This window comes from Nicotiana tabacum, chromosome 13 (assembly GCF_000715075.1).
Source record: "Nicotiana tabacum cultivar K326 chromosome 13, ASM71507v2, whole genome shotgun sequence".
NCBI lineage: Eukaryota > Viridiplantae > Streptophyta > Magnoliopsida > Solanales > Solanaceae > Nicotiana > Nicotiana tabacum.
The window spans coordinates 122590929-122663017 of NC_134092.1; the positions used below are offsets into that span (position 1 = coordinate 122590929).

The 72089-nt window shown below is 38.7% G+C and overlaps 1 protein-coding gene and 1 long non-coding RNA gene across 2 annotated transcripts; both read right to left on the reverse strand.

Annotated features, from left to right (window-relative positions):
• Positions 1-9155: 9155 nt before the first annotated feature.
• LOC142167922 (5-epi-aristolochene synthase) lies at positions 9156-11736 on the reverse strand. Its single transcript, XM_075228444.1, has 7 exons — positions 11548-11736; positions 11193-11451; positions 10730-11105; positions 10435-10653; positions 10165-10303; positions 9764-10009; positions 9156-9650 (listed from the first exon to the last, which is right to left on the reverse strand). Exons 1-7 carry the CDS (start codon positions 11656-11658, stop codon positions 9354-9356), a joined length of 1647 nt encoding a protein of 548 aa, XP_075084545.1. The 5' UTR covers positions 11659-11736; the 3' UTR covers positions 9156-9353.
• A 30591-nt stretch (positions 11737-42327) lies between these two features.
• On the reverse strand, positions 42328-47390 carry LOC142167923 (uncharacterized). The gene is made up of 2 exons (XR_012698172.1): positions 46552-47390; positions 42328-42968 (listed from the first exon to the last, which is right to left on the reverse strand). It is a non-coding gene; the product is annotated as an uncharacterized LOC142167923 (long non-coding RNA).
• Positions 47391-72089: the final 24699 nt, after the last annotated feature.

A 72089-nucleotide genomic window follows, 5' to 3' on the forward strand; every position in this document is an offset into this window, starting at 1 on the left:
GGACATAGATAAAATATGGAAACCAATAAAGTACAGTTTATCTAGAATTAATTCAAGCCAAGTTTAAGTCGATAAAGTGACCGCGCTAGAACAACGGGGCACGGAGAATGCCTTACACCTTCTCCCTGAGCAACAGAATTCCTTACCCGGACTTTATGTTTGCAGACCAATAATAATAGAGTCAAACCTTCCTTTGACTAGGGATTCAAATAAAATGTGACTTGGAACACCCAAAAATTTAATTCCAAGTGCCGTCTCTGTAAATAAAATAATCCCTACTCAAGTTTGTCACTTTAATTGTAAAAATTATTTAATACTTCAACGTTAAACTTTCTTTAGCTCTTATTTGAGAGAAAAAACCCCCATCTGATAAAAAATGGCATCTTCTTCAAGAAAACCTAGTTCTTCAAAGAACAAAGGCAAAGCTGATGATGTTGCTCCTACGGTGAGTACCATCGTCCCAAAGAACATGATTAGCACCAAAGATTTCGAAGAGAAGTTTCCTTCTACTAACCCTCGTACGTGGGCTGTTAGCATATACCCTTCTTATATTCGTCCTTCCAGTATCCACACTGTGAAGGGAGACTGCCATTGTCAAGATTTGGATATTATTGCTTCCGACCTGGAGGAGCGGATAACTTTACACAAGAAGGTTTATACATATTTTTACACGTATCCCTTTACTTTGGGAGCGTTTTCTTTGAGCAGAGAGCTTGACTCTGCCATTGTAGAGATCAAGTGTGTTTAGCACAGGCAAGACCTTTCGTGTGGAGGGTAATTGCTTGTCTTCGGCGCCTGTGCCGGGAGACCGGAGAGGAGCTATCCTTAGCTTGAGTGATGAACCTTTATTCCCCTAAAATCTTCCATGGGGGAAATGATTAACTTCAGCAAGCCAAGTCACCATGTACTATTGTCCAACATGTATGATGATAACGACCATAGGTGAATGGAATGGTTTGTTTCAGTCGCCACCAGTGACATCATCCCAGCCTCGGCTCCGGCTTTCCCGGAATTATGGAACCGCACTCGTAAGTCTATCATTGATTTTTTCTTCTGTTAAAGATCATTCCTCATTAGTATTGACTTTTCTTCTTTTACCTATCTCAACAACTTGGTGGGTTCCCTCTAAGGTTGAGGGCCTGGACCAATAGGTTCATAAAATTTTGGACGTTAATACGCCCGAAACATGCACGTAGAAAGAGCTGACCCTTCTCTCTTGTTGAATACAGATCTACCCAGGGCTCAGCTGTCGTCCTTGAGGAGGATGTTTTAGCTAATCCTGCTGATGCGGCGAGGGTGTTTAGGAAGCTTTTACACAGATAGGCATCTTCAGACCTTCTTCTAGTGCGAGTGCTTATTCTCAGAATCCCCGGCCGGAGAACAAGCAACCAAAAAGAAGGCGTTCCTCCGCGGACGGGGTAAGAATAAGAAGGCGAAGAACGCTTCCCCCGAGTCATCTCCGAAAGTTGTGGTAATGAGCCCCTCTGCCCAAGCCATCCATAGATTTTGTGATGATTGACGATGATGGAGAAGCCAGAGAGGAAGGGGCTTCTCTACACAGAAGACGACGATCTTCCTCAGCACAACAGACTGCTCAATCTGTTGAGTTAGTTACACCAACCGAGGACGATGTCTCGGCACTCTGAGTTTTAGATTATCATTTGAATCATGCAAGAAATATTATTATGAATTTATGACTATCCATTGAAGTTATTATTAAATTTAAACTATCCATTGAAGTTATTATTAAATTTAAATATAAAATAAGTCCAAGTAAACCACCTATTATAAAAATAAGAAAAATTAACTTTTCAAAAAGTATTTTCTCTTCTTTCCATTTCCAGAAAATCAAAGAAATGACAAATATTTAGAAACCTATACAGATTGTAAGACCTAAAAATCTAATAAAATTATTTAGTTAAGTTTATAATTTATAATCGAGGAAAAAATAAAACATATCTACTAAAAATCCTTTTTTATAATACTTAAAAGTATAAAAATGAGCGAGAAGATAAAAGATTTACGTCTCTAAAAAAGGTTGTTTGTGTGAAACCATAAAAAAACTAAAAACAAATTTTTTTTTTACCTAACCATTACTTGGAATGTAGACATTTTGAGTGAAGTGTGATTAACATTGGGATTGTGTTCATATATCCTTTATTATTGTATTACCTTCATATCCTTAATTATATATGAATCACATCACACATGTAAAGAATGATTATAGTGAGTAAATATTTCCTTTCTTATTTTAGTAATAGAGAAGAAAGTGATAAATTATTGATGGTGCTTCAATGGAGAAGTATAATGATATATGATGGATATAAAAAATTCTATGATCGTTAATTTAGACATTAATTAATGTACGGAAGGAAATAAAACTTCACAATTGTCGGAATATAATTAATGACAACATGATTTTAATAAGGATGAAGAACGACGAACTTTTATCATTTTTGTTACTTTTAAAAAACATTATTTGTTACTATGTGGTTGTATATGTAAAGTTATTACCCCTTCGATAAAATAAGAACAACCCCATGTTCAACTCCTTTTTTACCATTAACATGGTTGTGGTAGTAATATCACTTTTTCTTTTGCCTTCAATTTATTTTTTATGAAACTGGTTATACGAATTGTGTTGGAGCAATCTGAAAACATAAATATGTTCTATAATTTATTAACCTAATATAAGTAAAACCATAAAGAAATTTTTTAAATTGCAGTAATTTAGTTTTATTTCACGCTGCTAATTCATTAGTTTTTAAATAAAAAGAAGGGACATAAAAAGCTGATATGGCATTCCCAATGACCAGCAATTATATTTATCTCTTTTCTCCTTTTTTTTTTTTTTGCAATATTTCCCTTTACCTTACTTAAAGAAAATACAAAAAAAAAAAAAACACTAACAAACTTGCGTCGTTTCCCTTGATTGTAGCTACATGATAAATAAGGAAAAATACATTTTAACGCCATTTCGAAATTCTAATAGATGCGTTCCTAACATATGCGACTTTTCCCTTTAGTTTCTAAGACAAATGCTTAGTAATATTTTTGCTAATTTGTATGGAATAAATGCTTACCGATGCTTACCGCTATAAGAAGGCTTCGGCTTCCATGAGGTTTAAATGTATTTGCCTCTTTGGTTTTCAACTATAAAAAGGCGAATAACTTTGGCTCTCAAGAAACTAAACCATAAATGTAGTTCCACTGTTTTATTTGCTCATGGAGAACTCACCAGTGAGTACTTCATGCATTTCTTCACTTCTTTTATTTTTTGCTCAAACATATCTAAATTAAATATTAGATGATTTATTCAACGAAGGATTATATATGGATATATCTTTTGTTCAAGTACCTTGAGTTCATTATTGACATATTATATTTCTCGTAGCCTTTTGAATGCGATTCCCGTATAATATTGTATGCTGTCAATGGGAAAGAATTGAGACTGTAGAAGGTGTGCAGTCCATAGCTTTTGTTGGAGAATATAAAAAACTAGAAAGTTTTGTGCTTGATTTTTTCTTTTATCTTTTGCAAAGTTAGAGAATGTGGCAGTGTGGCAAATCCAGTTTTCTTCTTTAAAGAGCCTTACACGGCTTGGCGGAAAAAATCCAAATTAGTCCGATCAATGGTTAGCAGATAATGAATAATTATACAAGTAAAATACTAATAATATGTCCGGATGTTATTTTTATTTTATTGTTATATCAATTTAGGGACTTTCATGTTTTTCTTATTGTATATGGGATTCTTATGAATGCATTATTAGTTTATGCTTCATTTTAAGATTGTCTTTCTTCTTTTAGCCTAAAGTTACCTACTCCTCCGTTCTAATTTATATGAACATGTTTGACTGTGCACAGAGTTTAAGAAATAATGAAGACTTTTGGAATTTGTGGTCCTAAACAATTTAAAAAGGGGCCCAGAGTATTTGTGTAGTTATAAAAGCTTCTCATTAAGGGTAGAATTGTAAGTTTAAGCAAAATTGTTTCCAAATTTAGAAACGAGTCATTCTTTTTGGAACGGGCCAAAAAGAAAATAGGTTCACATAAACTAGAACGGATGTAGTATTTCTTTTGAGATCAAATGTCTCTTATTATGAATAATAGTTGCCTCTATATTATACATTTATTAATAACAAATGATATTGTTTACAATAATTAAAATTATTTGTGGACAAATATAAATCAAGGACATGCTAGAAGAGTTATGTTACATATCCTTTTTCCCTATAAAATGAAGTTTAATTAACTTCTCCCTATGTGACACTTTTATTCCTTTTTTTTTGTTTTTTTATCTGTATATTTTTGTACATTTGATTTACATTTTGCATATGTCTTTTATTATATTTTAATCATAAATTTTTATATAAGCTTTTATCTTTTCTGTATCAACTAAATTTATAAAGATACTTGTTTTACCGCGTCAAGCGCGGGCAACTTAACTAGTTCATTAATATATGGAAGGCATCATTCCATTATTGCAGATACATGACTCCAGAACAAGCTAAAACAATTCATTACTCAAGTTCGTGAGATTTGCCTTAGCAGCTTAGTTCATATAGAAGTAGAGTTCACATAAAAATTTTAAATTAACACATTACTTACTTCATCAGAGGATTGAATTTAATGGGGATAAAACATAAAATTTCAAAACATGAAGTCCACTTACATAACATGGTACGTATGTTACGGGACTAAAGAATTGCTCTAAAAAGAATTTAGTTGGCCACGGCCCAAAATAGAATTAATAGGGTTATTCAATAGCCGTCATTCAAATCATGATAATAAGCTTACTTTATATTCAATTCAAAGGATCATATAATTTCCAATCACTTGGAGCAATTTTATCATGAAGACCTCCTCGGTATACAAAAGCATAAGAATGTAAAGATTTGCAATGTATTTTTATGAAGATTATCGGTTCTAGTTCCTGGCTCTGATACCCAATGAAAGCATAAACTTTAATTCATACCGGGATCTTGAATATGATAATCTTATATATAATCGTTATAGAAAACGTACCTGAAGCGGAAGCCATTATCGTGAAGCGGAAGCGTTAATTAATAAATTGGTTTCTACATCCTAGCCCTAGCCTTACGTTATCAAAACCGCCAGTGATGAAATTGTATGTAGAAAAAAGTGGTAACCCTAATGGGTGGAGGGAAGACCAATTTAAAAAGATTTAGATATAATCTGGCACGTCCATTAAGTAACCAATCAGACGAATGTGATTTGCTCATTAATTAAATATTAATTACGAGTTTTAAAGCTATTGGACCACCCGTACGTAGGAAAATCTTACATAATCTACTAGAGAAGTAGGTCTATTTTTATCTCGATATCCATACCTGATGTCACAACCCAAAATTTCCACATTCGGAACTGTGTTGTAGTATGAAATGAAGGAGTTGGTAGTGTTGTGGCCTGAAATGAAGCGATTTGCTGTCTTATGGCTTGAAATGAAGGAGTTGGTAGTGATGTCGCATGAAATGAAGGAGTCGGCTGAATGGAAGGAGTTGCATGCCCCATTGCCTGAAATGAAAGAGCTTGCTGTCTTGTGGCCTAAAATGAAAGAGTTGGTTGTCTTGTGGCTTGAAATGAAGGAGTTGGTAGTGATGTTGCCTGACATGAAGGAGTTGGATGTGTTACGGCCTGAAATGAAGCGGTTTGCTTTCTTGTGGCTTGAAATGAAGGAGATAATAGTGATTTTGCCGGACATGATGGAGTCGGGAATGAAGGAGCCAATTGTGATGTCATATCTGGTGCTGCATCACTAGATTGTGAAGGAGGCATTGATTGAACTGACTTTTGCAAATTCTGGAAATATTTGGTCTTCGGCATATCTACAATCAACAACAAAATTAATAAGTAATAAAAAAAATACAAAATACAAAATAAAGCACATATATATAGAATAAAAAAATAAACAAACACAGATACACGGAAATTGATTGGACAAAATATGGCTCCATCATCTCCACCAGCCGCATCTGTGCAAGAAGGGGATGTTCCTCTCCCCTAGTCCCCGGTTCGTGGGTATTTGGGGCAATTTGATTGGACAAAATATGGATTTTAACGAACATAAGTAATTCAACTTAACAAAATCACCCAATGAAATCTATATATCTATAATAGAGGGACTTTGCCCGGTGATGTGGCACTCTCCTAAACAAGGATTTCAAATTATCTTTTTCTCCATTTTTTCATATTTCTACAACTCATTCTTTTTATTGTAATAATAATTTAATAATTATATAGGAGTCCAAAAGTCATGTCTTTTGAAGAAGAATTTCAAAAGTCATTACTATTACTAAACAACCGTTTTCTTACATAAGAGAACCCAACGGCAAAATTTTAAAGGACTTGTGGCAATTATATATAGAATCTAATGCCTCGTCACAATGGTGAGGAATTTCTAAATCATGTATTTTGAAAAGGCAACTGAAAATGTTTTTCAGATTGGACTTTAATAACCATTTGTCATCTTCAAAGCTTTTGTTCATCTTTATGGAGTGGATGCATCATCTCTTTTTAAAAGTTATGTTATCACAATCGCTAGTGATGGAATTGTAGGTAGGAAAAAGTGGTAACCCTAATGGGTGGAGGGAAGACCAATTTAAAAATATTTAGATATAATCTGGTACGTCCATCAAATAACCAATCAGACGAATGAGATTTGCTCATTAATTAAATATTAATTACGAGTCTTAAAGCTATTGGACCACCCATATGTAGGAAAATCTTACATAATCTACTAGAGAAGTAGGTCTATTTTTATCTCGATATCCATACCTGATGTCACAACCCGAAATTCTCACCTTCGGAACTGTGATGGCGCCTAAAATTTCACTTGCTAGGCAAGCTAACGTTATAATAATCTTAATCATTTTTAAACAAATAAATTTAAGCGGAATTCAATTAGTGAAATAAAGTGCGAAAGACCACAACAACCGAATCATCAAAATACATCCCTGAATCTAGTGTCACAAGTGCACGAGCTACTAGAATAATACTAAATAATGATCTGATTTAATTTGTTTGAAAGATAATACACAACTAAGATAAGATAGAAGGGGACTTCAGAACTGCGGACGATGTGGAGTTATACCTCAAGTAGCTGAATCCAGGCAAGTCTATGGTACGCCGTTGGGACCAACTCCAAAATCTGCACAATAAGTGCAGAGTGTAGTATAAGTACAACCGACCACATGTACTCCGTAAGTATCGAGCCTAACCTCCACGAAGTAGTGACGAGGTTGTGACAGGACACGTACGTAAACAAATACGAAACAACAATAACACAATAAATAACAATTTATAAATTTGGGAGGGAACATGCGAAAGGGAATGATATAATAATTTCAGCAGGAGAAGTATCACTTAGCGGCCAATTAATTCATCAACAATAAAATGAGCAACTGATAATATGAAAATGGCACGGCACCACCTTTCGTGCGACAATGTCAGAACATAACTTATTGTCATATATCTTAAGGAGGTCCTAGTTAGGAAGTCCACTGCGTGCGCACAACCGCAAAAACAGCTTCCTAACAACTTAATTATACAATAAAACATATATAACTACTCTATCAACACAGAAGAATGAAGTTTTTTAAGATTAGCAACAATTGGCAGCTCAAATTTCGATGGAGTCCACAAGTAGGTCATTGATGTGAGGTTTCAAGACTTTCTCCGGATGAGTGTACCCATCTAGATTGTGTATATATGTAACCTCAACAATACGAGCAAGATTGAGAATACGAAATAAAATCTCCGTAGATACAGGAGTGGGCCTAACAAATCCCTCATTAAGATCCTTCCATGCTGCTTCAGCCATTCCTTGAAATTTAGCCATTGCCTCTTTTGTTGATATGCCATAATCTCTCATGCAGCATTCAATTCCTGTTGCTATTTGTCCCCGACTTTTCTCAACCTGAAAGACGGATAGACTAGGGGTTAGCTTTTATATTGCCTAAATTATATTGTCCTCACAACATTTTGTTTGTCTAAATCTCATATAATTATATAATTTCTTGAGATACAATTCATACCTCGTACGTGGCTGTATCATCAATAACTCGGCATATTATCACACTAGCTGTCGAGGTTAGGCTCGACACTTACTGGGTACATGGGGTCGGTTGTACTCATACTATACTCCGCACTTCTTGTGCATATTCCGGAGTTGGTCCCAACAACGTACTGTAGATTGTGCTCGGATTCAGCTACCAGCGGAGACTTGAGGTATATAGCTGCCCAGCGTTCGCAACTCTGAAGTCCCCTTCTACTTTATTTTGGCCGCGTGTTTTCTTCGATACATCTTTATTTTTATTTACACCCTTGTTTGTATTATTCTAGAAGCCCGTGCACTTGTGACTCCAGTTCTGGGATGGTATTTAGACATCGCGATTATTATGGATTATTCGCTATATTTCAGACTTTATTTTCGCATTTTTTTCTTTGTTATTAATTAATTCAAAATTGTGTTAAAATGGCTAATTATATTCTAACGTTGGCTTGCCTAGCAAGTAAAATATTAGGCGCCATCACGGTCCCAAAGGTGAGAATTTTGGGTCGTGACACTTCTGCATACTTATGAAATACGAGTGGACCCTCTACCTGATCAAAGCAAATGGGATGTGCCACAACATATAGCAGAAGAAGTTGTCCTGCCACCTACAGGAAAAAGGCAACCAGGGAGACCTCAAAAATAAAGATACAAACCATATGATGAAATAAAGGCAAAGAAGTATAATGTTTCATGTGGCAACTGCGGACAAGAAGGGCATAACAAGAGATCTCGTAGGAATGGTCCAAAAAGAAAATAAGAATTGATGTAGTTTAAAGAAATTTTTTTTACTGAGAACTCTTGATGAAATAATCTGACTTCGCGCATAGCAGGAGCTTAGTGCACCGGGCTGCCCTTTGTTTTATATATATAATTGGTAAATTGTATATCCCCGTGTAATTACGTTGAAACTTGAGTAGGGAGGGTAAAAAGGTTTCATATAGTGTATGGCTTGATAAAAATCCCAAATAAAACTGTTGTTTAGAGTTATTATTACATCCTAGATATATACATGAAATTACAAAGAGGAGAAAATGGACGGAATGAAAAAATGTATATATGCTGATAGCACAGAAGTGAAATCGGATGAACTTTAATTTCTATCATTTGAAGTGTTAAACAAGTATATTCAGGTATGAATATCGAGAACAAAATATTGTGATTACAAGGATCTTAAGAAGGTCCTAGTTTAGGAAGTGCACTGCACAACAGCTCCCTAACAACGTAATTATACAACAAAGAAGAATGAAGTTTCCTTGAGATGAGCAACAAATGGCAGCTCAAATTTTGATGGAGTCCACAAGTAGGTTAATAATGTGAGGTTTTAAGACTTTCTCCGGATGAGTGTATCCATCTAGATTGTGTATATATGTAACCTCAACAATACGAGCAAGATTGAGAATAGGAGTTAAAAATTCTGTAGAGACGGGAGTGGGCCTAAGAAGTCCTTCATTAATATCTTTCCATGCTGTCTCAGCCATATTTTGAAATTTAGCCATTGCCTCTTTTGTTGATATACCATAATCTCTCATGCAGCACTCAATTCCAGTTGCAATTTGTCCCCTGCTTTTCTCAACCTAGAAAGCAGATAAATTAAAGGTTAGCTTTTATATTGCCTTAATTGTCGTCGCAACACTTTGTTTGTCCAAATCCCATATAATGATATAATTTCTTGAGATGCAAATCATACCTCGTACGTGGCTGTGTCATCGATAACTCGACATATAATTACACTAGCTTCAAGAATTTTTGGATTCTTTGACAACCACTCAAAATCTTGCTCCGTGGCAGACTTCATGCCCAAATACGATGTTGTCGCGAGGTAGTAATATGTGGTAGTTGCTAGTGCATTGCTTAGGTATTCAGAAACAGGTGGCATATATCCTTCAATAAACCATGTTGACTCGACATTATAATTTCTTACTACTTCTTTCATCTGTGAATACAAAACATATATGTGTTCAAGTGTTAGAAAATATTGATTGAACTGTATCAAGTTTCTAATCACTAAAAGACGAACACAAGGTAAACCAAAGTGAGAAATGGATTAAGGAAAAAATGTATTTCGATAGTTAAGTTGCTCGAACATACTCTTTCTATTGCATGGCAGACAATATGAGATCTTCCGGCACTAGACAATTCCTTTTCATAATCCTTGTAGAGATCTAGAATAGCTTTATAACTGATTTTCATGTAATCAGGAAGCCGATCAATTTCGTTGATATCCCATCTGCAGGATGACAAAATTAAGGTGAATTCATGCATTTTGAAAGAGCACAACTATAATGAGTAGAAATTCGTCTTAATCTTTTCACGACGACATTCACTATCAAGGAATAAGTGAATTGATGAAGTTCATACCTTTGTATGGCATCTGTGTATGCCTCAAGTTCTTTAACTGTACCGTAAGCATCAAAGGTGTCATCGACAATCGAAATCATTGATATGGTCTTAACGAGCATGACGCGAGCTTGAGAGTATTGAGGCTCAAAATAAACTCCTAATGCCCAAAAGTAGCATTCAACTACTCGATCTCTAGCATATGGAAGTGTTGTTACAAAATCCAAATCTTTCCACCACCTGCAGCATAAGAAATTAACATGAGTACTTGAGATATGATGAATCAAAAAGGGTTCATCGTTTTTATATATCGCACCTTGATACTTGAGCAAGTTCTTGTTTGTGCAACATCTGGAGCAAGTTGAAATCCAATTTGGCAAATCGAAGTAACACATTATTCTTCGATTGTTCCTTGTCATAGATTGATGAGATGAAGAATCGGGTCTCGACTCTAGGAACACCCTTGTGCAAACATTGCTCAAGGGCATGTGTCACTTGCTCCCTAAGTGGAGATTTCAAATGTGGAGCTGCAGATTCAAGATGGATAGTGGAGAAAGCAAGTGCGTCTTCTAAGATATCGTCAGCATGAGTCCTTACATGTGAAGCTTCATACAAGTTTAATAATCCTAAGACATCACTAGCAAGAGACTCCTTGAATTTGCCATTTTCATCTTGGAATTTGCTGAAAATTTCTGGTATTTCAAGAAAGAAAACTCAAGATGAATTAGCCTTCTTCCAATAAATGGATAATAATTTTAACAACTTCATGATGAACTTACCAGGAGAGATGTTGAAACCGTGTTGCCTGAGCAATCGAAATTGAAGTGCAGAGGTGCACAAATCATTGCAGTTTGAGTTTTGGTTGTAAATCTGATCCAAAATCTCATCAATTTCTTTCTCAAAGTGGTAGGATATACCAAGGCGTTCAATAATGTCAATCAAATTCAATGTATCGGCCAATTTCCTTCCGGTTGCTAACAGCATACTCCTCGTTTGTTCCTTCAATGCTTCAATCTCTTGAGCATATTTTTCTGCAACCTATTTTTATTATATTTGAAAGAAAACTTAAATTAGAGCAAAATTAATGTTGTTCAAATTAAAAACATAAAGAAGAAACTAAAATTAAAAAACTACCTGATTTTCAATGGAGAATGAAAGGAACTGATCACCCCATAGACTAGGGGAGAAGTCTGCGACGGGGCGAACAATCTCTTCTTCATAGTTGGCTACTGCTGCTGAGGCCATTGCTAATTAAAGATGAGAGTATTGTTTTTGTTCTTTTAAGGAAGAAGGAAAGGAACTCTCAATTGTTGAAAATTGATGACTTAAATTAAGAGAAGGGAGAAGTATATATAGTGGTGAGAGATGCGCAGCCAACTCTAATTAATATTTTTATTGTAAATATAATTTAATCATTTCCTCGTTGCCTTACTTGACTTTACCAGGCAGCAGCCCTTTTTGTCCAAACTGTGGACTTCCGTAAAGTTTATCCATACTTTTTATATAAAAAAGTTTTACATGCATGCAACTTGTATAAATTAAAGGCGGCTTCTTTCCGTCTTGTTCCTTGTCAATATTCACTACAAAAAAAACGAGTGAATTGCGGAGGTTAAAACTTTAATTTGCGGAGGTTTCTAACCTTCGCTATTTGCTGTCACGCAGTTGGGCAGACCCCGTATTAAGCATCGTCACTATTGATTTGCAGCAAATAAATACAGAGGTTTCCAGAACCGCCGTGACAGTAAATAGCGGATGTTTCTAACCTCCGCAAACTGCAGTTTGAACCTCCATGCACGAAAATCATTTTTTATTTTTTAAATTAAATTTTTTTTTTTGGAGTGTAGGGGTTGTAAACCCCCGCAATTTCTTATGTATACACTATCAAAATTTGTTCCTATTTCTTTTTGGGGGTTTTAACCCCATATATTTTTAAATATATTATAGAATTGATGTTTTATCATCAATATGCCATATATTTTTTCTAATATAAATTGAAATATTAATCCTTAAACCAAAAGAATAAAATTAAGAAACATCAACATTTCATTAACCATGAAAAATACTATGACAGAGTAGTATCATATGTCATCAAGCTAAATAAGAACATATAGTTAATCATCCATATTAGTCAGTTATTACATTGTCCTAAGACATCCACTACAGTTAAAATGAATCTCAATGGCTGTCACTGGGATTACTAGCGTAAGATCTTCTCGCATCCGTGGGTGAAACAGGTCCACTAGCTGCATCACTTGGCTGCAGCAAAAAGTGAGAAAAAAATATAACTATTAAGAGGAGTATCAGGAAACAAGTCATTGAGATGAAATATTTTTGTGTTTTGAAGAGAATCACAAAATTAAATATATTCACACTAACACACTAGCTATTTAGTAACATAGCAAAAAGTACAAGAGGGTAACTGGATTGAAGCATAAAAATGGAGTGAAGTTTTTGTTAAAACTAAATAACATATCATACCTTGATCTCCATAGACTGAACTAACTAGCTGCAGGATGACTTTATGTCCAAGAATTTCACAAGTTTCATGTGGAGAACAGTGCAAATTCAAAACTAGATTGTGCCTAATAATAGAGAAAGACTGATAATGAAAAGAAATCCTAAGCCCGAATTTTCGAGTAAGGGTTACTATTCTAAAAGAGTATATAAGAACACGCCAAGCACAGAGTGCGAAAAGGATATCTCAATTATATACTGTCACGCAATTATTTGATCAAACCAACTTCTAACAGAATTAATACAGACAATATCCCTATAAGTCACCATTGTAATCAGATCGCAAACCTAAAGATATGCTCTTTATTACATATAACATCTGCTTGGAGTAGTTGGTCAAATAGCAGTATTAATTAAATCAAAGTGTTTGGTCACTGTGCTGTGGAAAAGATATTGATAATTAGTTTAAAAGATACTCTTGCTATAGTGTTTGGTCCACCAGTGTGAATAAACTTAATTAGCCCGATTTGGTTTAAAGGTAGTACACAAGTACAGTGACCAAACACAGAATAAAAAAATAAATAGAAAATATTTGCTAGTGAGATTCATTATTTTTCTCTTTGATTTGATGCTGGCAACAAAGCCCCTCTCCCCTCAAGATTTCCCAAGTCACAGCCTAGTAAACAACCTCTTTTTTCTTCTTCAAATTCCAAAGTCCAAAGTAGGGGTGGGTATAATACCGGCTGAACCTAAACAACCGGCCGAACCGTGAATTTCGATTATTCGGTTTCGGTTTAATCGATTATTCGATCGGTGCACGGTTTTTAAATTATTAAATTTCGATTTTTCGGTGCGGTTTACGGTTTTGGTGTTTCGGTTAAACCGAAAAACCGAAATTTTTGGTATTAGTTGAGAAAAATAGGTTTGAACATATGAGTTTTTTTTAGAGTCCAAAACTTATTACTCATCTGAAGGTTGAAGCCCAATAGTCCAATACCCATTTGAAGCCCACCCAATTTACCCAAATCTAATTACCTAAGACTTAGTCTTACTGATAAATTCCCATTTCCCAAACTTAAATAAAAAATTAGATTTAGGGTTCCTCTGTGCGACTGTTGCCTTCTTCCTCAGATCTGTCCGACTGCTGCCTTCTTCCTCAGCTCTGTGTGACTGCTGCCTTCTTCCTCAGCTCTGTGCGACTGCTGCCTTCTTCCTCAGCTCGTTGCTCATCCTTCTTCCTCAGATTAGTGTGACTTCTTCTGAGTTCTGAGTTCTGAGTTCTTTTTCTCTGTTCCTCAGCTCATTCGATTTTGGTGAAAATTTCTTGTGTTGATTATTCCGCTAAGTTAAAGTCAGCATGTAACTTTTTTCTATTGATCCCTTTCTATGCTACGTTATTTTGTTAAATAGGAACATGGACTTGACTTTCTGTAATTTTCCGCTAAGTTATTTTGACGTTTCATTAATCTCTGAGCAATCTTCGGTAGCTGTTGTGTTCTGTTTGGACGTGAAATCCTGCTAGTGGATTAATTGTTATTTTGTTCATGTTGCTACTAGAAACAGTAGTAGTGGGCTATTCTAAGAGGAATTGAATCCGATAATTAACAACAGAACTTTGTTCCGGTACAACTAGATTTGTGTTTGTTTATTCCAGGATTCTCTAGATTAGAGTAGCTGAAAGCACTCAATCCGCATTAATGCGTCCAAATCATATAAGCCAGACTTGATTTAGAACAAAGTTTCTCGCATTTTATGACCACTGGAAGTAAATCCAAGTTATAAAAATCTTCAACCGTTAATAACCGAAAAAATAAATCGGAATTAACCGAACCGAACTTTAAAAAAATCGCACCGAACCGTAAATACTTTGGTTTGATTTGGTTATTAATATTACAATGTATTATCACCCCCCATTAGGAAAGACCTACCACCCATGTATTATCAGCCAAAAATAGATTCCAAAAAAATCTAACGTAGGATTTACTTGACTGTACACAGTGGCGGAGCCCCATTCAAACTAGTGACACTCCTTCGCTAGAAAATTACATTATATTGTTAGTAAAAAAAAATTATTTTATGTATATTTACTATACATTTACTGCCCTTGATTTTTCGTGTATTAAACTTTTTATATTTTGACATCCCTTAGTGAAAATCTTGGCTCTGTCATAGACTGTATACTAACTGGCTAGTAAGCCAACCAGTAGCCATATGATTCATTATTGGCGTCTATGTATGTGGATTGTGGGGTCTGTTTAACTTTAAATCAGTTACGAATTTTATTGAATACTACTCTTGTGTCTTGTTTTGTTTTTCAAGAATCGTTTAAAACACTTTATTCGGGAACAGTTTAAAACCCTCGGGATTGTGATGACGCCTAATATTTCACTTGCTAGGCAAGCCAACGTTAGAATAGTTTCTAGTCATTCTTAATAATTCAAATCAAATAATAACCAAGAACTGAATAAACTGAAACAGAGTGAGAAAATCATAAGCGATATCTAAATACAATCCCAGTTCTGGTGTCACAAGTACACGAGCGACTAGAGTAATAAAAACAATGGTCTGAATGAAAACATGACTATCTGAAATGAAGTAAACAACTAGAATCAGGTAGAAGGGGACTTCAGGGCTGCGAACGCCGTGCAGCTGTACCTCAAGTCTCCGTCAGGCAATCAATCAGAGCAATCTACTGATCACCGCTAGGATCAACTCTAAAATCTGCACAAGAAGTGCAGAGTGTAGTATGAGTACAACTAACTCCATGTACTCTGTAAGTGCCGAGCAACCTAGACGAAGTAGTGACGAGGCTAAGGCGGGTCACTTACAATAACCTGTACGTAATATAATAATAATAGCGGGAAAAGTACACATGAAAATTAAGGTAGTTAACTGATGAAAATAAACTCAATCCTCAAAATCAGTAAGACCAGAAACACGAGTCCTCAGAATATCGTATTAAAATACCGAAAGCTAATACAATTTAATAATGAATACAAAACACACAATCCATTGCATCGCGCAACCCGATCCCACCGTACAAATACAATCCTCCCCTATTTCACCATATCAATATAAAAAATAACATGCAAAATTCATTGCGGGCCACAACCCGATCCCACCATATAAATATCAATCCTCCCTTGTTCCACCAGTTGCGGCGTGCAGCGCGATCCATAAACAAAAAAAATTCATTAGATATAATCAATTCAACAACCCAAATCGCAGGAATCTCTACGATTAAAGAATATGAAAGCAAATCCATAAAGGAACCTCGTACCAAATCAAGAAATGCTACAATTAACACAAAGTAACAAGGCAAGCCAAAGATATGACAATTAAAGTGTACAAGTAAGACAAGTAGCAATTAATCGTGGAATCATGGAAGAAACAAGCATTTCAATACAAGAGTAATAGGTGACAAGTAACAAGTTAAGGCATAGAAAGCAACTAAGACATGTAACAGTTTGTCACGACCCAAATTTCCCTCCGTTTGGTATCGCGATGGCACCTAGTCTTAGGGACTAGATAAGCCTAACATTAATTGAAATAACACTATTTAAATAACATTTAACAAGTTAAATAGAAATCTCTTACAATTTCCCAAAATCGGTAGTACAACTCATAAGCTCTACAGAGTGTTTGCTAGAAACTTCTAAATACAACTGTCCAGAAATAAGAATAAACAATGCAAAACAAAAACTGGAAGGTGACACCGAAGCCTGCGAACGTAGCAGCAGGTTTACCTTGAATCTCCACAGCAACAGTTCACACAGCTAGCTAACGAACAAGTACCTGGATCTGCACAAAAATGTGCAGAAGAGTAGCATGAGCACACCACAGCGATGCCCAATAAGTATCAGGACTAACCACGGTGGAGTAGTGACGAGGAACAGTCAAGACACAGACCGCAGGTGCGAGAGCGCACATGCGGAGAGGAAAGCGCAGAAGCGGAAAGGTGGAGGAGTGCCAGGGGCCGCAGGTGCGAGAAAATTTCCGCATCTGCGATGCCCGCATATGCGAAGGTTGAGGCGCAGGTGCGAGAAAAGCTGGACTCAACAGTCTCCGCAAGTGCCGAAAAATTATGCGCATCAGCGGGTCCGAAGAAGCGAATTTTGGCGCGCAGAAGCGAGAGGAAGCGCATGTGCGTTTTGGACGTGCGCACCTGCGTTTGCACAGATGCGGCTAATTATGCACATGTGCGGTCACGCTTGGGCATAAAAGAGAAATCCGAGGGTTTGGTTTCATTCTTCGTTTTTTGACTTGAGAGTTTGGAATTTGGCGAGTTTTCGAGAGATTTTCAGAGGAAACTTTGGGGTAATTCCTAACTCATTTTTGGTTGTATTCCATTAATCTATAGTTGTTTTCTCCATTTAGTTTCGGATTTTTAGGGTTGAAATTGGAAAAAATTGGAAGCACTTCTTCAATAAAGATTTCGAGTTTTGAAAAGGGATTTGTGGTCGGATTTGAGTAATTCTTATATGGTTGGACTCGTGAGTGAATGGGTGTTCATATTTTGTGATTTTTACCCGATTCCGAGACGTGGGCCCGGGTCGACTTTTTAGGGCAAATTTCAGAATTTTTGTTAAAATATTAATTTCATTAATTAGATGAGTCTATTATCATTGTATTCATGATATGCAATTGTGTTTGGTTAGATTTGGACCATTCAGAGTCGGATAATTGAGGAAAGGACATTCTTACGGACTGTTTGAGCTTGGTTCGAGGTAAATATCTGGCCTAACCATGTGTGGGGGATTTTTTCCCTTAAGGATTTGAGTCTTCTATGTTGATTGTAGCCTGTGTGCACGAGGTGACGAGTGCGTGTACAGACTTATTTGTGTACATACTTGATTTTGGTTAAATTACATGAATCTATTATTGTTTTTATCACTAAATTAGTGAATTGGGTTGAAAATTTTAGAAAACCCTCTTGGTTTAAATTTAAGATTTGAAGGTCGATTTATTATTGGAATTCGATAAAATTGGTATGGTTGAACTCATATCGGAATGGGTGTTCGGATTTCATGAAAATTATATCGGGTTCCGAGAGGCGGGTCCCGCGTTGACTTTTATTGACTTTTTGGAATAAAATTTTAAGTCGACGTATTATTATCCGGAATTATTTTTTGATGAATTTTAATGAAGTTATACAATTAATTTGGATAGATCTGAGCTGTCCGAAGGCCAATTCAAGGTAAGTGTCTTGCTTAACCACGAGTGGGGGAATTACCCCTTAGGCATCGAGTCTTATGTGCCATTTGTGAAATGTGAAAAGCTGTGTACGCGAGGTGACGAGTACGTACTCGACTTATATGTATAAATTTTATTGAGTTAAAGTCCTGAGCATATTGTGTTGTAAATTGGGTAATTGTTGGTATATATTTAATCATCTAATTATCGTGCCTAAATCCTTGTTGCTATTGAATCTGTTATTATATGACAATTTGATGTGATTATTACTTGATTATTAATGTAATTCTATGAATTTGGTGGTTTGATAATTATTGGAATTTAATTTCATTATGGATTTTCCCTCTGCAAATAATTAATTAAATGAGCTTAAGAAGAGGTGTTTATATAATTATTAAAAATTTGAATTTAATGAAGACTTTGCTTTATGTTAAGTAATTTCTAACTCTATTGATTGTTTTTGGGTGTTGTACACATAAAGACTTGGTTGTAGCTTTGGAATTTGGTTGTGGCCATTGGGCAAATTATGATATGAATTAATTTTGTTATGTTGCTGTGATAATTTCCCGTGTAAATTGTTGTGTTGTGTGAGTTGTTATTTTGGGGAGATACGGGTGGCATTTTACCATTGATATTATGTGGTTATAAGGGTGGCATTTCACTGTTGTGTTTGTAGGAATATTATCTGGGCGGAGCGATAAGGGTGGCTATAGGAGTGATAAGGGAGGCAATATGAGCGATAAGGGTGGCTATTGATATTGTCTGGGCGGAGCGATAAGGGTGGCTATAGGAGTGATAAGCGTGGCAATAGGAGCGATAAGGGTGGTTATTGTCAGGGACGATATGTGATGATGTGGGGTTGTGGTGTTGATAATTTTCATGCGATGTTGGATTTTCTTGTGTTTACTTTTATCCCTTGTGCAATTTGTCTTATTGTTGGTAAATTGATATCAATATGATTTGTGTTTAAATTGAGAGCCGGTGGCTATTGCCAGGCATATTATAAATTGAAATGTGGGAACGAGGTACCGTGCGTAAATAATGAGGATAATTGGCACGTGAATTGTCCGTGCAGTTGTGATATGAAATATGGCCACGAGGTGCTGTGATGAAATGATAATGATATTTGGCACGTGAATTGTTCGTGCAGTTGTGAGATGAAATGAGGGCACGAGGTGCCAGTGAAATGTGATGATTTTATTATGGGCACGAGATGCCGTGGAAATATAAAAATGGGCCGAGACCTGTATTTTTATGATTATGAAATGAGGTGTCTCATGGTGACTTTTTAATTGAAAGAATTATATTCAAAATATTTATTTGGAAGGATTTTTACTTAGAAAGTATTATATGAAAGAATTGTATTTGAAAAATATTTATTTGAGGAAATTGTATTTGAAAAGATTTATTTAAAGAATTATATTTGAAAAATAATTATTTCAGAAAATTATATTTAAAAGAGAGTTATCTGGAAGAATTATATGTGAAAGACATTTATTTGAAGGACTTGATTTAATTGGGTGTAATTGCGCTTATTAATTGTTGAGTGATATTAATGGTATTCTTGTTGTCTGTTGTGCATATAACTGGTTGTTTTATCCTGCTCTTATTATTAGAGTAGTGAGTGTATTGACTAGACCTCATCTCTACTCTATTGAGGTTAGTCTTGATACTTACTGGGTACCGACCATGGTGTACTCATACTACACTTCTGCACATTTTTGTGCAGAGCAATGTATTGGAGACATCGGACTTGAGAAGAGTTAAAGCGGGATCGTAAGGATTCAAGATAGAGCTGCTTGGTCGTCGCAGTCCCTTGGAGTCTTTTCATTTCATTATACTATTAATTTTAATCAAGCAGTATTGTATATTCAGTCCTCGTGATCATCCCATGTATTCAGTTAGAGTTCGTGACTCAGTACTATCAGTCTTGGGAGGTTGTACATTCATATTTGTTCCGTTGTTAGTTTTGGTTACTTATTTAATTAAAAAAATGGCTCCAAAAATATAATTGAAATCGGCTTACCTAGTCTTAGAGACTAGGTGCCATCACGATGCCTGTGGTGGGATTTTGGATCGTGACACACATATGCGCTGCATGGGGCGCATATGCGGGGGCTGTTAGGCCGAGCTTCAACTGCACCTGCGATGGAATTTCCGCAGGTGCGGAGCCACAGAAGTAGCTGATGAACCGCAGAAGCGGAAATCGTTGCTGGGAAGTGTTTTCTTTAAAACGAGAATTGGGTTCAATTTCACTTCATTTTTGTCCATGGGAGCCGATATTGGAGCAGGTTTGGGGTGTCATCTTCATCCTCTCTTGTGGGGTAAGTGACTTCTTCTCATTTTGGATTAAATACTTGGATTATATATAGATCTTAACATGGAAACTAGTGGAAAACTTGAGAATTTTGAAAGAAACCTAGAAGATTATATATTTGGATTTCTACCATGAATTTAGGCATGAAATTTGGAGTAAGAAATATAATCGAATTTGTGGTGTTATGGGTAAAGATTTTCTTCAAAATTTTTCGAAATCCGGGCACGTGGGCTTGAGGGTTGTTTTATCGATTCTTCGAGAGGAGTTGGAAATTTTTGTAAATTGAATTATAATGAGTGTTAGAGCATGTATTTATGGATTCACGCATTCATTGACTAGTTTTGGAGCTATGGGCATCGGTTGGAGTTGTTGGAAAGGCTTTGGAGCCGGTTATGGCGTTTCAGAGTTAGATAAGTCTCTTGTCTAACCTTGTAAGAGGGAATTTACCCCATAGGTGATTTAAATTAATAATTGTTGCTAATTGTGGGGGCTACGTACGCACGAGGTGATGAGACTCCGTGCATAGCTACTAATATTGCTATGTCTGGGTAGTTTTGGACTCAAATCATGAATTTCTTGTGATAATTGTATCCTTTATTTAATTAAAGTATTATAATTATATTGTAAATTGCTAGAGAAAATAGTAAGAGACTGAGATTTCACATATTTGAATTCATGCGCAAAATATTTGACTGTTAATGGCAATTGTACATCCTTATGTGTTAATCTTATAATATCTTCTCATTCTGGAGGTTCATAATAAAATGAACTCCTTTCTTGTGGAGCGGGCCGAATGCCTCGGCAGTATAGATGCATCTATGGATCGTGTCGCATGTCCCTCGGCAGTGTACACGGCACTCTGGATCGGGCCGAACAACCTCGACAGACATCGTGCCTAATAATATTAATAATAATTACATGATATCTTGATATTTTATTGTAGCTTGTGAAGCTAAGTGATAAATTGGAAATTAATGGAATTGAAAGAATTAATTATTTTTGTTGGTTAAAGAAAATTATTGTTATTCCTATAAATCATGTTGATTTAAATATTTCTATTTTAATATTATCGACCCTTAATGAGTTTCAAAGTCAACCTCTCGTCACTACTTCTTCGAGATTAGGCTTGATACCTACTCGGTACACGTTGTTTACGTACTCATGCTACACTTGTCGGACATTTTTGTGCAGGTACAGATATGTTTAGCAGCCTTGTGGGCGTAGGGGTGTAGTTAAATGCGGGGACTTAGGTGAGCTACATTCTATATTATGATCTGTAGCAAGCAGAGTCTCCTTCAGAGTTATTTATATTTCTCCTGTCTAATTTGTATTTCGGACAGATGTTGTATTTTATTTTACTCCCTAGCAAATGCTCATGCACTTGTGACACTGGATTTTGGGAGTGGTTATGGGTTGTTTAATATTTTAGTTACGAATATATTTATTACTTACTCTGTAAGTTCTATCTTTTACTATTTAATTGGTGGAAATTACGTTTTAATAATACTAAAAGGAGTAATTAAGTTAATTAATTATCGTTGGCTTGCCTGACAGTGGTGTTAGGTGCCATCACGACCTTTAATGAATTTTGGGTCGTGACAACATGGTATCAGAGCACTAGGTTCACTTAGGTCTCACGAGTCATGAGCGAGTCTAGTAGAGTCTTGCGGATCGGTACAGAGACGTCTGTACTTATCTTCGAGAGGCTACAGGGCTGTTAGGAGAATTTCCCTTCTTCATTCCTTTATCGTTCGGTTTGATTCCATTAGGGCTTGTGCCTTTATTTTCTTCCTACACATTCTTACATGATGTTTAGAGCTCATGTCAATTGAGCATCAAGGAGTTTCTGTGGTACTACAGACGTGGAGCAGGATGTTTCTCCCTACGCATTCAAACAAGTTATTATCGTCTTCTTACGAAAGGAGGTTCTGTCATTTAAGCTCACTATCTGTAATTCTTATGATTTTGAGTCTATGCACGATGTTGGTGTAATGGTAGGGGGCATGTCTACGTGCCAAGCCAGTGAATGGCTCGGAAGGAGGATTTCTCAGTGCATGATTTAGAGGTTTAGTAATTGGACTAGCAAAGACAATTGGACTATAAATGTTCAGGTTTGGGTCGATGGGGTAGCGAGACTTGGTATTTTCGAGCGTGGTGGAATTTTCATCTGTGATGTGGTGACATCGTCCTTGATGGAATGTGTTAAGTTCGCCAGTGTTATGGTCTTCTTCCATTCGCCTTTGGGGAAGAGTATTGTGAAATGATGTCAGGGAAGCGGCTATCAGAGATCGCGGTGTGCAGTGGTTCAGGATCGAAACGGTGTTCCTAGTATGATGGCTCGAGAAAGATGATCTTCGGAAAGGTTTAAAGTTGGTAGTGATCTATTGGTTGAAGTTCTACAAAGATAGATTTTGATTTAAGAAAACGACTGGGCAGCAAAGGATGAGGACGGACATGTAGGAGGTGTCTTGCGATGGTTTAATTTCTAGAAGACCAAGTATGAGAAACAGAAGTGGATTAGTTACTTAAAGGAGAGGGTTTGACAAAAGTGGGAGAGTGGCAAGGTAGAATATGGGTTATGTGGTAGGATAACTACACGTCCTGAGGAAAGTTGGAGTGATTTGGGATTCATGGTGGACAGTGACTAGGTCTGCAGACTTAATTTGGAATGTTGGCGGTTAGACTGGGGAAAGATTGGATGCGACAAAAATGAGTTTGCTTGATATGAAGAGGAATGCAACATGACTTCGGGTTAGGATGTATTGTCGCAATTTTAGTAATGCCAATAGGGAGTGAACAAACTTGTACAACTGGTGAATGAGCGCGGGCTCAGGATGGTTTAAGGACTTCGTAGAAATGGTACTCAGTGCCACGTCATTGGAAGGTGTCGACATGGACTTTCCACGGGTGAGTTATCTCATGTGAGCAGATTAGTGGTTGCATGGTGTTGACAAAGATTCTACGAAGATTTTTATTAGCTATCCGGTAAGAGGTCGAATATGTGAATGTGGCTAGTGATTTAGAGTGTTCATAAAATTATTAACAGGAGATTTCAAAAAACAAATTGGCGGGTCGATTATGCGAGATCATGTCAATGTGGGATAAGGAGTCTTGGTGGGTTCTAGAGTTATGCAATGGTAGCTCCAAGCTAAGTGGGAGAGCCTCACCGCCTACGATTGGATTGCATTGTTATCTACTTCTGAGGTTTCTAGTTATCGGCATATTGGTTGGTTATTCCGACTAAGGAAAGATAACATCAGTGGTAATTTGAACAAAGGAGTTGAGCAATGTGTGCTATAATTGGCCTTATCGATTCATATTCTGGATTTGGGAAGACTTAGAGTTTATGCTTCATGTAGATGTAATGTACAAGGAAAGTGAGTCAGCCGGATGCTTCTTTGAGAAGGTGTCCATACGCTAGTAGGGCCTTGGAGTTTGATTACAATCGAGACCAAGTCAGAGTGGATGACTCTCAACAACGGCCTTAGTGGATTCAAAAATTTAAGTGTGGTGCCCAAGGATTTCGAGTTCGTAGTATGGTTAGGTATCGAGCTTTTGCAGCAGATTATGAAAGGGGCATGAAGTGTTCTACGTTAATTATCTTTGGGTTGCGGTGTAGCATTGGAGGAATGGAAGAAAATAACTTCGGATTCATAGAGGGATTTTCATAATAGGTGTACCAGTTAAAGATGCAAATAAACGCATAAGGAGGGTATGAGATGGTTCGTGGGTTTTGGAGACAACGTGGTCTCATGAAATGAGATCACTCAGTATGAGTGCGGATTTGGGTTCATGATGTTTTGAATGGATCTATTATTATTCCTAAGGAAAGTCCAGAGTAAATTAGAAGAAGTCATATCGGTTAGCAATGGTTGAATTGGCATGATGGTGGCAATGATTAGTTCCTTCAGCGTGTTAAGTTATACATGTGGTTGGTGGAAATACGTATGAGGCTTGACATCCGCCGTAATTGATTTTATTTGGTGGCATTCGAGTATTATGGCCTGCTATGTGTTGATGGATCCCGGAAGAGTTATGGTGGTTTAGACCACTATTTGAGGATTGTATTTTCTACGGTTATGGGAATTCAGTCGTGTGTTGCAATGGTTCTCCTGAAATGAGTTAAGTAAAACATTGCTATGTGATGGAGTGTTTAATCTATTAGTGGATAAGGAGTCATGATGGAATTCTTGTACTCTCACGTATAGGTATGTTAGGTGCAGTGAGCGGTATGGGAATTGGGAGTTGAGGATCAAGGTTACAGTTTGGTGTCGACAAGAATGTCAAGAGCTCGTATGAGCAGGAAAGGATTCAGATGGTTAGAGTAAGCTGGCATTGCCTTTAACGGTTTTATGTGTAAGAGGCTTTACGTACTGATCGCGGATTCCTAATTTGCCTTACAACATTAGTGTGGTCGGTGGTATGGATGTACAGACTTGTTACCTGGTACGGAAGGTTGTGGGAGTGTATCTCACGGGAAGATTGTATAAGTGTGACATATAGTCACTTGATTGATTAAAGATTTAGAACCAAGTATGGAGATTGTGGTACTATCTTTAATGTGAGAATTTATGCCAGAAGGGCGCTCGGTTCATTTGTTTGTGGACTGTGGAAGTTTATTTCGTATTTGACGGTTGTTCTTTTGTGTCATGGGAAAAAGGGATATTGTGGATCCTTGAAATGTTATTAACCCAGTGCGGTACGATCAGAATCGGCTTGAGGTCTGTGGATGGATCTAAATGTGAACGGGGCTCTTTATTTTCAAGCTAGATGTGTTCATTTCAGCATAACATTGTTTTCGGAGGGGTCTTCGGGCCTTGGATGTTATTTCTATTGTCGGCCCTTCCGTGTAGTTTCTATTGTGCCATGTGGGTTGTGAGGCGGTTTGATTATTCGCACTCGTATTGAGATCCCGTATAGTTTGCGGTGTTATATGAGTAGGATGGATCTCGAGATGCATGTCATTTATTGTACCTTAGTCGTGCTTGAGTTTTGTAGCATATGGCGCTATCTGATGGTATTGTGCACTTGGCGTGCTTGTGGTTGACATTAGGGTATTTCGTAGGTATAAGCGTTTTGGCTTGATGGGTACTTCCCTATTTATTGTCATGTGTGGATTGGGTGGCACGCCGCCACGGGTATGTTGTTTGGATTGGGTTGCACGCCGCAACTGTATCATGTGTGGATTGGGGTGCACGACGCAACATTATGATGTTGAGTACAGTTCCCCATATTTATTCTCACGAGTCTTATTTCTTATGTTCTGAGGAAGGTTCATAACACCTTTTCGGTTGTTTATATTGCTACGTGGATTGAGTAGTTCTTTCCAGAGTTCATTTTTCCTTATGTATTACATTCGAGTTTGTCACTTGTTGGCACATGGTGGCATCATATGAGACTTTTGGTAATGATTGTGGTGGCTTATTACAGGAACGACTTGTACTGGGTGAGGCGAGATTTTTGGACCTGGGATCAGTGCGATCAGATTTATATAGTTATTCAGTTCATAATGAGGTAATTGTTCCTGTCAGGAGGAGAGACTAAATGATTTGTTGACTATGCAGTTGGTTATGAATTTCTACACATCTCTTCCATCGTGGCAGTATTGCAAGAGTTGGAACTGGACTTATATATGTCATGAGGTGTGTTATGAGCATCCGATTCGTGGGATTTCGGCTATTATTGTCAGAGGATGCTATTGTGGTCATGTGAATAATGCGGTGCATGGTGTGAATTCAATGAGAGTATACAATCATGTAGTGGTACATCGTATATTGATTGAAACAATGTTCGTATGTTGGAAGCATGCCTAGTAGAGAATTTCGGGTGTTGGGATTTGGCTCTAAGGCTTATTTGCCTAAATAAAGGGGAGGATCTTCCGATTTGCTAGAGCTAATGTGCTCAACTAAGTTATGGTAGCAAGGGTAGGTGCACGAGGCGCTAAACAATGATTTCAGCAAACTCCGGAGTAGTTCTTAGCACGTTCGAGGACGAACATATATTTAAGTGAGAGAGAATGTAACGACCAAACCGGTCGTTTTGACTGTTAGAACCCTCTGCCCCTAAATAATACTCCCTGTATGTGCTTTTACTAATTTTTGACTTGCTGGGATGGTTGGTTCGGGATTAGGAAGTGTTCGGGTTGAAATTAGAGCACTTGGCTCCTTAGTTGACTTTAAAAAGGGCAAGTTTGACTTCGGTCAACATTTTTAGAACATGACACCGAAATCGGGATTTGACGGTTCCAATAGGTTCGTATGATGATTTTGGACTTGGGTGTATGTTTGAATCGGGTTTTGGATGACCCGGGAACGTTTCAACTCCTATTGTGGAAGTTGGCATTTTGGAATGATTTCATAAATTTGGATGGAAGTGCATTTCAAGGTTATCGATGTATGTTTGGGATTCCGAGTTTGGGAATGGCTCCGTATGGTGATTCTGATTTTGGTATTGGGAGCGCGTCTGGATGTGGAATTGGAGGTCCGCATGTCATTTTGGGATCATTTGGCGAAAGTTAGAAATTTAAAAGTTTTTGAGAAGTTTGACCGGGAGTAGACTTTTTGTTATCGGGGACGGATTCCAATTCTAGAAGTTGGAGTAGGTTCGTAATGTCAATTATGACTTGTGTGCAAAATTTGAGGTCAATCGGACGTGATTTGATAGGCTTCGGCATCGATTGTAGAAGTTTGAAATTTTAAAGTTCATTAAGTTTGAATCAGAGGGTGATTCGTAGTTTCGATATTGTTGTGTTATTTGAGGCCTCGACTAAGTTTGTAATATTTTATGGGACGTGTTGGTATATTTGATTGAAGTCTGAAGGGCCTCGGGGTGGTTTCGGATGGTCAACGGATCAACTTGGAGTTTTGTTGTGTTGCTGAAAGGCCTGAGTTCAGGTGTAATCGCACCTGCGGAAAAAGGGCCGCAGGTGCGATGCTGCAGAAACGGCAAGGCAAGCGCAAAAGCGAAGTTGGCCAAAAGGCCTGGGGCCGCAGAAGCGGGCACAAACGCGCAGGTGCGCGCGCACAGATGCGCTGCATGGGGCGCAGATGCAGGGGTTGTTGGGCCGAGCTTGAACTGCACCTGCGATGGAATTTTTGCAGGTGCGGAGCCACATGTGGGCCCTAGGATTGTTTTATCGATTCTTCGAGCGGAGTTGGAAATTTTTGTAAATTGAATTTTAATGAGTATTAGAGCATGTATTTATGGATTCGCACATTCATTGACTAGTTTTGGATCTATGTGGATCGGTTGGAGTTGTTGGAAAGGCTATGGACCGTTATGGCATTTCGGAGCGAGGTAAGTCTCTTGTCTAACCTTGTAAGAGGGAATTTACCCCAAATGTGATTTAAATTAATAATTATTGCTAATTGTGGGGGCTACGTACGCACGAGTTGACGAGAGTCTGTGCATCGCTACTAATATTGCTATGTACGGGTAGTTTAGGACTCAATCATGAATTTCTTGTGATAATTGTATCCTTTATTTAATTAAAGTATTAGAATTATATTGTAAATTGTTAGAGAAAATAGTAAGAGACGGAGATTTCACATATTTGAATTCTTGCGCAAAATATTTGACTGTTAATGGAAATTGCACATCCTTATGTGTTAATCTTATAATATCTTCTCATTCTGGAGGTTCATAAGAAATGACCTCCTTTCTTGTGGAGTGGGCCGAACGCCTCAGCAGTATAGATGCATCTATGGATCGTGCCGCACGTCCCTCGACAGTTTACACGACACTCTGGATTGGGCCGAACGATCTCGACAGACATCGTGTCTAATAATAATAATTACAAGATACCTTGATATTTTATTGCAGCTTGTGAAGCTAAGTGATAAATTGGAAATTATTGGAATTGAAAGAATTAATTATTTATGTTGGTTAAAGAAACTTATTGCTATTCCTTTAAATGATGTTGATTTAAATATTTATATTTTGATATTATTGATCCTTAATGAGTGTCAAAGTCGACCTTTCGTCACTACTTCTTCGAGATTAGACTCGATACTTACTAGGTACACGTTGTTTACGTACTCATGCTACACTTGCTGCACATTTTTGTGCAGGTACATATATGTCTACCGGCCTTGTTGGCGCAGAGGTATGGTTAAATCCGGGGACTTAGGTAAGTTGTATTCTATATTACGATCCGTAACCAGCAGAGTCTCCTTCAGAATTATTTATATTTCTCCTGTCTAATTTGTATTCCGGACAGATGCTGTATTTTATTTTACTCCCTAGAAAATGCTCATGCATTTGTGACACCGAGTTTTGGGAGTGGTTATGTGTTGCTTAGTATTTTAGTTGCGAAAATATTTATCACTTACTCTGTAAGTTCTATCTGTTACTATTTAATTGGAGAAAATTACGTTTTAATAATACTAAAAAAAGTAATTAAGTTAATTAATTATGGTTGGCTTGCCTGACAGCGGTGTTAGGTATCATCACGGCCTTTAAAGGATTTTGGGTCGTGACAATTGCACTATTAAGGATAAGTGGAATCTTAGTGAATTGTCCAGTATGCTTACTCAAGAGGAGTCAAGACTTAAGAAACAAGGGAGACATTCAATTAATCTCATGGGTCAAAGAGCTGGTAAAGGACTTAAAGTGAAGGCCCACAAGTTCAAGCAGAAGAAGGCACCTGCTAAAGCTCCACAGGATGCTAAGAAGAAACATAAGGAAGATATTCTGAACTCGTTGCCTCCTAAGTATGGACCTTTTCAAATTAACTATCACACTATTAAGGATAAGTGGAATGTTAGTGAATTGTCCAGTATACTTACTCAGGAGGAGTCAAGACATAAGAAACAAGGGAGATATTCATTTAACCTCATGGGTCAAGGAGCTAGTAAAGGACTTAAAGTGCGGACCAACAAGTTCAAGAAGAAGAAGGCACCTACTAAAGCACCATAAGATGCTAAGAAGGAGCATAAGGCAGATACGTGTTGTTACAATAACAAGGAAGGACACTATCAGAAAGATTACCTGAAACGTAAAGCTTGGATCAAAAAGAAAGGTACAATTAGTGCTTTTGTATGTTTTGAATCAAATTGTCACGACCCAAATTTCCCCTCTATGACGTCGTGATGACACCTAGTCTCTATGACTAGGTAAGCCTAACATTTCAGAATAATGAAATAAAAACATAAATTTATCAACTAGTTGTTCAAAAATATACAGTAATCCCAAAACCCGGAACATCGTGAATCACAAACTACAGAAGGAAAGTCTAGTGTCTCTATACATCAGAGTCTAACAAAAGAAAAATACAGAAGATAATGGACACTGGAAAGAGTAGAAGGGGACGTCGAGGTCTGCAGATGCGGCAGATATACCTTGAAGTCTCCAAAGCTATCCCGACTCACTGATAGTGCAGATGATAAGGAGCACCTGGATCTGCACACGAAAAACATGTGCAGAGAGTAGCATGAGTACACTACAATCGGTACCCAGTAAGTGCTAAGCCTAACCTCGGTCGAGTAGTGACGAGGTCAGGTCAGGGCCCTACTGGTATATATATATATAATAAAACAAGGTAGAATGAAATACCGTAGTAAAATAAAGACTGAAATTTAACAGGAATGAAATCATAGAAGACAATAACTCAGTACACAGAGATAACAACAGGGGATCTCCCGTGATACCGTCTCGTAGTCTCAAACATAAATGTGCAGGGGGATCTCCTGGAATACCGTTCCGTAGTCCTAAAGTAAATCTGCAAGACAGGGGGGTCTCCCGGAATACCATTCTGTAGTCCCAAAGTAAATATGTAGTATAGGGGGATCTCCCAGAATACCGTTTCGTAGTCCCAATGTAAATTTGTTGTACATGAGGATCTCCCGGAATACAGTTCCATAGTCCCAAAGTAAATATGCAGTACATGAGGATCTCCCAGAATACCGTTCCATAGTCCCAAAGTAAATATGCAACAAAAAAAATAGAATTCAATAGTTACGACATGAAATTCTATAGTTCAACCTAGGTACCAGTTAATGAAAGACAAGTAAATTCACTAAACATGCTGCACATAGTTCAAGTAAACAGTTAGGCAAGTAGGCATGCTATTCTAATCTAGCAGGATACTACACATGCTGATGAAACTCAAGTAAGAAAGAAATCAGGTTATTACTTAGTGAAAAAATCGGGCTTTTACACTATTAGCCTATGTACATACTCGTCACCTCACGTACATGGCACTCATAAATCAAAATCAGTACAAATCCTAAGGGGATTTCCCTCACACAAGGTTAGGCAAGCCACTTACCTCGAACTAAGCTCAATCAATTGGTAACAATGGCTTTTCCACAAATATCTGACTCCGAATGCCCCAAATCTAGTCAAAAACAACTACATATCATAAATACAACTATAATAGACTAATATAATTTATGAAATCAAGATTTTAATAACAATTCCAAAATCCGTCCTAAAAAGTCGACCCGGACCCAAGTCTCAGAATCGGGTAAAAGTCACAGAATACGAACATCTATTCACTCACGAGTTCACTCATACCAAAATTAACCAAATCTGATGTCTAAATCCCAATCAAAACTCAGAAATTCGGTTAGGGAACTTTTCCCCCATTTTTCCAACTTTTCAATCCAAATCCAAAAATAAATGGAGAAAACAACTATAAATTAATGAAATACAACCAAAAATGAGTTAGGAATCGTTACCCCAAAGCTCTCTCTAAAAATCCATCAAAGAATCGCCAGTTTCCGAGCTCCCAAGTCCAAAAATGGAGAAATGAATCAAGCCCTCAAAACTCTCTCTTTTCTTCCCAGCGACTCAGCACCTACGAGTTTTCATTAAAACTCCAGAGTCCACACTTGCGCGCCTAAGTCTGCTTCTACGGATGCGCTTCTGCGTCTACTCATCCGCTTCAGCGGAAACCTTGAGTCCTTCTTATATCCGCATCTACTACTACCATTCCGCAGATGCGGCTCCGCTCCTGCGGCTCACTCATCGCATCTACGACCACTTACTCCCAGGCCTAAAGGTGAACCTGCGATCCCAGCCTCGCTGCTGCGAGGCCGCACCTGCAGATTCCCCACCGCAGGTGCGAAAACACCAGAAACTAGCATGTCAGAAATTCTTCTAAGTCCACCCGAAACTCACCCGCGGCCTCTGGACCTTGACCAAACTTACCAACCAATCCTAAAACACCATACGAACTCAGTAGATCCCTCAAACCACATCAAACAATGCCAAAATCACAAATCATCCTACGATCCAAACCTAAAGAACTTGAAACTTCCAAATTCGACGATCGATGCCGAAACCAACCAAACCACGTCTGATTGACCCCAGATTTTGCACACAAGTCATATTCAACATTACAAACCTACTCCAACTTCCGGAATCGGAATCCGACCTTGGTATCAAAAAGTCACTACCAATCAAAATCTCTAAAAAAATCGACTTTTGCCATTTCAAGCCTAAATGAGCTATAGACCTCCAAAACACAATCCGAACACGCCCCTAAGTCCAATATCACCCAACAGAGCTAACAGAACAGAACCGAATAAAATCCAGATTTTAAGCTCCCGTTTTAGGGACGATGTGTCCCAAAACACTTCGAAACCCAAAATCAAAACCTCCTGGCAAGTAGCATAAGCAGAAAAAGGTACAGGGGAAACAATAAATAGGGGATCGGGGAAAATATGCTCAAAACGACCGACCGGGTCGTTACATCCTCCCCCTCTTAAAATAATCATTCTTTTTTCGAACGAGCATAGAGACATAACTTAAGCGGTGAAAAGATGAGGATAACGGCTGCGCATATCCTTCTCGGTCTCCCAAGTTGCCTCCTCGATCGGTTGTCCCCTCCAATAAACCTTCACAGAAGCAATGTTCTTTGACCTAAGCTTTCTGACCTGCCTATCTAAAATATCCACTAGCTCCTCAACATAAGATAGATCCTTATCCAATTGGACTGAGCTGAAATCCAATACATGAGCCGGATCACCGTGATACTTCCGGAGCATATAAATGTGGAATACCATATGAACTCTTGCTAGGCTGGGAGTTAAGGCAAGCTTGTAAGCAACTTCCCCAACTCGCCGCAACACCTCAAAATGGACCAATAAACCTTGGGCTTAGCTTGCCCCTCTTTCTGAACCTCATAACTCCCTTCATAGGAGAAACCCAGAGCAAGACCCACTCTTCAATCATGAATGCAATATCACGAACCTTCTGATCCGTACAACTCTTCTGTCTGGACAGGGCTGTGCGAAGTCTATCCTGAATCACCTTAGCCTTCTCCAAGGCATCCTGAACCAAGTTTGTACCCAAATATCTAGTCTCGCCCGGTTTTAACCATCCCACTGGGGACCGACACCGCCTACCATACAGAGCCTCATACGATGCCATCTGAATGTTGGACTGATAACTGTTGTTGTAGGCAAACTCCGCAAGTGGCAAAAACTGGTCCCAAGCAACCCCAAAATCTATCACACAAGCTCGAAGCATATCCTCCAGTATCTGAATAGTGCGCTCGAACTGTCCATCCGTCTGAGGGTGAAATGGCATGCTCAACTCAACTCGAGTACCCAACTCATGCGGTACAACTCTCCAGAATTGTCATGTAAACTGCATACCCGGTCGGATATAATAAATACTGGTACGCCATGAAGCTTGACGATCTCACGGATGTAGATTCGAGCTAGCTGCTCGGAATAATAGGTAGTCATCACAGGAATTAAATGAGTTGACTTGGTCAGCCTATCTACAATCACCCAAACTACATCAAACTTCCGCTGAGTTTGTGGGAGTCCAACAATGAAATCCATAGTGATCCGCTCCCATTTCCACTCCAAAATCTCTAACTTCTAAAGCAATCCACCTGGCCGTTGATGCTCATACTTTACCTGCTGACAATTCAGACACCGAACTACATATTCTACTATGTCCTTCTTCATTCTCCTCTACCAGTAATGTTGTCTCAAGTTTTGATACATCTTTGCGGCACTTGGATAAATAGAGTACCGTGAACTGTGAGCCTCCTGGAGAATCAAGTCACGCAAACCATCCATATTAGGCACACATAGCCTGCCCTGCATCATCATCACCAATAGTGACCTCCTTAGCATATAAAAAGAAGACCGATAGACCACATAAGCCAATACTCGACTCGGATCAGAAATATCCAATCTCATAAACTGGCTGGCTAAGGCCTGAACATCCAATGCCAATGGCCTCTCTGCTAATGGTAGATATGCTAAACTCTCTGCCCGGTGACTCAAAGCATCGGCCACCACATTGGCCTTCCCCGAATGGTACAAAATAGTGATTTTATAGTCCTTAAGTAGCTCCAACCACCTCCGCTGATGCAAGTTAAGATCTTTTTCGTTGAACAGCAGCTGCAAACTCCGATAATCGGTGTAAATCTCACAAGGAACACTGTACAAATAATGCTGCCAAATCTTCAAGGCATGAACAATAGCTGCTAACTCAAGGTCGTGGACCGGATAGTTCTTTTCATGCACCTTCAGCTGTTTGGACGCGTAGGAAATCACCCTACCATCCTGCATCAACACCGCGCCGAGACCAATTCATGATGCATCGGAATATATAGTATAAGACCCCGAACCTGTAGGCAATACCAATACTGGGGTTGTAGTCAAATCCGTCTTGAGCTTCTGAAAGCTCTCCTCATATTCCTCTATCCACCTGAACAGGGCACCCTTATGGGTCAACCTGGTCATAGGAGATGCAATAGATGAGAATCCCTCTACAAAGCGTCGGTAATACCCCGCCAAACCAAGAAAACTCCGAATCTCTATAGCTGAGGACGGCCTGGGCCAACTCTGCACTGCTTCAATCTTCTTCGGATCCACCTGGATCCCCTCACTCGATACTATATGACCCAAGAATGCCACTGAGTCTAGCCAAAACTCACACTTTGAAAATTTTGCATATAACTTCTTTTCTCTCAAGGTCTGAAGTGCAGTCCTCAGGTACTGCTCATGATCCTCCCGAGTCCGGGAGTACACCAGAATGTCATCAATAAACACAATGAAGAATGAGTCAAGATAAGGCCAGAACACACTGTGCATCAAGTGCATAAAAGCTGATGGGGCATTGGTCAGCCCAAAAGATATAACAAGAAACTCATAGTGACCATATCTGGTCCTGAAAGCAGTCTTCGGGATATCTAGCTCCCGAATCTTCAACTGATGATATCCTGAACGTAAGTTGATCTTGGAAAACACTCTAGCACCCTGTAACTGATCAAATAAGTCATTAATACGAGGCAATGGATAGTTGTTCTTCACTGTGACTTTGTTCAACTGGCGGTAATCAATACACATCCGCATAGAACCATCTTTATTCTTCACAAATAAAACAAGAGCACCCCAAGGTGACACACAGGGTCAGATGAAGCCCCTATCAAGCAACTCCTGCAACTGCTCCTTCAACTCCTTCAGCTCAGTAGGAGTTATACGGTACGGAGGAATAGAGATAGGCTGAGTGCGCGACAATAAATCAATGATAAAATCAATATCTCTGTCGGGCGGCATGCCCAGAAGGTCAGCTGGAAAGACATCTGGAAAGTCCCTCACTTCTGGAACTGACTCAACTGTAGGGGTATTAATACTGATATCTCTCACATAAGCTAGATACACGTCACACCCTAGGGGTATTAATACTGACATCTCTCACATAAGCTAGATACACGTCACACCCCTTCTCAACCATTCGTTGAGCTTTAAGAAATGAAATAACTCTGCTGGGAGTGTACTCTAAGGTACCTCTCCACTCTAATCATGGTAAACCTGACATAACTAGCGTCACGGTCTTAGCGTGACAATCAAGAATAGCATAATGGGGCGACAACCAGTCCATGCCTAAAATAATATCAAAGTCCACCATGCTGCAATAATAAATTGGCTCTGATCTCAAAACCACTAAGAGCAATCAAACACGACCAATACACGCGGTCCATAACAAGAGAATCTCCCACAGGAGTAGACACATATATAAGGGAACTCAAAGAATCCAGAGATACGCCCAAATACGGGGCCAAATAAGAGGACACATAAGAATATGTAGAGCTTGGGTCAAATAATACCGATGCATCTCTATGACAGACCAGGACAATACCTGTAATGACAAAATCAGAAGTAACTGCCTCTGTACGAGCAGGAAAGGCATAATATCGGGCCTAACCTCCCCCTCTAGGGCGACCTCTACCTCCCCGACCTCCACCTCAGGCTGGCTAAGCAGCTGGGGTCGCAGCTGGTGCTAGAATCATAGCCCGAGGACCCGGTGGAGCACGATGTGGATGAGAAGTTTGTGGAGGTGCACCACTCCTAAATCTGGGGCAATTCCTCACCATATGGAGAGTATCTCCATACTCAAACACAAGCTATGGGAAGGTGTGGCTGCTGTGACTAGTTCGAGCCAGGTCTGCTGGACTGGCCGCTAGGAACACCGCGTGCAGGAGGCACACTAGATACTGGCGGTGCATAATAAGGCTCATGGGGCCTAGAAGTGGCCGGAACACCACTGGCGACTGGAAGAGCTGAATGAATGGGGCGGCTCACATAACCCCTACCACGATGAACTGCTAGGGCACGAGCACCAGAATAAGAACTAGTCTCTCGAGACCTCTTGGCCTCTCTCTCCTCTCTATCCCGGGCAAGAATTCTCTCCAATATCCTGATAATACTCGCAACCCGTTGATAAGAAATATCTATCTCCAACTCCCTGGCCATACTAATCTGGATGCTGGGCTGCATTCGCTCAATAAACCATCGAACCCTCTCTCGAACTGTGGCAACCAAGGTCGATGCATGTCGGGACAAATCACTAAAGTGAACTGCATACTCTGACACAGTCATAGCACCATGGCGCAGCTGTTCCAACTCTGCGTGCCATGAGTCCCTGGGGCTATGAGGGACATACTCTCTTAAAAACATGTTTGAGAACTGAGTCCATGTATGTGAAGCTACCTCATCCGGACTACTCAACTCATAAGCATGCCACTACTGATAGGCTTCTCCTCTAAGCTGGAATGTAGTAAAAGAAACCCCACTCATCTCTGTTATGCCCATAGTACGGAGAATACGATGGCACTCCTCCAGAAAACCCTGAGCATCATTTATAGCCAATCCGCTGAAGATAGGTGAGTGGTACTTCTTGTGCCTCTCAAGTATGAGCTGCTCCACCTTAGAAGCTATTGTCCTAACTTTGGGCTGAGCTGGAGCTACTGGCTGTATTGCTACAATCTTTGGAACCTGGCCGACTTGAACCCACTGCTCTGGAGTACCGGCGACGGGAGTCTATGCCCCTCCCCCGGCCTGAGATGTGGCAGGAGCAAGTGGAATCAGTCCAACTTGAGCTAAGGTGCTCAACATGCTCAAACATTAGGCTAGAGTCTCCTGGAGGGCTGGTGCAGAAATAGGTGCCTCACGTGTCTGCCCTCCAGTTGGAGCTACTGGGTTCTCCTCTGTAGCAGCTCATGCGGGTGCTCTGGTTGCACCACGTGGACGTCCTCGGCTTCTACCCCATCCCCGGACACTCGCGGCTCTAGCAGGGGATGTGGGTGCCTGGTCATCAGATCTGCTTGTACGTGTCCTCATCATCTGTGAGAGAATATAATACAAAAGTTTAGAATTTTTTGAAGTCAACAATTTTCGCACGACAAGGAATCAAAGTAGTGAAATTTTTCCTAACAGTTCCATAGCCTCCCGAAAATAAGTACAGACGTCTCTATACCAATCCGTGAGACTCTAATAAATCGGCTTGTGACTCACACCTACGAACCTAGAGTTGTGATACCAACTTGTCATGACCCAAATTTTCCCTCTGTATGACGTCGTGACGGCACCTAGTCTCTACGACTAGGTAAGCCTAACATTTCGAAATAATGAAATAAATATATAAATTTATCAACTAGTTGTTCAAAAATACATAGTAATCCCAAAACTCGGAACATCGTGAATCACAAACTACAGAAAGAAAGTCTAGTGCCTTTATACATCAGAGTCTAACAAAAGAAAAATACAGAAGATAATGGACATGGGAAAGAGTAGAAGGGGACTCCAAGGTCTGCGAACGCGGCAAATATGCCTTGAAGTCTCCAAAGTTGTCCCGGCTCACTGATAGTGCAGCTGGTAAGGAGCACCTGGATCTGCACACGAAATATATGTGCAAAGAGTAGCATGAGTACACCACAATCCGTAAGTGCCAAGCCTAACCTCGGTTGTGTAGTGACAAGGTCAGGTCAGGGCCCTACTGGTATATATATATATAATAAAACAAGGTAGAATGAAATACCGTAGTAAAATAAAGACTGAAATTTAACAGGAATGAAATCATAGAAGACAACAGATCAGTACACAGAGATAACAACAGGGGATCTCCCGAGATATCGTCTCGTAGTCCCAAACGTAAATGTGCAGGCGGATCTCCCGGAATACCGTTCCGTAGTCCCAAAGTAAATATGCAAGATAGGGGGATATCTCGGAATACCGTTCCGTAGTCTCAAAGTAAATATGCAGTACAGGATCTCCCGGAATACCGTTCTGTAGTCCCAAAGTAAATATGCAGTAGTGGGTGATCTCTCGAAATATCGTGCCGTAGTCCCAAAGTAAATATGCAGTACAGGGGGATCTCCCGGAATACCGTTCTATAGTCCCAAAGAAAATATGCAGCTAAACAATAGAATTCAATAGTTACGGCACGAAATTCTACAATTCAACCTAAGTACCAGTTAAGGAAAGACAAGTAAATTAACTAAACATGCTACACGTAGTTCAAGTAAACAGTTAGGCAAGTAGACATGTTATTCTAATCTATCACGATACTACGCATGCTGATGAAACTCAAGTAAGAAAGAAATCAAGTTATTACTTAGTGAAAGAATCAGGTTTTACACAATTAGCCCGTGTATGTACTCGTCACCTCACGTACACATCAATCATATATCAAAAACAGTACAAATCCTAAGGAGATTTCCCCCACATAAGGTTAGGCAAGCAACTTACCTCGAACAAAGCTCAATAAATCGGTAACAATGCCTTTTCCACGAACATTCGACTCTGAATGCCCCAAATCTAGCCAAAAACAATTACATATCATAAATACAACTATAATAGACTAATCTAATTAATTAAATTAATATTTTAATAAAAATTCCGAAATCCATCCTTGGGTCTCGATCCTAGGCCCACGTCTCGGAATCCGGTAAAAATCGCAGAATACGAACACCCATTCACTCACGAGTTCACTCGTACCAAAATTAACCAAATCTGATGTCTAAATCCCAATCAAAACTTAGAAATTCTGTTAGGAAACTTTTCCCCCATTTTTCCAACTTTTCAATCCAAATCCGAAAATAAATGGAGAAAACAACTATAGATTAATGAAATACAACCAAAAACTATTTAGGAATCGTTACCCCAAAGCTCTCTCTGAAAATTCCTCAAAGAATCGCCAATTTCCGAGCTCCCAAGTCCAAAAATGGAGACATGAATCAAGCCCTCGAAACTCTGTCTTTTCTGCCCAGCGAACCCGCTCCTGCGACCTCATCATCGGTGCCGCTTCTGCGGCTAGGACTCCGCACCTGCGAGTTTTCATTAAAACTTCAGAGTCCGCATCTGCGGATGCACTTCTGCGTCTAGTCGTCCGCTTCTGCGGAAACCTTGAGTCCTTCTCATATCCGCATCTGCGACTGCCCTTCCACAGATGCAGATCCGTTCCTGCGGCTCACCCGTCGCATCTGCGACCACTGAATCCGAGGCCTAAAGGCGCACCTGTGGATTCCCAACCGCAGGTGCGAAAATACCAGAAACCAGCATGTTAGAAATTCTTCTAAGTCCAAGCTTTCACCCGTTAAGCATCCGAAACTCACCCGAGACCCCTGGGACCTCGACCAAACATATCTACCAATCCTAAAATGCCATACGAACTCAATCGATCCCTCAAACCACATCAAACAATGCTAATATCATAAATCATTCTCCGATTCAAACCTAAAGAACTTGAAACATCCAAATTTGATGATCGATGCTGAAACCAACAAAACCACGTCCGATTGACCCCAAATTTTGCACACAAGTAATATTTAACATTACGGACCTACTCCAACTTTCGGAATCGGAATTCGACCCCGGTATCAAAAAGTCCACTACCGGTCAAAATCTCCAAAAAATTCGATTTTTGCCATTTCAAGCCTAAATGAGCTATAGACCTCCAAAACACAATACAGATATGCCCCTAAGTCCAAAATCACCCAACAGAGCTATCAGAACCGACAAAACTCCATTCCGAAGTCGTCTTCATATATTTCCAACTACAGTCAAAATCCTAAGACTTGAGCTCCGATTTTAGGGACTAACTGTCCCAAAACACTCCGAAACCCAAAAACAATACCTCCCGGTAAGCCACATGAGCAGAAAAAGGTACGGGAGAAATAGTAAATAGGGGATCGGGGCAAATACACTCAAAATGCTCGGTCGGGTCGTTATATCAAATTTAATAGAAGTTCCTAATAATATTTGGTGGCTTGATTCTGGTGCAACTGCTCATGTATCTACTATGTTGCAGGGATTCCTTACGATCCAAATTACAAATCCAAATAAGGATTTCTTGTTCATGGAAAATCGTATGAAGGCTCCAATTGAAGGCATATCGACTTATCGTTTGATCATGGAGACTAGACGTCACCTTGATCTATTACAGACCCTTTATGTACCTTAAATTTCTAGTAATTTGATTTCTCTTTCAAGACTTGATGTTTCTGGATTTGATTTAAAAGTTTGAAAATGAATGTTTTAATTTATATAAGAATGTTGCTTTTTATGGTTCTGGTATTCTTATTGATGATTTATATAAATTGAAACTCCATATTATTTTTTCTGAATCCTTTCTTACTGTTCAACATAATGTTGGAATTAAACGTAGTTCATTAGATAAAAGTTCTGCTTACTTGTGGCATAGACGTTTGGGTCATATATCCAAAGAAAGGTTCGAAAGATTAGTAAAGAATGAGATTCTTTCGAATCTAAATTTTACTGATCTTAATATATGTTTGGGTTGCATTAAGGGAAAGCAAACCAAACATAGTAAGAAAGGTGCCACAAGAAGCACCCAACTTTTTCAAAATATACACACCGATATTTGTAGAGCCTTTGATGTTCCATCTTTTGGTGGAGAAAAATACCTTTATCACACCTCTTTTTTACGGGGAAAGGAGTTTTTTCAATTTAAGTGACGTTGAAAAGGAATCATTTATTTTATTTATTTAAAAGAGTCGCCACTCAAAATTATTTAATTACGGTGTTCCGAGACACCGATTTATTTTAGAATCCCAATTCAAGGAAAGTTGATTCTATCTATGGTCCGTGAACACAGAAGATCGGGTAAGGAATTCTGTTAACCCGATAGAAGGTGTTAGGCACTCCCGGTTTTCGTAATTTTAGCACGGTCGCTTTACGATCATACCTGGCTTAATTAACGGATTATTATGCATTTTAGGACCTACGTGCATTTTACCATTTAGCATTTTTAACTTCCTGATTATTGGATTATGAAATTAATCTTTAAAACAGATCACGTGTGTGTGGATTCATTTTGTTCGGGTATCAAAATCATGTCACGCGTACGTGTACACAATCCATAACATTAAATTATTTGCTAAGATTGTTTGGCCAAAGTCGCGCGAATGCGTACCTTGATTTATTTTGGGAATCATAATTATATCACGCGAATGTGTACATAATCACGATAATAGATTAAAAGCGTGTCTAAAGCATTCTATGAATTAAGAATTATTTTTCGCAAACTAGTTTTGAGATTGTTGTGAGGCCATGACTTATGAAAATTATTGTAGAAAAATGGGTCAACTTTTGCTCTTGGGCCCGGCAGAAACAACATCTTTTGGCCCATACGAGTATTCAAGAAATCGGGCAAGATTATTAATTCTACACAATATTTTGTGTTAGGTCTAGCAGAAGATAATTTAATAGCTCATATATTTGAATTTTTTTTTGTTATTCCAGCTACTTATCTAATTAACGAAGCAAACCCTTGGCTCAATTGTCCTACTAGACCAATTACTCCAAAGTTTAAAAAAGCCTTAATGTAATAATATTTTCAGAATCCAAACAAACAGGCAACCTAACAACATCTCAATATTTACAACTCTGTTTCAAACTAAACGAGAAAATTAATCATAAATGAACAGATAAGAGTCATCAACTAAAATGCTAAACATTAACAAAAGAAACGATGAAATCACGGTTTATCTATGTTGACCGAAAAGCATAGAGCATACAAAATAATTTCAAACATCACTAAGTTATATGGCACCACGAAAAGGAACGGACCTTTTTATATATGAGAGGACAAAGATGGATAGTCGGCGAGAAATCTCGAGCAAACTGGACCGGGGACGGAGAACTCGCCGGCGACTGACAGGTGTTATGAATCTAGCCCAGCCCAATATAGATACCAACACAAATGTCACATAACCGAGAAGAAGCAATTGGGCCAAGCCTTCACACAGGTTACGGTGGGATCCAGGTTGAGGCACATCGTATTTGTTAAATAGTGAGTGACACTATGAGTAGGCTATCGTAAATTATGTGCAAAGTCACCCCTCTCAAAAGTAACAACTCCAGTGCTGCTGTATTAGTCTTTCTCATCCCCTTTCTTCTTAGTTCTGTTGCAATCTTCCCTACTCTAGTTAGTGTTTGCTTTGTAATTCCAGTTTAATGTTCAATATAATCGATCAGTTCTATTGAAAGAGAGTCGTCTACTCTTAGTTTGTTACATTAGTGCTTTCATCGATTCAGACTCTAATGGCAGCGGTGATACTGGATAACTTCAGCAATGGCAACCCATAGGACTGGGTTTTCATTTTCTAAGGATTTCGCTGATATTCGTTCCATGTTAATGGAGTTAGTGGGGGGAAAAGGCTACGATGTCCATTCCACCCTGAGGTCCACTGAATTTGGGCGGTTCCGCGGTAGAAATCCGGAGTCTTGGATTTTACAGGCGGAGAGGTATTTTGAGTTTTACTCCATCGCTGACGATGCTAAGCTCTCTCTCTTTAGCATCATCTTACTTGGATGGCGAAGCTTTAGCTTGGTTCCAATGGCTTTATCGGAACAAGCAATTTGTCGACTGGAAGCATTTTATGGAGAAATTGAAGCTGCATTATCACAAATGGATCCCCTTGCTTCGATAGGGTGTTCGGTTGATCTCCAATTTTGTTCTAATTGTCATAAAACTTTAGAACTACCAAGGACCCAGGGAAGTCCTCTTACTGCTACGAGTCATGTTTCCAACTTCTTTGAGGTTGAATCCACATTTAAGCATAAAAACTCTGAGGCCAAACATATGTTCGATGAAATGTCTACTAGAGTCTTTTCGAAAGCAGTGGAGGAAAATTCTCCTGTTATAGTAGTGACCCAAAGCACAAATGCAAACACACGTGTCTCTCACTTTGCAGTTGATTTGGATGATAATCACTCACCTAAGGTGTTCGACGAAATGTTACATAGCGGTTGCGCCAAAGTATTCGTTGAGGTGCCATCATATGCTCCAACCAACATGCCCGATGAAGAAGCTATGGGTCCTAAAGCAACAAAGTCCAACTGTTTGATGAAAGTTCTCAAAAAGATAGACTAGATAGGTGCATGACTAAACATTCTCTTGATTGTGGCGCTAGTACACGACAAATTGAATTTAAGACATTTGAACACACATATGTTGCTGAATATTTCATGGAACCTGAGACTATTGCGGAACTATGCCCTGATAAATATTTTATGGAGAAGGTGGATGGCATTCCAGCAAATGAAATTCTTCCGGATGAAATGACGCATGATGATGAGCATGGGAAATCTAATGTAAAATTAAATGATCACCATAAATTGAGCCGATTTCCATTTGATCTTGGTTCTAATTTTCTTTATGTCTCCATGCCCGTAACTACAACGGTTCTTTGTGTATGAGATCCAGGAATTAGTCCCGAATTCATGCCTCTAACAGATTCGATAGAAAACATGAAGGCACATGCACTTTTTGAAGAAGTTAGAAAAGGGAGTTGTTTGTTTGCAAAAGATGTACGAATGGGAGCATGTAGGTAGAGTTGAAATGAGTGTTGAATGTAATTATAATTTTAGAAATTCGTGTGCATCATACAAGCTACTGGGTGAGTCGGTGGCACATTCATTTCTGTATTCTTTTGATGGTGCTCCAACTTACCTTGAGGCGCAATACATGATTACGAAGTTGAGGTCTTTTAGAAGTGGTATGGTGTGGTGTCACTGTGAGATTGCGCATCTAGTTTTTATGTTGCATTGGCTAGTAATGGATCTCATTCATTATGAAGAAGACATCACTCGCTACAACCCTGTATAGAAGATTTTATTGATGCTTTCCTGCTGTGTTAGAGTTCCTAATTCTACAGTTCTAAAGTTGAATCAACCTAGTAAGGTCTTGGCTATGTTGGCTGATAAAGAAGGATGGAAGAGCACAGTGCAAGCAAATTTCTTAAAGCTTGATAAAGGACTGCATTATTTCAACTTAATGGAAGAGTCTAAGATCGAACATGACAATGCGCAATATGTCATCATTGTATATATGCTTGGTCGATCAATTTAATTAGTTCATGCTGGAAACTATATATATGAAGTAGTAGAATTCATGGATATAGACTTACTGGATGTTGGGCTTAATTTAGAGGGCTTGCCGAGCTGGGGTTCCATACCGTCATATATTTTTTGCAACGTTATTCGTCTTCCATAGAAGACTTGGTTGTTTATGTCAAATTTTCTAATCTTCCCTTTTCCTGGTATACATGGTATCGCTATTTTCAAATTTTTTTCTTAGCTCTGTTGCAATCTTCCCTACTATAGCTAGTATTTGTTTTGTAATTCCAATTTAATGTTCAATATAATCAATCAGTTCTATTGAAAGAGAGTCGTCTACTTTTAGTTTGTTACATCGGGTGACAGGTTCGACGTGAGTAATGGAGAAATTTGAAACTGCTTTTGTGGTGTTTTAGTAGGTGAAACCAACAGCTATTCAAAATGGTTTAGAGGTGATGTTTTTGGAGGAAGAAAACAAGCAGCGGTTGCTGCGTTTTTACTGCTTTTGTGCTATCTTTGTGGCTGCATTTTGTTTACTGGTTTTTGATGGCGGAACAGTGAGGTTTCTGGGCTACTCCTTGGCTGCGTTTTTGGGACTGCTTTAGGGGTATTTTAAGCTGTTTTTGAGGTTGGATTTGAGCTAGAGTTTCAGCTTACTTCTTGGAGTTTTCAAGCTATTCCCATGGCTAGAAATGTAGTTTTAATTTAGTGGTGGGTTTTGAGGGGTGTAGATGCTGCGTTTTTGCAGCTATGTTTTCTGCAATTAAACTGTAGAGGAAGGAAGGAGAGGCAATTGAGTGGTTTGCTCATGAGGAAAAGGGATCGATTTTGGATTTTCTTTTCTCTTACTTTTCCCTCTGTTTTTGTTTTTCTCCTCTTTACCCGTCTATTTCTCTGTCCCGTTTCTTCTCTCCCCATCTCTCTATCTCCTTTTTTTTGTGTGAGGAAGAAAGGGATCAATATATAGTGAGTGAAAGATGCCAAAATAGGTAATATGCTGTGAAGTGTGACGGTGTAATGTAAATTGCCAAGAAAGTGAGTGAGTGGGAGTTAGTTACTTGACATAAATTGGAATGCTTGGCATTTGGCAATTCTTCATTTGCTCCTTTTTTTATTTTTAAAGATAATCTAAAATTAAAAATACTACACTAATATTTTAAACTGAAAAAAATATAATAAACTACTAAGAAAAGTTATAAAATTACTAGTGTTACAAATTAGAGGAAAAATATATTTTTGTAAATTTTCTTTTCTTTTGCAAATGAAATACATCTAATATCAAAAAGTGTAATTCTTTTTGTAGTTTTAATTTTATTAAATAAACCTACTAAAAAGTGAAATAAATATCAAGATTAAACTTAGCAAATATTACATACTAAAAAATGATGAAAAATTCAAATATAGTCAAAAATTAGGTGCTCACTGTCACACCCCTTTTCTACCCCCAAAAGAGATATGTGTTATGAATTGTCGTGGGTTAAAGAGTTTTTTCAATTAAAGTGACTAACTTGAATAAAGATTATTTTATTTACAAAGTAGCCATTTGGAATTGAGTTTTTGGGTGTTCCAAGTCACCTTTTATTTGAATCCCTAGTCAAAGGAAGGTTTGACTCTATTATTATTGGTCTGCAAAAATAAAGTCCGGGTAAGAAATTCTGTTGACCGGGGAAAAGGTGTAAGGCAGTCCCCGAATCCTGTGATTTTAGCACGGTCGCTTTATTGACTATATTTGGCTTATATTATTTTTGGATAAACTGTGTTTTATTGGTTTCCATATTTTAGCTATCCGTTTTTATTGCTTGATTATTCCTAATTAAGGAATTGTGTTGAAACGAACCACGTGTGTGTATTCGTTTGTTTGGTGTCACGCGTATGCATACACAATCAAGAACACTTTATTATTATTGAGATTGTTTCGTCAAAGTTGCGCGGATGCATTCCTTGTCTTTATTTTTGAAAATCGTAGTTATGTCACGCGAACGTATACATAATCATGATGGATTGATTAAGAGCGTGCCAAAAAGCACACTAACATTTTTTGTGTTATTTTCTTAAACTACTTTGGGATTTTTGAGAAGGCCATGGGCTATGGAATTTATTGTGGAAGGAATGAAGTAAATTATTTAAGGAAAGATGCACTAGCTTATTAAAAGGAAAGATGGGCCAGCTATGTTATTTAAGGCTTGCTGGACTTGAATTATTGCTTAAGGCTTCGTGGGCCTAGCAGAACAGAAAGATTCGGCTCATATGTATTAAAGGCATGCCTACAAGTCAGATAATGGCCTACTTGTTTTTATATCTTAGATAGCCAATATGCCTTAGTTAAATTCCCAAATGAAATCATATAAGACTAATCAACTTTCATTTCTAAGCTCTTAGGACTAGACAAAATACTAATGTTCACGCAAGTGACTAATGAAATGCTCCAGCACACCAAATCAAGTAAACATAGAAACAAGTAATTAAGACTAAAGGAAAGATACTTAAACGTAGAAAAAGAATAAACTGGACCAAACATTTAGCAAAAATAATGCAATAGCAGTAAAGGACAAGTTGAGAATTGACCTTTCTTTAGCAAAAATTTCTTCAATAATACAAAAACTCCAACGACTGGTTTGTTCGGACAAGAGTGACTCCCAAAAGAACTTGAAAGAAACAAAGGACTCTCGCCGGAGCTCAAAACCTCGCCGCGAAGCTCGAATGGATCCCTCAGACTTCGAACTTTGAACTGGTTTGATAGAGACAGAAACGAGCTATTTTGGGTAGAAATGGAGCTCTATTTTGCTGGTTTTTCACTCGGTTTTACTGCATTCTCTGGCTGATTTTGGGACAGCTTTTCAGCTGGTTTCGCAGCTGACTTTTAGTTGGTTTCATAGCTGATTTGAGCTGGTTTTCGCAGGGGTTCGGGGCTATTTTTTGGGGTGGTTTTGCGTCTGTTTTTCAGCTGGATTTTGGATGAATAAGCAGTGTGTTTCAGCTGCGTTTTTTGAAGCTATTTTGGGCTGTTCGTCAGCTTCTTTCGGGGGACTTTGAAGCTGCTTTTTTGATGGAGTTTCGGACTGTTTTTCGCCGGTATCTAGCGGCTGTTTTAGCAGCTGATTTTGGTATGATCTTTAGGGTGGGTTTTAGGTGCTGATTTTGGAGAAGCTAAGGCCGCTCATCTTTGTTTTGGAGCTGTCCCCCTTTTTTTTTTTTCCGGCTGTAAGAGAAGAAAAATGGGATGTTATTTCTTTCTTTTTTTCTAACTCTTTTTATTCTCTCTTTCTTCCTCTTTTTACTCCATTCTTTCCGTGTTGTCCCCTTTTTCTTCCTATCCTTTTTGACTTTTCTCCTCACTTTTTTGACTTTTTGTTGTATGTGTTTAGGGTGTAGATGAAGTTCCATTTTTTGTGAGTGTCCGTATGTTTTTGTAGAGGGATTATGTGAGAAAAGTGCATGAAAAAAGTGAGAGTGTGAGTGAGGAAGTAGGAAATGAAGTATTTGTGAGATGAGTGGAAAATAAATTCACGCATAGTAAAAACTTAGGTGCTCACAGCATGCTCCTCTTTGCTTAGAAACATGAAGAATTTTCAAGCAAAGACAAGGTGAACCATGTGACTAATTTTTTTACCAAATCATTATTTAAAAAGAAAAAAGAAATAAAAGAAAAGAGTGCAACCGAGTCCTACTTTTGGACAGCCTACATATCCCAGGTTATAAGGGAATTAGGTCGCGTGTAGTTCAAGGGAAATGATGAAATGCTGAGTTGGAGAGTCGAGTGAGGTTCTGTCGAGGCTCCGATCTGTAATTGTGTTATTACATCAAAGTCAAAAGAGACTAAACAAGCCTATCAACTATAAGTTACAAGATTCATATCTATAAGTCTTCTAAAACTTGATCTTGAGTCTTGACTGGTTCTTCACGCAGACTCTGATCTAAACCTTGATGCTTGCTAGCTATAGGTGCTAGTTCATTCTTCTACGGTCTCTTCTGATCAAAACGGAAAATGTAAAGCTCGTAACTTCAGTCATGTCTTGAGAAATCCATATCTTTCCATCTGTTTCTACATTTGGATTCACTTCTTTTCTTTTCTTTTCTTTATTTTGGATTGAGAATTATTCTTTTGGTCATCTCGAACCTTGTGCCTCGAGGTAAAACCTGCCCAGACACCAAAATAAATAAACGAACAAAATTTTTCTGCCCCAGTTTTCACTAGAAAAATTTTGTGAGTTATTGTAACAAAATTCTAAACTACTTCTTTATTAAAAGCACTAAAGTGTCGGGAATGGTGTACCCTAAGAACACATGATAATGATTTATTTTTTTTTGGAATGGTGTACCCTTCTTGTCAAAATGATGTCTCAACTAAGGATTAGTGTACCTTATGTTGGAAAAATGCGACGGGGGAATGCATTTAAGCTAAAATCAATTGAGTGGTGTATACTATGTTACTAAAAGGAAATGTAACTAGGGGTTGACACCCTGTATTACTGATATGAAATGTAACCATGAATTGACGCCCTGTATTACTGAAAAAGAAATGTAACCAGGGGTTGGTACCCTGTATTACTGATATGAAATGTAACCAGGGGTTGTCACCCTATATTACTGAAAAGATATGTAACCAGAGGTTGGTATCCTGTATTACTGATGTGAAATGTAACCAAGGGTTGGTGCCCTGTCTTACTGAAAAAGGAAATGTAACCAGGGGTTGATACCTTGTATTACTGATAAAATGATGAATCCTATGTATTACTTGGGTTAAACTACGAAAAGCAAGCATGGGCGAACAATACTTCTACCCGAAAATAGGAGCTGGATCCCCCTAGGCGAAATGGTTCTACATGAGTTAAGCTACGTGAAACAACCTGAGCGAAGAGTACTTCTACCCAGAACTATGAGCTGGTTCCACCTAGGCGAAAATGTTCAACCTGGGTTAAGCTATAAAAAATAAGCGTGAGCGAAGAGTACTTCTACGCGGAAGAACTATGAGATGGATCCCCCTAGGCGAAAAGGTTCTACCAAGGTTAGCTACATAAAACAGCCTGAGCGAAGGATACTTCTACCCGAAAATATGAGCTGGATCCCCTAGGGAAAAAGGTTCTACCTAGGTTAAGCTACGTAAAACATCCTGAGCGAAGAGTAATTCTACCCGAAATTATAAGTTGGATCCCCCTAGGCGAAAATATTCTACCTTGGTTAAGGTACGTAAAACATCCTGAGCGAAGAGTACCTCTACTTGGAACTATGAGCTGGATCCCCCTAGGCGAAAAAGTTCTACCTGGGTTAAGCTACATAAAACATCTTGAGTGAAGAGTACTTCTACCTGGAACGATGAGCTGGATCCCTCTAGGCGAAAAGGTTCTACCTGGGTTAAGTTACGTAAAACAACATGAGCAAAGAGTTCTTCTACTAGGAACTATGAGTTGGATCCCCCTAGGTAAAAAAGTTCTACCTGGGTTAAGCTACGTAAAACATCCCGAGCGAAGAGTACTTCTACCAAAACTATGAGTTGGATCCCCCTAGGAGAAAAAGGTTCTACATGGGTTAAGCTACGTAAAACATCCTGAGCGAAGGGTAATTCTTCCCGGGACTATGAGTTGGATTCCCCTAGGCGAAAAGGTTCTACCTGGGTTAAGCTATGAAAATGGGAGGTATGAATAGTAGTGACGCATGCTGAAAATAAAAGAAAATGGAGATTTTGAGGAACTTACCTTTTGTGACGTACATCCTTTGAGAATCGCCATTATGCGGTGCTTTTTCCTGCTTCAAACAAAGAAACATTGTGAGTGTTCAAAGTGGTGGTCAGTTTGTGGCCTTGATGCCCTTACCAAGGTTGGGTGCCTTTTCAATGTATCCATTCACTTCAAACGAGAGCCTTGTAATCAGTCTTACCATCCTTTATTTGCCTTTATTTTGACACGATGTTATACCGAAAGGGATTTAAAGAAAAACAACAATGGAATGGTGAATGAGTTTAAACAAGAGGTGTCCCTTTAGGGGAAGAGAAATTAAAGAAGAACTTATCCGGGAGTACATGCGGACTTCAATGAACATGATATGCCTTTTGGACGGGATGCCTGATCTGTGTAAACCGTCCGACTCTCAGCAATTTAACACAACTTTTGCCTCAAAACCGAGAAACCTTGCCCAGGACTGTGTCGATGCCAATGGCTGTGAAGATCCTCTTTTATATCAGTAGTGCTCCTTGAGGGTTTTCACCAGCCGACCTCTCACATTTCTCTTCTTACCATCGCCTTATAGTGCCCTTTGCGGATTTTCACTAACAAGACTCTCATTTTTATTTTCTCTGCTCGTCATCGCCCTATGGTGCTCATGAGGATTTTAACCAATAAGACTCTCTTATTTTATTCTGCCCATCTGGTTGTATGAGATCCAAGTAGCTGTATCATCAAATTCTTGAACATTCTCGTTGATTGATCGGAAGGACTTGAAAATGATTTGGGTAAAAAGGATTTTGATTGAATTACAAATTTTGAATCTTTGAGGCGAAACCATCGCCGAACCATTGTAACATCTTCCCCAGTTTTAATTTTTTTGTTTTTGGGAATGTGGATTTTTATTTTGGTGTGACTGAACCCCAGAGGGAGGATGCCTACGTATCCTTTCGGAATCAAGTCGAACGTAGTTCAAATCATTTTTTTATATTTTCTTTTGTCCTTCTTTTCTTTTGTTTCTTTTTTTTTCATTTTTTATTTTTTTAATAATAACTCCCTGGTTCCAAAAAGAGTAATCAAAGAAAGGGAATCAGCTCAAAGGGTTTGCAAAGGCTTGATAGCATTTGGATAGCAAGAAAGAAAGTCTTCGTCATCCCAATCGGGGAATGTTATAACTGTGAAAAAGAGGTCAACATAATACCATCTGACCGCATCTGCATTAACAGCTGTCTCGGGGTCATTTCCCTCGATGTCTCTCAAATACAGCGCTCCCTTCGAAAACACTATTCTTATAATGTATGGGCCTTTCCAATTTGGAGCAAATTTTCCTTTGGATTCTTCATGATGCGGGAGGATACATCTCAGAACGAGTTTTCCTACTTTAAATTTCTTGGGCCACACTTTCTTGTTGTAGACACGGGTCATTCTTTGTTGGTGCAACTGTCCGTGACAAACTACAGCCAATTGCTTTTTATCAATCAAAGTTAATTGTTCCAACCGGGTCTTAATCCATTTTTCATCCTCAATCTCGGCTTCGACAATGACCCGAAGAGAGGGAATTTCAACTACTCTCGACTTCATTCGAACTTGGAGTAGGCCTACTGTTCCAATTCTTTGTTTATTTTCTCACAAGCCTTATCTTCAACACATTCTGCTTCTTGATTCATTATTTCGAGATCTGACAACGTTTTAGGATCTGGGTATGAGGTCTGCAAGCATGTCATGTCATTATAATCTTTATTAACATAACTGAAAAGAGAATAAGAAAAGTGACAAGATTAAGAAAAGAGATAAGGCTGAAATACATTGTTCATCAGATGCATGAATGTTGCTGGGGCGTTGGTGAGCACAAAAGACATCACAGGGAACTCATAATGACCATAACGTGTCCTGAATGTTGTCTTTAGAATATTTGAGCCTCGAGTCTTTAACTGGTGATACCCAGACCTCATGTCGATCTTAGAGAACACCCTCGCTCCCTGAAGCTGGTCAAATAGATCATCAACGCCCAGGAAAGGATACTTGTTCTTGATCGTAACTTTGTTCAACTTCCTATAATCGATGCACATTCGTATAGTACAATAATTATTCTTCACAAATAGGACCAGTGCACCCCAAGGCGACACATTTGGTCTAATAAACTCCTTATCAAGAAGTTCCTGAAGCTGCTCCTTCAATTCCTTCAACTCAACTTGTGCCATATGATACATTGGAATAGAAATGGGCTGAGTTCCAGGCACAAAGTCAATACCAAAGTCAATATCCCTATCGGGCGGCATGCCCGACAGGTCTGCAAAAAACATATCCAGAAAATCTCGCACCACCAGAACAGAATCAATAGTAGGAGTATCAGCACCAACATCCCTCACAAAGGCCAAATAAGATAAACAACCCTTCCCAACCATCCGCTGGGCCTTCAAATATGAAATCTCCCTGATGGGAACATAGTCTAGAGAACCTCTCCACTCAATCCTTGGTAACCGTATAGTCGCCAATGTCACAGTCTTAGCATGACAATCCAGAATAGAATGACATGGAGACAACCAATCCATACCCAAGATCACGTCAAAATCAACCATACTAAGCAATAAAAGAACAACTCTAGTCTCCAATCCCCCAATAGTCACTACACATGACCGATATACACGGTCCACAATAATAGTATTGCCCACTGGCGTAGATACACGAACAAATGAAACTAAGGACTCACGGGGCATATCCAGATAATGAGAAAAATACGATGATACATACGAATAAGTGAAACCGGGGCAAAATAATCTAGAAGCGTTCCTGTGGCATACTGGGTCAATACCTGTGATCACTACATCTGAAGCAATAATATCTGGTATGGAAAGAATAGCATAGAATCGGGCATGACCGCCACCTGATCGGCCTCCCCCTCTAGGGCGATCTCTCACTGCCTGGATACCATCTCGAGTTGGCTGGGCGTGTGGTGAAGTAACTGGTGCAGAAGTCGTAGCCTGACTCCTCTTGCTATGACCAAAATATTTAACTAGTCGTGATGACATTTAACCCAACATGCTAGGTAAGCCAATTAACTACAATCCAATTTAGTTAGATTTATCAAGGAAAATAAATGATAAGATAGTTGAACCTTTATATCTTTCCCAAGGACTGGTAGTATAAATCATGAGCTTCTCAGATTTAGAATTTTGCAAACCTGACATGAAATAAAATACATCATATGTTGAAATAAACGCGAACAGATTAAAATTTCCGAAGCTACCTAGGACAAGAGGAAACTATAACCATATCGCAGATACATCTTCAACGTCAGCTCCCGCTATCATAGCAACATCGGCATCCAAAATCTGCACGCAAGGTGCAGAAGTGTAGTATGAGTACAAAGTATGTTGTCTAACCTCATCGAAGTAGTGAAGAGGATTTTTAGTTAAAAGATACTCACTTTTATAACATGTACAGTAGACTAGTAATAGAAACAATTATAGATCATAACAGTTAAGGGTACCATAAAACAATTGTGCAAGCCAATAAATGATTACTAGGAGAAATTGTAGTAGTAAATTCATAATTTTCCTGGTGTGAGAAATATATTCAAGATATCACATCGACTGACACGGTAACACCTCCATTCATTTATCTCCTTCAATTCATAACTCTCCTAGTGTGAGGAATATATTCAAGATATCAAATCGAATAGCACGGTAACACCTTCGTGCATTTATCTCATTCTCACCGAGCATACATATCACGACCCAAAATCTACCTAGTCGTGATGATACCTAACCCAACCCATCAGGTAAGCCAATTAATAACTATCCAATTCAATTAATATTTAACTAACTCTAATACACTCCCCAAGGATTGACAATACAAATCATGAGCTTCTAAGATTAGGATTTACAAAGCTGGTATGAAATAAATATATCATCTGTTCGAAATGTACATAAACAGATTTTTTATAAATCTGAGGCTACCATGAACGAGAGGAAAATACGACTGGAACACAGGTACATCTTCAAATCCAGCTCCCGTCGATCACAACAACATCAATATCCATTATCTGCACGCAAGGTGTAGAAGTGTAGTATGAGTACAACCAACCCTATGTACTCAATAAGTAACAACCCTAACCTTAGGTTGAAAGTAGTGACGAGGTGGAACAAAGGTCAGGGTCCAACACCAATAGCCAACAACAGTTTATAACAACATAATAGAAGTAATAAAAGAAATAGCTCAGAGATAAAATGCTCAGCTCATTCACAGTTCCAGAAAAATAATCCTGCTTTTCAAATATATCAGTGAAAACCTAAATCCTTTACCGTAATCACCAATTTATGAGTAAATTTGAAAACTGTGATTTTTCCCAAAACATTCAACAGGTAATTGTTTCATTTTTAAATAACATGAAAATACATCTCTATGCCTACATGTCAATATGCAGGAGAAGTCATGAATGACGCAATATCGTACATCATGAGGAAAAATTCATCTCTATGCCTGTATGCCAAGTGTGCATGTCAATGCGATGCAACTCAGTGATAAAACCATGTGCATACTCTCAGAGTATCAATTCACTCAGTCCTCCCAGTCACTCAGTCCTCACAGTCACTCAATCCTCCCAATCGCTCGGCACTCGGCACTCAGCACTCGCACTCAGTAGGTACTTGCGGTCACTGGGGGTGTGTACATACTCCGGAGGGACTCCTTCAGCCCAAGCTCTATAATCTGTACGGACAACTCACGTGCAATAGTATAATATCTCGATCCGCACGGACAAATCATGTGCTATAGTATAATATCTGGATCCGTACGGACAACTCACATGTTGCACGGACAACTCACGTGATATAGTATAATATATGGATCCACACGGACAACTCACGCGATACACGGATAACTCACATGACATAGTATAAATATCTCAAAATCAGGCCCTCGACCTCACTCAGTCATCAATATTCCCAGTCTCTCAGGCTCACAATGTCATGAAACTAGCCCGAAATGATGATATGATGTATCAATAAATAACAACAGAGACTGAGATATGATATGCAGTGAATGGACAAGAATGAGTATAAAATTTCAATGTAAGCGAATAATTCAACAGCAGTAATGACCTCAGTGGGTCCAAACATGATAAGCATATAGTCTTGACATGGTTACTAACATGAATCACAACTCGATAGCTGTAGTACGTAGAGATTTCATGATTACAAATAAGCTCACATAACTACACAGTACCACAGAAATAACGGAGTCATAGTTCACACGGTGCACGCCCACACGCCCGTCACCTAGCATGTGCGTCACCTCAACACCAAACACATAACACGTATAGTCAGGATTCATACCCTCAGCTCTAAGATTAAAAGAGTTACTTTCCTCGAACAAGCCGTGTCCAATATCGAGCAAGCTAAACAGTGCTCCAGAAATTCCATTATGTGCGTAACATCATCCGAGCGGCTCGAATCTAGTCACAATTAATTCGATTCAGTCAACACAAATCATAGCAATTTATTCCATATCAAAATACTAATTTTTCCTCAAAAATACGAAATTACACTTAAAAATCGCCAGTAGGGCCCACATCTCGGAACCTGACAAAGTTATAAAATATTAACTCCCATTCAACCACGAGTCCAACCATACCAAATTTACCAAATTCCGACAACAACTCGACCTTAAAATCCACAAATCTCATTTTCAAATCCCTAGGCCCAAATCCTCTAATTTCACCTCAAAAATACGTAATCTAGTCAAAATACTTAATGATAAACCAATATTATTGACTAACAATGATCACAAGTGACTTACCTCGAGTTTTCACGTGCATTCTCTCTAAAAATCATCCCAAAACTGTGTTGGAAATGTCCAAAAATGGCAAACACTCGGAACCCCTTCGAAATGTATACTGCCTATGGGTTTCGCACCTACGACCTATTTAGCCACTTCTACGGTCTCGCAGGTGTGAGAAACCAACTGTTTCTGTGGTTTACCAAGGCCTTCACTGCCTCCGCTTCTGTGCCCCAGAAGCTGCTTCTGCGGGCTCGTATTTGCGAAGCTCAGTCCGCTCCTGCGGAGCTTGCGCTTCTGTGCCCATCCGTCCGCATCTGCGATCACGCAGGTGCGGAAATTCCCTCGCATCTGCGACCACTGCCTCACAGCTCCCTGCACGCATCTGCGCTTTCCAAGCTCACTTCTGCGAGCTCGAACATGCGAGAAAATGTTCGCAGGTACGATTGCACTAGAAGGCCAAAATTTCCAGCAGCTGTTTAAGTCCAAATTTCGATATGTTAGCCATCCGAAACTCACCCAAGGTCCCTGGGACCTCAACCAAATACACCAACAAGTCCTAAAACATCAGACGAACTTAGTCAAACCTCTAAATCACATCAAACAATACTAAATCCACGAATGATACCCCAATTCAAGCTTAATGAAACTAAAACTTTTCAACTTCTACATTCGATGTCGGAACCTATCTAATCAAGTCTGATTGACCTCAAATTTTGCACACAAATAATAAATGACATAACAGACGTATTCCAATTTCCCAAATTAGATTCCGACCCTGATATCAAAAAGTCAATTCCCCGGTCAAACTTTCAAACTTAAATTTCCATTTTAGCCAATTCAAGCCTAATTTAACTACGGACTTCCAAATAATTTTTTGGACACACTCCTAAGTCCAAAATCATCATACAGAGCTATTGGAATCATCAAAACTCTATTCCGGGATCGTTTAAACATAGTCAACATACGGTCAACTATTTCAACTTAAGCTTTAAATCTTGGAACTAAGTGTTCCAATTCATTCTGAACCCTCTCCGGCAAGTCACATAACTATAATTGAACACAGGATAAGCATTAAATGGGGGAACGAGGCTATAATACCCAAAACTACTAGCCGAGTTATTACATTTCCCCCACTTAAACATACGTTCGTCCTCGCACGTGCCAAGAGTTGTTCCTAAGCCTTTAAATCTCTGTTCCACCCTACCATACACATACCCGGGGGTGATCCCATGTTACTCTATTCTATGTAGGCCTGACAACACAACATAACTGAAGATCATTAATTCAACCTTAGCCCATAACCTTGGAATTCAATTTCCAACATTCAGAATTTCTTTTCAAGACCTGAATATCACATCTACACACAGTATAAGTCTGAACAAACTGTATCAAGCCATAGACATAGCTCCTTATATAATCACATAACATACTACACAACTCGCATACCCGCAGCACCATTTTCGATCACAGTAACTACTCAAAACTAACCCGATACTAGTATTAAACCCTATATCCACAAAACCTCGTTCTAAAACCTTCGTATATTGCCGATAGTGAAAGAAACACGCGTAATCTCATAACCACTTATTAGATCACAAGTCATGGAGCTCTCTCACCCCAACCAGAACCATAATCACGTTCTCAGCCAACTTACGATGTTATACTACCAAATATACCGTAATCAACTCTGATAGTACCCATTATAGGTCCAATGACCTTATATTATCAAACACTACAATTCCACAAACATGCCATGCCAATATAATTCAATCCATAAACTGAAATCTGTACACCCAAAAATAGGAAATGTCTCGAAGAAGAGAACCGTTTCGCAAGTTCAACAAGCACCACTACAATCGCAATGCTATGAGATCATCATACATAGTAGGACCAAAACACACAAATCTAAAACAAAGGATCATATCCCGACGTATCCTCACTACAATGCGTGACCCCATCCAAGCACTGGTCCATATGAAATACCTCCAGCTACCATGCTCAAAATCACAACCGCGCGCAATTTGACATCAAGTACCCAAGGTGCATGACCATAACCACTGAGAATCAAATAACACAATGCCACACAAACCCGGAAGAACATAACCAATGCGCAATCAATCATGCAACACCCAAATACCCATCTCGCTCAAATTCGGCTATAAGGCCCCAATAGAACTGCACCATGTGTAGATATAACCAACGAATCACAACCCCTCGTAGTATAGAAGTGTAACTCATGGAATATATTAGAGCACGAATAAGGTCGACACTAATCGAATGGTACATCCCTTACAATGGCAGTACAAAGTTAGCCAATCCAACCCGGTGTAGAATACAGATCTTCATTGGGCCTGCCAATGGACCCCAAATCCACTTTGGTCATCCACAAATAGATACATAACCATCCGAAGGTCCACAATGACTGAACCCTAACACATACTACCATTTGGCTAGCTTGGCCACCTCTTCACAGTCCACAACTATGAAACAATCTGCTTCTGAGAACTCCTGGTCTCTAAATCTGTAGAATACACGAATCACCATATCTGATCCCAACTCCACCGCCTGAATGTCTAACACACAATTCATATACGAGCTTCCCACTAGGAATACTTCTATAATTCTTCCATGCCGCATGGAAAAAATCTGAATATCAGCAGTCAATCAACCAGGAGAATACCGCAATACCAACGAAACATCTGTAAGTAAAAGCAAAATGTGCCATTTTTAATGTACACTCTTCTCATGTAATACCACTAGTGCCAATATCTGAAATCGTCTGTTCTCCATAAACTCATTACCTCCCTTTGGAAACTGAATTGTATACTTGCACCTGCAAATTCCATTCTCACTCCACTCACCACCTCTATTAGGCCATCCTATGAAAATATGATATCCTCATTAACACTCTAAGTCACCAGAAAAAATACATACCCGGTTAGTTAGAAACCTTCCATTTGCAACCATACAGGAGGATATCACAATACACAACATGTTCCTCACGCCAGTAGGACATATCCATATTAAACCATGATAGAAACCATCGAGAACACTTTGAAATTCATTTGCACATGATCAAGCTATCAGACCTAAATTCCTCTAACTCGACCAAGCCATACAGGTCGTCAAACCCAAGAATATTGCCGCCAAAATATCTGTACAACCTCACCACATCATAATTACCCAAAAGGACCGAGCATACCAGTACCATATTGGTCTAGCCTACTACCCAGTTGTAACTCTCAAGTTGACACTTCTCCTTGTCAGAACACTATGATCCTTACACAAAGCTCACTACAAGATATCCTAACATAAAATCACACTGCCCTAAGGCCCATAAGCCATTGTATTCTTCGTAAGCACTACAAATACCACAACCGAGACACCCACTCTGAAAGGACCTTATTTGAATTTAAAATTATCCCTCTTTCCTTTCTTCTACTGAAATGTAGAATCCATAGTCATAGAGAATTACCGCAAGTCCAGACACCATCCAATGTAAATAACCGATTCTAGCGATATACGAATCCGAAATTTTTTTAATTCCATATATACATTTTGAATCCATTAGAACCTTCTCGAGAGTCATCCACTCTGCCCAAATCTAAATTGTACCGCCCAAACGGCCGAAAGACACGTGACCCATTAGCATAACAACACTCAAATAAGTGACCCTACTTTAACACCACCAATCAAATTCATACCCTGTGTGCACTACATCCCTCAAATAACTACTTAATCATCCCGTGATTTTTATATACTCATAAAGTGCAATATAACCCGTATTCATGAATTCCTTTAGTCGAGTCATCCTCGATCTCGATCTCTATAAGTCATAATGGATTCACACGTATGCCTCGAACCGAAACCAGTATAACACATAACCACACAATCAAATCGGTGATAGTAGGATCCCCCCACTTGGATCAAAGCCGTAGAACAAAACATTCCATTACTTATAATATCCATACTCTATTACTGCCATAATACCGTAGTCACATCATACTTATCGTATAGCCATTCAATTGCTCATCGAGCCACAAGTTCCACTCATAGGTACATTACCGGCATATGAGTTCAAATGTTCAAGTTACAACCTCTGCTACCAAGCCTAAGCTGTGGTCTAAACCTGGCCTCAAGTCCTCTAGACTGGCCCATCACCAAAACACAAAATACATATTTCGAACAATATTCATGGAATCACAAGGCGGCGATGTACGACTGATACCGAGCGCTCACATGCGCACACGAATGCGTGGAAGGAATTCAAAGAGTTATGTTTCAAGCTGAATCAATTATGCACGATATGAAAAAAGATATGGGAAATTATCTTAAATGTCCTGTAGCCTCTTGAAGATAAGTATAGACATCATTATACCGATCTATAAGACTCTACTAGACACTTGCTCATAACTTGTAGAACCTATGAACCTAGAGCTCTGATACCACCTTGTCACGACCCAAAATCCATCTAGTCGTGATGGCACCTAACCCAACCCGTCGAGTAAGCTAATTAATAACTATCTAATTCAATTAATATTTAACTGACTCTAATACACTCCCCAAGGACTGGTAGTATAAATCATGAGCTTCTAAGATTAGAATTTAAAAAGCTGGTATGAAATAAATACATCATCTGTTCTAAATGTACGTAAACAGATTTTTTATAAATCTAAGGCTACCATGAATAAGAGGCAACTACGACCGGAACACAGGTACATCTTCAAATCCAGCTTCCGTCGATCACAACAACATCAATATCCATTATCTGCATGCAAGGTGTAGAAGTGTAGTATGAGTACAACCAACCCCAAGTACTCAATAAGTAACAAACCTAACCTTAGGTTGAAAGTAGTGACGAGCTGGAACAAAGGTCAGGGTCTAACACAAATAGCCAACAACAGTTCATAACAACATAATAGAAGTAATAAAAGATGTAGCTCAGAGATAAAATGCTCAGCTCGTTGGCAGTTCTAGAAAAATAGTCATGCTTTTCAAATATATCAGTGAAAACCCAAATCCTTTACCAAAATCACCAATTTATGAGTAAGTTTGAAAACTGTAATTTTTTCCAAAATTTTCAACAGGTAATAGTTTTATTTTTAAATAACATAAAAATACATCTCTATGCCTACATGTCAATATGTAGGAGAAGTCATGAATGACACAATATCGTACAACATGAGGAAAAATGCATCTCTATGTATGTATGTCAAGTGTGCAACTCAGTGATAAAACCATGTGCATACTATCAGAGTATCAATTCACCCAGTCCTCCCAGTCACTCAATCCTCACAGTCACTAAATCATCTCAATCACTCAGCACTCGCACTCAGTAGGTACATGCGCTCACTGAGGGTGTGCACAGACTCCAGAGGGGCTCCTTCAGCCCAAGCGCAATAATCCACACTGACAATTCACGTGCTATGGTATAATATCTGGATCCGCACGGACAACTCACGTGCTATAGTATAATATCTGGATCCGCACGAACAACTCACGTGCTGCACGAACAACTCACGTGCTATAGTATAATATCTGGATCCGCACGGACAACTCATATGCTGCACGAACAACTCACGTGCTATAGTATAATATCTGGATCCGCATGGACAACTCACGTGTTGCACGAACAACTCACGTGCCATAGTATAAAAATCTCAAAATCAGGCCCTTGGCCTCACTCAATCATCAATCTCTCCTGTCTCTTGGGATCACAATGTCATGAAACTAGCCCGAAATGATGATACGATGTATCATTAAATAACAACAGAGACTGAGATATGATATGAAATGAATGGACATGACAGAGTATGAAATTTTAATATAAGCAAATAACTCAATAGCAGTAATGACCTCAGTGGGTCCAAACATGATAAGCATATAGTCTAGACATGGTTTCTAACATGAATCACATCTCGATAACTCTAGTACGTAGAGATTTCGTAATTACAGATAAGTTCAGGTAACTACACAGTACCACAGAAATAACAGAGTCACAGTTCACACTGTGCACGCCCACACGCCCATCACCTATCATGTGCGTCACCTCAACACCAAACACAAAACACGTATAGTCAGGGTTCATACCCTCAGCTCCAATATTAGAAGAGTTACTTACCTCGAACAAGCCGAGTCCAATATAGAGCAAGCTAAACAGTGCTCCAGAAATTCTATTATGCGCGTAACATCATCCGAACAGCTCGAATCTAGTTACAATTAATTCGATTCAGTCAACATAAATTATAGGAATTAATTTCATATCAAAATACTAATTATTCCCTTAACAATCCGAAATTACACTCAAAAATCATCAATAGGGCCCACATCTCGGATCCCGATAAAAGTTACAAAATATAAACTCCTATTCAACCACGAGTCCAACCATACCAAATTTACCAAATTCTGACAACCACTCGACCTTAAAATCCCCAAATCTGATTTTCAAATCCCTAGGCCAAAATCCTCTAATTTCACCTAAACACATGTAATCTAGTCGAAACACTCAACGATAATCCAATATTATTGACTAACAATGATCACGTTTTCCCGTGAATTCTCTCTGAAAATTGCCCCAAACCCATGTTGAAAATGTCCAAAAATGGCAAACACTCGGAACCCCTTCGAATTGTATACTGCCGAGGGGTTTCGCACATGCGACCCATTTACCCACTTCTACGGTCTCGCAAGTGTGAGAAACCAACCGCTCCTGCGGTTTGCCAAGGCCTTCACTGCCTTCGATTCTGCACCTCAGAAGCCGCTTCTGCGGGCTCGCATTTGCGAGGCTCAGTCTGCTCTGGCGGAGCTTGCGCTTCTGCGCCCATCCGTCAGCATCTGCGATCACGCAGGTGCGGAAATTCCCTCGCACCTGTAACCACTGGCTCACAGCCCCCTGCCCGCATCTGCACTTGCCAAGCTCGCTTCTGCGAGCTCGCACCTGCGCAAAAATTTTCGCAAGTGCGATTGCCCAGAAGGCCAAAATTTCCACTAGTTGTTTTAGTCCAAATTTCGATCCGTTAGCCATTTGAAACTCATCGAGGCACCCCCGGACCTCAACCAAATACACCAACAAGTCCTAAAATATCACACGAACTTAGTTGAACCTTTAAATCACATCAAACAATGCAAAAACCAAGAATCATACCCTAATTCAAGCTTAATGAAACTAAGAATTTTCAACTTCTACATTCGATGCCGTAACATATCAAAACAAGTCTGATTGACCTCAAATTTTGCACACAAGTCATAAATGACATAACAGATGTGTTCCAATTTACCAAATCGAATTCCGACCCCGATATCAAAAAGTCAACTCCCCAGTCAAACTTCCAAACTTAAATTTCCATTTTAGCCAATTCAAGCCTAATTTAACTACGAACTTCCAAATAATTTTCCGGTCACGCTCCTAAGTCAAAAATCATCATACAGAGCTATTGGAATCATCAAAACTCTATTCCGGGGTCGTTTAAACGTAGTCAACATCCGATCAACTATTTCAACTAAGCTTTAAATCTTGGAACTAAGTGTTCCAATTCATTCTGAAATCTCAACGACGAGTCACATAATTATAATTGAACACAGGATAATCAGTAAATGGGGGAACAAGGCTGTAATACCTAAAATGACCGGCCGGGTCGTTACAATACATATAACAGTACTAACTACATGGGAGAAATGCCAATAACAATAACAATAAAGTAGAAAATACACATGTAGCAATAGCGAACAAGACACTACATGTGGACAAAGATAACAGACTAGGTGGAAGGCATAGAAATTATGACAGCAATTAGAAAAGAAGAATATAAATTTCACTAACTAGCATGGTAGAAGGCTTAAATGCAAATATAACAAAGAAGAAGAAAATCTTAATATTTGCAAGTTAAACAGATAGAAGGTATGGATAGCACAACAATAATTGGGGTAGAGGACACAGACATAACGACTACAAATCACATAGAAAACATAGGTGCATAATAATAGCTAAAGATAAAGGCATGAATGTATACACAATGAAAAGATATCACAATATAATGTATATCTCCCATCCTCGCCTGCACGGAAACACCCTTCGTTCCATGAACATATATAATATAAAACATGATAATATAATTGAAATGGCACGGTATCACCCTTCGTGCTTTTACTCTCATCCTCACATGATAATGTGCATGGTGGCATAATAATATAATTGAAATGGCACGACATCACCCTTCGTGCTTTATGATCTTCCTCACATAATAATAAATATGAAATGGCACGGCATCACCCTTCGTGCTTTTACTCTCATCCTCACATGATAATGTAAATGAAATGGCACGGTATTATCCTTCGTGCATAATAATATATATGAATGGCACGGTATCACCCTTCGTGATTTTACTCTCATTCTCACATGATAATGTAAATGAAATGACACGGTATTATCCTTCGTGCATAATAATATATATGAATGGCACGTCATCACCCTTCGTGCTTTACACTATTCCTTACCAAGAACATATATATCATTAATAAGCAAGGTGGGAAGCATAAATAATATCAAGGAGAGTGTTAAGTGTATGTTCTAATTGAGCATCAATCACGGCTTTCATGCCAATAAAAACTCAATAAACCTCAAGTACTTTATTATTCAAGTATTTCAACAAGTCTAAAAAAGGATTTTCAATTCAAGTATAGAATTCAAAATCTCAAGAATAACGGTCGTAGCGATGTATTTGTGATTAAGTATAGTAACGACTGGATTTAGCACTTCAATACTTTCATAAAAAGTCCAAAAATATTTTAATTAAATTATAATAATCCAAATCATGGTTTCTAGAAATTAATTTCGTATCCATAGAAATCTAGAAGTCAAAGAAGACATGAAACAAGAATATCACATAATTCTACAAAGCACAATTAATCGTATAATTTACCCCCGGGCATGTTTAACCCTCACATTCATATATGCTCATCACCTCATATATGTATCACCCCAGCATGTAGCAAACAATGACAATTAGTAGGAAAATTCCCTCAACAAAGTTACGCAAAACACTTACCTCAAACAAGCCGTATCCAATTCGAGCAAGCTAAACAATACTCCGAAAATTCTATTTCGTGCGTATCAACCTCTGAATGCATTCCTTTCTCCTCAATTCCGAGCCAAACGATCCGAAACTAGTCAAACAATGTGCAAATTAATCAAAATACACTCCAATGCTTACTTTTTAACAATTTATAAAATATTTCAACTCCGCTCGAAAAGTCAACCAAAAGTCAATGGTTGGGGCCCATGTCTCGGAATCCGACAAAAAATAAAAAATCTGAACCCCCATTCAACCACGAGTCCAACCATACCAAAATTACTCAAATTGGACCGCAACTCTACCTTCAAATCCTCAATTAAAGTCTATGAAATTTTCTACCATTTTCAACCCAAAACATTAATATTTTGATAAAAACAACAATAGATTCATGTAATTTAACCATAGCCGAGTTAGAATCACTTACCCCAATCCATATGGTGAAAATCATCTAAACAATCGCTTCATCCCAGCTCGATAGCTCCAAATGTGTTAAAAATAGCCGAAACCTCCATTTTAGAATCTATCCAGGCTAGTCGCATTTGACACCTGAGACTTATAAATCGCATTTGATACTTGCGACTTGCCTCTGTCCTAGAAAACAACAATCTTTCCCGACATTTAAATGGGCATAACTCTCTCATACGATCTCCGAATTCGACGATTCTTTTTTATATGGCTCCGTAATTTCAATACGGATATAATGCTTCAATCAAAACTGAATTTCGAGCTCATTTGTTTAATGTGGTACCACTAATGCTTGAAGAAGCGATGCCGAAACCTATCAAATAAATTCCGATTAACTTCAAAATTTGCACACAAGTCATAAATGACATAACGAAGCTACTCAACTTTTCAAATCTGAATGAAAATTCAATTGCTCAAAACGATCGGTCGGGTCGTTACACCTCTGTTGCACTGGACCTCCCGGGCAAAGAGGACATTGCTTCCACATATGGCCAAACTCCCTGCATTCGAAGCAACTCCCTGGTGTTAGTGGTGGGGACTTAAGGGGGCACCTAGTACCGAGATAACTGCTAGATGGACTTGGTATAGATGAACCTTGAACCGATGGAGCACGGGACGAACTCTGAGCTGGAAGGTCACTAAGAGATGACTGACCTTGACAAGAACTGTACGAACCATGACTGGATGATGCACCATGGTGAACTAGACGAGCCATCAGAGCGAGCCTATAAGGACGACCCCTGTTGTAATAAGACTACCCCCAAAAGGAACACCACCGAAACCACCCGAACTTCGAGGCCTCTTGGCCTGCCACTCCTCATGCTCCTGACTATCCTCATGCTCCTGACTACGGACCATCTCTATCTGCCGAGCACTATCAACCACCTCGTCAAAAGTAGCACCAGATATCCTCTCCCGAGTCATAAGCAACCGCAACTGATATGTTAGGCCATCAATGAACCTCCTATTCCTCTCCCTATCCTTGGGAACCAACCAAACTGCGTGACGGGCCAACTTGAAAAATCTCATCTCGTACTGATTCACAGACATGCCATCCTGACGTAACTTCTCAAATTATCTACGCAGCTCCTCCCTGCGAGATTGTGGCACGAACTTCTCCAAGAAGAGAACAGAGAACTCACGCTATGTAATTGGTGCTGCACCAATTAGCTTGCGCCTCTCGTAAGCCTCCCACCATCTGAAGGCAGCCCCAGTAAACTGAAAATTAGTGAATGAGACCCCACTAGTCTCCAGAATACCTGTTGTGTGAATAATCCGCTGGCACCTGTCAAAAATGTCCCGGGCATCCTCATACTCGGCCCCACTGAATGCTGGAGGCTATAGCCTCCCAAATCTCTTTAGTCTCCTCTGCTCATCATCAGTCATAACGGGACCCACCTGGGCCTGAGCAACTGCTACCGACTGGACTGGTAGTACCCCCGGTGTCTGAAGTCCCTCCATCACCTGCACTGGTGTACGGGCGATAGCAGTTTGAGTACCTCCCCCTACCTGAGAAGTGGTTGCCACGGTCGGAACAGAAGCCTAATCAAGGCTGGTGCACACCGTTAAAATCTGAGCCAAGGCTTCCTGAAGGCCTAGAATCATAATGGGCATAGCTGGTGCCTGTGCTGGCCCCACTAGCTCAACCGTACCGATCCACAAGTCTCTACTAAACATGCTCATGACTCGTGAGACCTATGTAACCTAGGCTCTGATACCAACTTGTCACGACCAAAAACTAACCTATCGTGATGGTGCCTAACGTGGTGGTACTAGGCAAGCCGACACTTTAAAATACTTCCAACACTTTCAAATGAAAAATAAGAATAACATAGGTTTAAATCATCAAAACTCTCAAACACTGGATACAAAGTCAAAACCCAATACGGATATTCCTAACATCGGGATGTCACTGAGTACATGAGCGTCTATACAACACAAGTCTAGAAATAATGCCTATGAAAGAGTAAAACTAAATATATAAAGCGAAAAGATAGGGAAGGAGAGACAAGGTCTGCTAACGCCGGGCAACTACCTTGGAATCTCCAACGATCAAACTTCGCAAAGAAATCAACACCTACAGTGTCCGGAAACACCTGGATCTGCACCCGAAGTGCAGGGTGTAGCATGTGTACAACCAATTCAGTAAGTAACAAGGCTAAATAATAGACTGAAAGTAGTGACGAGCTTCACAAATATAGCTCAATTATAGAAATTACGACTTAGAAAGATAGACATACTTTCAAATTCAACAATTAAGGCCAAATTAGTTAATTAATGTCAAGTTCAATTGAAACAGGATATAATATCTCTCAGAAATTACATGACAATAATATATGCCAACTGAAGTACAACAATAATGAAATCAAGTGCAAACTCTCAGAGCAGCAGTCACTCAGTCCTCCCATGCACTCCAACCTCACAGTCACTCATTCCTCACAGTCTCTCATTCCTCTCAATCGCTCGGCACTCGACACTCGACACTCGACACTTAGTAGGTACCTGCACTCACTGGGGGTGTGTACAGACTCCGGAGGGGATCCTTTAGCCCAAGCACTATAACACGCAAATCATGGCATAAATCAATAAATCATGTTGTGGCGTGCATCCCGATCCCATAAATATTCCCAAAATCAAGCTCTCGGCCTCACTCAGTCATGAACCTCTCCAGTCTCTTGGGCTCTTAGTAACCATGATAATCAGCCCAAACAATAATGATATAATGTATCAATAATGAACAATAGAGATTGGGATGTAATATGCAAGTAAAACTGTGACTGAGTACAAAACAATAATTTAGCATATAATTCAACAACTACACGACTTCTGTGGATCCCTACAGTGCCAACACATAGTCTAAACATGATTTCTAAAATGGTTTGCAGTTCAATTTCTATCACACATGGAGAATATATAGATAACAATAGATAATTCAAATACACAGTTCCTAGAAATTGACCAAGTCACCATTCCTACAGTGCACACCCACACGCCCGTCACCTAGCATGTGCGTCACGTCAAAACCAATTGCATGTCACATAATACGGGGTTTCATACCCTCAGAATCAAATTTAGAACTGTTACTTACCTCAAGTCGTGAAAATCCATACCCCAACAGACCTTTGCCTAGAGAACCGACCACCAAATGCCTCTAATCTAGCCTCAAATAGTTTGATACAATCAACATTGGCTAAAGGAATAAATTCCTTAAATTCCATAAGAAAATACTAAGTTAATAATCAAAAGTCAAAAGTCGACTCAAAAGCCGACCCTGGGCCCACATCTCAAAATCCGATAAAAGTCACAAAATCCCAAAGCCCATCTAACTACGAGCCCAACCATATAAAATTTGCCAAATTTTGACACCAAATCACCACCCAAAATCCCAAATCAAACTCTCCAAATCTCTAGCCTCAAATTCCATAATTTCACTTTAAATAAACACAAACTAGGCGGGAAATTCAATGGGGAAACAATATTATTGATTAAAAATGAACACAAGGGAATTACCTCAAGAAAACCCTCGAAAATCCTCTCAAAACTTTCCCAATCCCCAGCTTGAAATGTTCAAAATGAAGAAAAGTCGCGAACCCTTGAATTTAAATGTTCTACCCAGCCTTTTCGCTTCTGCGATTCATTTAGCCGCTTCTGCGGCATCTCTTTTCATTAACCACACACACACTTACTTGAAACAGAAGCAGAAAAATCATCTTCAAGTAAGTGTTTGGCCAAGCTTTTAGAGGAAAAAAAACACTTCTGAGGAGAAGTAGAAGCAGTTTTGGAGATGCAGAAAAAAGTAGCTTCTTCCGAGAAGCGCTTTTTTGAGAAGAACTTTTAAGAAAAATACACTTAGAAGCCCTTTTTAAAAGCTTGACCAAATACTAATTGCTGCTTAGAAGTACTTTTTAAATTAATTAGCCAAACACAACTACTTTTCACCAAAAGTACTTTTGAAAAATGTACTTTTCAAAATAAGCTGATTTTCCAGCCTGGCCAAACGGGCTATAAAACTCTCAAACCGAGCGGTCGAGTCGTTAAAATATCATTGTTGTTTGGGATAATTATCATGATTACTAAGAGCCGAGAGACTGGAGAGCTTGATGACTGAGTGAGGCTGAGGGCCTGATGGTGAAGATATTTATGGGATCGGGTTTCACGCCGCAACATGTTTTATTAATTTATGTCATGATTGGCTTGTTAAAGCGCTTGGGATGAAGGAGCCCCTCTGGAGTCTGTTCACACCCCTAGTGAGCGCAGGTACCTACTGAGTGCGAGTGCCGAGCTGTTGAGAGAAATGAGAGGATGTGAGGAACGAGTGACTGTGAGGTTGGAGTGAACTGGAGGACTTAGTGACTGTTGCTCTGAGATTTTACACTTGATTTCATTACTGTTTCACTTCAACTGGAATGTATCACTGTCATGTAATTTCTGAGAGATATTATATCCTGTTTCAATTGAACTTGACATGAATTAACTGTTTTGGCCTTAATTGTCGAATTTGAAAGCATGCCTATCTTCCTATGTTAAAATTACTGTAATTTAGCTTTATGTGTGAAGCTCGTCACTACTTTCGGTTTATTATTTAGTCTTGTTACTTACTGAGTTGGTTGTACTCACGCTACACCTTGCACTTCGTGTGCAGATCCAGGTATTTTCGGATACGGTGGGTGCTGATTCTCTTTGCAGCTTGATCGTTTGGGGATTGCTGCCCGGCGTTCGCAGACCTTGTATCTCCTTCCCTATCTTTCCGCTTTATGTATTTAGTTTCAGACTATCATAGATAGTATTTCCATACTTGTGTTGTATAGAATCTCATATACTCAATGACACCCCGATGTTGGGAATTTTCATATTGGATTTTGACCTTCTATCCAGTTTTCTTTTTGAGAGTTAGATGATTTAAACCTGTGGTGTTTTATTTTTCATTTAAAAGTGTTGGAAGTATTTTTTTTGTTGAAGTGTCGGGTTGCCTAGTACCACGTTAGGCGCCCTCACGGCAAGCTAAGTTTTGGGTCGTGACACACAGGCACCAGGCAACAACCTTTTTATACATTATTTTAGCTATTATTTTTACAGCGGCTATACTGTGTCATTTTTTCTTTTTTATTTTTCAAAAGTCCATCATTTATGTGGGGGATAGGGTAGACCTACCCATGTATTATCAGCTAAAAGTTTATTATAAAAGAGTCAAACTTAGGCTTTATTTTATATTTCTCACTTTAATTTGAAAATTTAAGATTAAATTGGTTGTTTTAATATAAACATCAAGTAGGCAATGCCGTCTTTAAATTTTTTTTTTCTTTTTGCTAATACTACCTCCGTTCCAGTTTATGTGAACGTATTTCCTTTTTGGTCCGTTCCAAAAAGATTGACCCCTTTCTAAATTTGAAAATGCTTAAACTTACAATTCTATCATTAATGAGAAATTTTTATAACCACACAAATACTCTGGGCCCATTTTTGAATTGTTTAGGATCACAAATTTCAAAAATCTTCATTTTTTAAACTACATGCCTAATCAAGCAGGTTCACATAAATTAGAACGAAGGGAGTACATCTTTAAGGCGAAGCACCTAAAGCACATACTTTAGGACCCAAATTTGGGGGCCCTATTTTTAAACCAATAATAGGTTAAGTTTTAGGAAAAACAATGAATATTTCTAAGTAGACACTTCTAAACCTTTTTACATGTGAACAAAAATCTAACAATTGCGATAACTATATTTCATTTCTAACCTCTTTTTATATATCAGAAAACATATAATATACATGTTATACTATTCACTTTCTTTCTTGATTTCTGCAAGAGTTAATCTCTCAAATCATATTCAATTTATACACTTCTATATTTTCTTTCTTGCTTTTTTGGATTCAAATATGATAAATTATAGTATTATTTTGTCAAAAATCTTAGCTTAAGAACACTATTCATAAAATATATTGCGCATTTTTTTTTATTTTCCTCACTTCTAAGCATTGTGAGAAATTATTGAAGCAACAAAAATATATGTTTAGAATCAAGTCATCAACTTTCTTGAGTGAGATTCTATTATTCACACTTTCAAGTGTTTCTTTTATCTCATTTTTTTGTTGTTGCTATTTTTACTTCGTGTATATATATTGTTTGTTTATCTATTTATTAGAATTTAAATATCTCAACGAAAAAATATGAATATGATAATTCAAAAAAGAAAAAAGAACTAAAACAATAACACAGTTCCCAAAAAGGATAATTATGAGAAATCAATTATAAAAAAATATTATTAACTTTGCTCTTTTTTTATATATAATTCACGCCGTTGGTGGAGCTGGCCTTCTTGAATACCATAACAAGAAACTATAAGAAACTGATTACACTTTTAAGATCTGAACTTATAAGCCATGATACTAGCCTTTCATATGTAATTCCGTTGGCCATATAGGTTCTATCCTGTTACACAAAAAAAATGTAACCCAAACATATATGTACAGCCAAAACGGCCAAAAAGATCATACAAAAACATTTTCCCCCTGTCTCTGTCTTATGGATGGCATCTGACTTTTATCAAGAAAATAAGGTTCTGCAGCACTCTTAGGGAGATCCTTATGATGTTACACAATTATTTCCCTGTATTCAATACTGAATTTTGCAAGAGCACCCGCAACTTGATTGGACTCTCTATAACGTGGTTAACCACAAACGGTTCTCAAACTATTAGAAAAATCGTCTTCAAGAAAGTGTGTGTGTATGGAGTTTTTTTTCTAAAAATATAAAGTTTAAGGCCTCTCATCAATGTTGGTAATTAGGCTACAAATACTGTTGAACCGCCCCAGCAAGTACGAATAATTATTTTTTGTTACGTCCGGGAAAATACATGCATGTATTGAATAAAGTTTTTAGTTCTATTACATTATTCATAAAACCTTATGATATTGAGGCATAACCTAGAATCTTTTGTTATATTAATTGGTTAGATGTTGTATTTACCATGAAGAAACTGAGGGGGATATAATGAAAGAAAGTGAAAAGAATGCTATGTAAATCTGATCCAAAATCTCATCTATATCTTAATCAAAGTGGTAGGCTATGCCAAGGCGTTCAATAGTGTCAATCAAATTCTATATATATCTATTGTGTTCCTTCAAAACT

Bases quoted from the DNA above. Each gene is read 5' to 3' on its own strand.
- LOC142167922 (XM_075228444.1), bottom strand. From the start codon at position 11,658: ATGGCCTCAGCAGCAGTAGCCAACTATGAAGAAGAGATTGTTCGCCCC. The intron at 10,010-10,164 runs GTATGTTCGAGC...TTGTATTCACAG, and splicing joins TCTGCCATGCAATAGAAAGA to ATGAAAGAAGTAGTAAGAAA. The intron at 9,651-9,763 runs GTATGATTTGCA...TCTGCTTTCTAG, and splicing joins ATGACACAGCCACGTACGAG to GTTGAGAAAAGCAGGGGACA.